Consider the following 72089-nt stretch of genomic DNA (forward strand, 5'->3'; position numbering starts at 1 on the left):
AAAGTACTTGCTGTGGCTATAATGTAATGTAATGACTTCTTGTAGAATCTTTTCCTTGGTTACTACAGGCTGCATGATCAAGAATCACATAGAAAAGCAAAGGTGTGACAGGAAACAAATGACTAAAAGCCTACATGTCAGTGGGTTACCATTAAACTTTAAGGTACCTCATAATAAATAGTTTTCTGTGTGTGACTCTGAAAACTAAAACTTTATTTCCTGCTGACTACTGCAAAAGTGGATCATCAAATTGACTCCATCTGTATTTTTACAGTTGGGTTTTCAGCCATCCACTCTAATGTGGTGTTCTTTGAGCTTTTTATTTTTTGTAGTGCATCTACAGTATCATTAAAACTTATACCATGTGTATGGAAAGAATAATTCAGACACTTGATCTGTAGAAGAAAGTATTTTTTTCTTTCCCCTAAATTATCATAAAAACACATAGTTGTATTACTTTTTCAGAATAATTTTCAAAATAGATTCCTCAGTTCTTCTCTGTAATATAGCTATGATCTTCAAGAATAAAACCTTGTATGTTTGGCCAGTAACACACCTATAGTCTAACTGCTTCAAAATCCATTGACTTAAGGGTGAGATTTCTAAACAGAGCCATTCCCATATTTATTGACTGGCCACAGTTTCACATGATTTTCCCACATTGAGGATAGAAAGCAAATTAATAAAAACAGCCATGTTAGCAAAGAGAAAGACAATGCAACAGACAAACAAAAAAGAGAGAGAACAACATAATCAAACAAATACAGAATCATGTTGACATAATCTTCTTGTCTGGAAACAGTGTGCATTTCTGTACTGGACAATGTTACTAGTGCCTATAAAAACTACAACAACATAACTTCATACCCACAAATATAGCTTTTAAAGACACATTAAGTTGATTAGATATGGAGAGGAGCTGTTATTTTCACTTTATATGTATGATGATATGATTGTATGTGAATGTGAAACATTTCAATGTGATATCAGGGTTAATTAAGAATCTAAAGTATCAAACGCTTTTAGAGCTGTGATAATTAATCTAATCAAATAGATTGTTTTACTATTAAACAATTGTTTTGGTATTCGAGTTCTTGTATTCATGATTTGCATTCATGTAATTAGCTTCATGTGCCTTTAATGCATTGACTAACAGAGAGCTAAGTGTTTACGTGTTGCTCTTGTTACATAGTGAAAATGGCAGACTGAGGAGAGAAAAGGAAGATTGAGGAGAGGAGAGTCAGGGTGCCAGTATGGTTCAGGACGACAACAGCATTGTGTAGGATTTATTCGTTCAGCCTACTTATGCATGGTTGTATGGAATAATGCGTTTGTTTCAGACATGGGTTTTTACTGGAACAATCCTGGTACAGTGCTTGCTCAAGGGTACAACAGAAGTGTCCCCCACCTGGGATTGACCCCACAACCCTATTTATATTCCTACCACTTTTATAAAGACCCAATATCTCACCCAATATCAAAAAAGGTGTAATAACTGATTCATAAAGAAGTCTTTTTTAACTAATTGCATTGACCTGAAGCTTGCTGAATAATCACTTCAAATATGTTAGTGTTAATTAATAAATAACTGTAAACTTACATACAACTCAGAAAAACATATTAGGTTAGTAGTATAATATGCAATACTATACATTTAATCATGGAAGCAAAAGACCTTTTATACCAAGAAATATAATCTCACTTGGGGAATAAAATGGGGGGATAGAAACTGTCTGTACTGCCAATGCAGGCACAGTAAGCAGTTTCAGCAACAAGTCAGAGAGAAGGAAACAGGAGAGACAGTTTAAAGAGGCATTCCACACCTGCCTGAGAGAAACCTTGGCGAAATACACACCCTCTCTCCGAAGATATACACAAGCACAACCCCTTTAACTCATTACTCATTACGTGAAACACCAAGAAAAAATATTAAATTCCACCATATTGTAATCGAGCACATACAATAAACCCGGTCTGTCTCCAGGAAAAAGCTGGAAAACAAAAAGTGGTCTTCTTGTATCTCAGTATCCCCCAGATTTCAGGCTCCAGAGAACAGGAGCAATTTAAAACGAATAACCGAAGGGGCTGAACATTTGTAATAACACCCTTGGTTTTGGGAAACGCCCACCAAAGCAAAGATTTCAATCTTCTGTCAGCCGTCAACACCTAAGTTCTTTCTTCAAACAGCCTAAACACAGCCTGGTTGGTAGTGATCAGTTTATGACAGCGATATAAGACTGTTGTTTTAACCACTCTGGACTGGGCTTCCTGTGCTAATGAAAGGACAATGCCTTCTACGCCGAAACTGTGCTTTCCAGCTATACGGCCATTTTAAACTGTCCCGCTATAATGGTGCATTCACCATTTTAAAAGAATAGGCCCTTTTAGACCTTGGGTATGGTGAGCTGGCTGGACTATCTAGACAGCCATTAGTATTCCCTCCCTACTCAAGGTACTGAGTGTGAGGGGTGTCTGGGGGGGAAGAGTTGGTTTAAACCGTGGAACTTTCCCCGAGGATTTCCTCTGAGGTTGTTTTTCTTTGCAGTGAAATAGAAAGCCTTTTCCCAACATCTGCTGAACACATCTCTATAGTAAGGAGGTCTCCTTGATAAAGATTATATTATGCACAAGTGAACACGTTTCATGCTACATCTACAAAAAGCTCTTTGTGTCACTCCTATAGCATATATATGTTCCATTAACAGTTGAGAGCTGAGGTACACATAGAAATGAGCTGGCAACACAATTATAAACAACTTGATTTATTAATTAATTCCTTATGAAACTTTCCTAGCGTTTTATTCTACACTATATATTTCAGGGAAGTGCAACGAGTCTTATTAAAATGTTCAACAGGTTTAGGGTAAGTTCGATAAAATGCAAGGTTGTGTTATATAAACTGATCTGATCATTTCCAAGACCTCTTGCATTAAATATGCATGCCATGTATTATCTTATACTTACAGGTATAGTATTAGATGGTGAGAACAGTATTTTAATGTATAGACACCTGGGGAGTGGAAAAAGCTTTTAAACAAGAAGCAGAACTTCTGTGCACTATATTATAATTCAGAACTCTAATCCTAACTATGACTCATAAAACCTGAAGTGGATCAAACCGTTACGCAAGGAGGTTTCCATCCCCGCAGACGTGCTCCAAAAAACCGAAACGTTTTAAAGTCTAGCTCCACGTTTCAGTGCGGCTTCACAGGCCTTTGCTGACTGGACACATCTCTGTCTTGCACACTTCTGTCACTGTCTGACCTGCTGCCAATGAGAAGACATCTCCTCCTTCTCCAGCCTCAGTCGTCTGCTCGAGGTGGATCAGATGACGGCCGTCCTCCCTTCACCTGTGAAATTTCAGAGCCAGCTGAATAAAGGCCGCATTGTTTCCCCAGGAATGCTCTGCATTCACCACCAAGACAAGCTTAATTTCACCAGGAATTTGGAGGCACCCTGAGAATGCACTGCAGATTGTGGGGGGGAGGGAACCTTCAGCACACTTTCTTTTTTGGGAATCAGCTGAGTTTGAAGGGATTATTTGCTATGGCCCATGTTAAAATGTATGTTTTATATTTTTTGATAGGGACAGTACACGATGCGAGTCAAATTTTAGGGCCAAATGTATTTATTTGTTCATTTTGTTTTCATTTGTTCATTGTATTGTATTATGTTTTTGGAATCTAAATAGATGTAAAAACGTTGTGATTAAAACAAGTTTTGTCATTATCATTCTGGAAAAATACATTTAAAAAAGGGTACAGAATAAAATATATGTGACTAGTCCGTGAGTTGAATATACTTTTACAATGTCACAGCACTTAGAGTACTAGGGTACTAGAGTTAGGGTTGTTAAATTGTAAAGAATATTTCGGATTACTATTGAATTATTGTGAGATTATTTTGGTTCTGCTAAAACACAGGCTGGTGGAAGTTCAGTTGTAATAGAAATATGGACAGAGACTAACTTATTCCCCATAGCTGTGAAATAGTACATTATGAATTAGTCTTGATGTATTTTGTTGCTTCCAGTGACCTCTAATGGTTACATTGTGTGGTGCAAGTAAGCACTATAACTCCAGGGATAAATCATAATAATAACATCATTAAAAAATAATAACAATTAGTAATTCAATAACTAATTATTATTATTGTTATTATTATTATTATTATTATTATTAATAATAACAATAATAATAATAATAATAATAATAATAATAATAATAATGTATTTCCCTTTATTGTCGCAATGTTTACATTTCTCAAAGTTTTTAGGACATAGTTTGTGATATTGTAACTGTTGTTATCCAGGGACATTTGTTTTTTTTTGTCACTATAATTCTGCAGCTGCAGACACCCGACACAAAACAAGGGAAAAAAGCCCCATACAGCACAACTGCATTTACGATTTATGTCCCCAAAGCAATACGTTTTAAATTATGTATTCACTTTATAATGTAGCCGTAAAAATAATGACATTAATTATTATATTTTCATATATCTATTCGGTAAATGTACACGTAGAAAGCACAGTATCGTGATTTGTACTCACACTTAACCCAACACGCCGGACTAACTCTGGAAACCTTGTTTTCAGAAGTCGCGTATATGTAGCGCAGATGTCCGCAGTTATGCGCGCATGGACCAATGGGATCAGGGCATTCTGCATATCTGCGCAGAACTGCGGGAATGCGCTACACGACAGCGACACAGACACTGCACGAAGTTGTCCCTGGTCATGTGATCTCCTTCAACCAATTCCAAAAGAGGATTTTGGATTGGCGTGACACTGGTCCAATAGAGTTGTTATTCAAGGGCTAGTGGGATGTCTTACCAGGTTTAATAGCCAATCAGCTGCTGTTTAGAGCGGAAGTGTTGCTGTGCGTGGAATGAGGGGTTTCTTGCCGTTTCCTGAAAACTGTGCTGTGAGTATCTGTTCAATTTTAAATAATGTGATATTTACTAAGTACGACCATGTAGGTTTTGATCGCCTGACGATTCAGAATTGTACTGTTAATATACTGTTAAAGTAAGCAGTGTTTGCATTCTCCTTTTTATCCCCATTCAGTTATACTACTAGTCTCCCTAACAAATTAAACTACAAATGCAGAGGATATGAAGGCTAGTAAAACTAAAAGCAATCGTATATCTTATTTAACTATATAGCTGCTTAGTTTAGTTATGCATTTAATTTTAAATCAAAAGGTAAATAAAATGACGATCTCAACATAATCCATTTTACCACAGTCAACGTGCAGCTCCTCTTGTTTACATTAAAATGACTTGCTTTTTAATCCTTTCTAGCAGAAGACAAACTAGTTTATTGGATACACGTCTCATCTTAATCTGTCTGTCTATCCATCTATATACAATGGACACATTCAATATCTATTTGTGTATGCATGCATGCAAACTAGAGAAAGGCTATTTTGCTTTATATTACACAGTTAAAGTTTTTATCAACAGCTGAGGTCAATATGAACTTTTCAGTGACTTGAGTTAATATTGTTTTGTTCTTATCAATACAGAAACATGGCCCAGACAGTGGACCAGGATGGGGCAGTGATTCAGACCAAAAGGAGTAAAACATTGCTGGTCCGTCATCTACCTTCAGAGCTGACTAGAAATGACAAGGAAGATCTACTGAAATACTTTGGGGCGATTTCAGTCAGAGTGTTTTCAGACAAAGGGAGGCTGGTAAGTTATCAGGTCTTAACTAAGCAAATCATTAGTGGCTCTGTTATTCACAACAAGGTGCAGGTAGTCTATACATTATACATCACCTGTTTAACATTTTCTGTCTTCATAAAATAAATGTCATAACATGCAGTTAGGTTCATTATTGGCTAAACTTATCAATGAACGACAGCATAAACTATTTTGAGTTTTTTCTGTCTTTTTTGGTGTGGTTCAGTTTTCACATTTAGTTCAAGGATTACAGAAATTGAATCGCAGGTACAGAAATAAAGAAAACTGATCAAATGTTTTAATTCCTTGATTGGGCACTTTTTTTTTTTTTAAGAATTAGGCTAAACATTTTGAAATGATGTATAGTTTAAAACTAATCTTATATTTTTGTCTTCAGAAACATACTGCCTTTGCAAGTTTTGCCAGTGAAAATGCAGCCGCTAAGGTATGTCATGTGTTAAAATCACTGTTCTACAAAATAAAAAAAAATGTTGGCACCAGAAGCATTTATGTAATACGTCAAATATGTATATGTAAAATATTTGATTTACAGTTTACTATACGGAACTGATATGATGATGAACAACTAAGCCTACATTCTAATCATGTATCCTTTCCAAATTCAATTTACAATAACTTTTACAGCTTCACGGTTTTTAATCTTGACGTACACATCTGTAAAATGTGCTGTATGTCACAAGGGACTGCATGCTATTCTTGTTTTCCCTTCCAGGCTCTTGCCAGACTACATCAGCTGAAGCTCTTAAACCACACCTTAGTGGTCGAGTTTGCAAAGGACCAAGAGAGTGCTAACCTGCTGAATCAACCCCATATTTCAGATGGGTATTGGCTTTTGTATGCATTACATGAAGTGCTTAAACTGATTAATTGCAGCTGCCCAAAACAGGAAATGATGTATTAAATAACTGTTAAATGTGGCATCTGCAGCATTTCAAAATGTTTGATAAACTAAAGTATCTGCACAGTATTTATCATGTTTAAGGAAGTGTTTTATTGTAGAATCAGTTGCTAATATTATGCATATATTGGTATACTTCAGTGTATTTAAAATATCCCGCTGTTACAAAATGTGTACTACTTTATTATAATATTGTTTGTTTATAGATGTTTAGATGCTGATAAAGACATCAAAGAGGAAAAAGTGAAACAACCACAGAACATTCCTTTAATAGAGACTGGAGTGGCCCCCAACCATGGGTGAGTATTTCCATATCACCTGATGTCATACTGATCCACTCGTTTATTATTGAGATATCTGTCAGACTCCCGAGTGTCACTTTGGCTTCGGTTGGCATTTGTCTGATCTGAATTCCAGATCAGTAGTGATGCTTGAGAATGTCTGTCCCTCGAGAGCTGCTCAAATGTACTTTCCATGTACTTATCTGTATACATCAGTCAAAACTGAGCTCTAGAATTTATGATGTGTAATATATCAATTATGTTAATTTATGTATGTATTCATTTATAATAGGTATAATACATCTAATGTGGTATATTTGCCCAGTTAGGTGGTAGCTGAGGTATAATGCAACCCTGATTAGGCTGCAGTCAAAATAGTTGTTCACAAATAAAACTGAAGTCTTTCCTCTTTTTCATTGATTTGGTAACTCGTATGGAATAATCATTACTGGCCTTGACAAGTCTCCTGTGCTAGGATTTAAGTAGGATTGTTTGTTTTTGCTGTATAAACCTTCAGATGGTTGAAAGACTAGAGAGTAGCCTATGTAGGCAATCCTTGAATGCAGAGAAATGAGTTCACCAGCTGTCCAATACTGTTGTAAAAGTATGTTAAATACTTTTAAGTCCATTTTCAAAAAGTCGAAACGTTATCCATTTAGTCAACCCTTATGCTCTCGCGTCTGGCAAGTTTATCTTGAAATAGTAATTTTCCATGGTCAGTTTAAACAACTGCAATCATTGCATTATATAATTCTTTTTAGCAGGTGGATTGTGCTTTATTATTTACCTGTGAATTCAGTGCCTGAGACAGAACCAACATTCCTCTGTGACTCACACACAATTTGAAGGAAACTGGAGGGGGGCAGAAATAAAAGCTGGAATTGATTTGCACTGGATGCAGAGAAACCCACGGCAGGGGTCAATATAGACTAAAGAAGGCCCCTACCATCGCATTGAATATGAATAGATGGCAGATTGCATACTGCTTCCCTGCGGTTCTTACTCCGTGATCTTATTGTGTGCACTATGCACCACTAAGGGTAATCTAATATTAAATGTATTTCTGGTACATACAGGCTGACATTTGTAGAAAATAGTGTTTTACCAGAAAAAAGAAAAAAACAAAAAACGTAGGCCTCTTTAGTGGTAAGATTGAGAGATTTAGTAAGCATAGACCTATACTGTCCTCTAAAAAAGCAATTTAAATAATAGATAAACATTGCCAATCTTTAATTCTGTATGTATATAATTTTTATATATTTTTTCCTCTCAGGTTAAAATATCAAATCAACCCGTGTTTGAAGTATTTATACCCGCCACCTACAAGTGGGATTCTGGCAAATATAGCAAATGCTCTTGCAAGCGTTCCAAAATTTTACGTTCAAGTGAGTAAATTCTTTTACAATTCTTTTTACAATTTCTGTGCATTTCGGAGAGTAGCTTAAATTCATCAAATTTTTGCTAAACAAACAAAACTTTTTTTTTTGTGTGCAAATTTGTTGCTTCAAGTGTGATTGTTTATTTTCTGGCTTTTTTTCTTTCATTTTTCAGTTTTTTTAGGGGTTTCACAGTGTGCAGTGTTTCTGCTTTTTTACTTTCTTCCTCAGGGATTGTGACACAAATACGACATCCAATACATTAAATGAATTCACCAAAATGAAGGTTATTTAAAAATGGATGCTTTAGTGCAATATAAATTTAAATAAAAACAAATATAGCATGAAATGTGATTTACTGCTTTAAAATTCTCCCTGAAGGGATGCGATTTATTTATTTATTTTGAAACATGAATCATCAAAGTGGATTTTCTGAAGCTGTCTTTTGGTGGTGCTAGTGTATTGCTGAAGAAATGCATAGTCTCAACTGTGCTTTTATAACATTTTTTCTTTATATGGCTCTTTATTTTTATTTTCCAAATTTTAACATTTGTTCCTTAATCTGATTTTGAGTCGTTCTATTAAATTCATAGGCAGTGATGTACGACTATGTGTAAATTCATCAAATTGCAGCATTTTGTGCGCCTGGTTGTTTTCTGCGTTCTGACATCTGTTAGTCGTTCTGAAATGTGACTTACAAAGAAAGCGGATGAATTGAGCTCATTTTTACTGCAGTAGAAGGATAAATCAGGAGTGGGATTTGAGTATGTCTTATGCTGAAGTATGTCTGGTTTACAGGTGCTTCATCTGATGAATAAGATGAATTTACCCAGTCCGTTTGGGCCGATTACTGCTAGGCCTCCACTGGTAAGACGCACTGAGAGGGACTGTGTTCTGTAAGCTGAAGGTTTTACTACTTTTATGAAGTTTAATTGATATATATATAATCTGCTGTTCAAATGAAAAATGTAGTGATATTGTTCGCTTATGGTCAAACTGGTGAAGATTGTCTTCTGCAATGGCCTTCTAAATAATTCAGAAACTGCACAGCAATGATAATCAATATAAGCTTTTGAAACCAAAGTCTGCAAAGTGTCTGAAACCGGTCCTGGGGAATACTAAGTCGGCCTCACCTGTCCTTCTGTGGCCTCAGTACGAGGACCTCGTTCCCGCTCCTCCTCCCCCGATGCCTCCTCTCCCCCCCGAGGGACCGCCACTACCCGAGGAAGAGATGGAGTTCTCCAGCGAGGAAGAGTCAGAGTACGAGAGTGAGGATGATGAAGAGAAAGAGAGGTATGACAGACTGGGATCCTAGTGTTTCTTACTGATAGTCCCTAGCTAGACCGATTATATGGAACAGATGTCATTCGTTTACAACAGGATGCTGTAAAATGAAGAAATAACGCAAGCAGCACATTTAGAGAAGGAAAATAAAGCTTCCAAGACCAGATAGCGATAATTCATAAAGGCAAAGTCTTCAATGATGTATTGGCTCGTTTGACGTCATCCAAATACCTAATACAACTGTGTCTCCTGCAATCAGGAGTGACTAATCGCCGATGGCCATCTCTTGAACATACCCCCTGCACAAATTGCTGCATTAGACCTATAATTTGAAAAACCCATCAAGATGTGAACAATAAGAATTGTTTTTTAAAAATACCGGCACGTTATATACAATGTTAAAGCAGCATGCTATGAGACAATGTCACGACTTGTGTTTGTTTGTTGTTTATTTACAGAATTCCACTGTTTGCTCTTTACGTCACAAATAGTTTACAATTATATCCGTCTGTCAGAGCAGGACACAGAGCATTGATTTGACACCGGAGTAATCTGAAATTCAGGATGAAAGCTATACTTACATTTCTTGTGTTTAATGACGCACCATAATGGGACAAAAATTTAAGAAGTATTCAAGTAATACAAAACGCAGCAAGCTTTACTGAGACCACAGCAAAGCATAATTAAAAGAGCTTTCAAACCATGTCTAAATGACATCTATGACCAATACGTGGAATTTGAAGGATACACATGTATTGGAGCAAATGTACATAATACCAGATGTTTTGTATACATGCAATCAATAATTTCAGGTAGCTGCTCTATGATATTTTAACATGTGTATGTGTTTATTTTAAAGAATGGTTAGGCTTATGGGCCTGGCTAATCTGCCGTGCAAAAGACCTCAGCGAAAGAAAGTGTCTTCGAGGAAGAAGCCCAAGCTAAAGGACCTCCTTCCGGTCGTCAAATCGGATTCTCACAGGTACTTAATCTATTGTTTATAACCAAGACCGTGTCTACTTGTCGCATTGTTTTCTCCGTTCCGCTACAAAGTCAGCAGTGCCGTGGGAAGACGGTTTCATTTGTCAATGGCACGGGATCCCTGTTAGCATTTCTATAGCTTGGGCGAAGTGTGTAGCGAGTCTATAGTTAGTTCAGCACCTGAAGACAAAATAATTTACATTGCACAATGTTTTTTAGCGTTTGTCTGAAGAGACACATCCCATAACATCAGTTTCAGCTTAGGTGCGGTTAGATATCCATTATGCTTGACAATCTGTAATGTATCAAATGATCAGAGAACTGTACTAAAGCCCTTTGATTGATGACACTGTTGAGTGCAAACTGCTTAATTCATATGAAGTCCAGGGGCTCTGGTAAAATTGAAGCTTACAGCCCAGAACTAGCATTGTCTGAAACAAATCTGCTTTTCTTTCTCTCTGCTGTTGGAAGGCTGTTGCAGTCAATAAATTATACATACAGTGAGGGGAAAAAAGTATTTGATCCCCTGCTGATTTTGTACATCTGCCCACAGACAAAGAAATGATCAGTCTATAATTTTAATGGTAGGTGTATTTTAACAGTGAGAGACAGAATAACAACAGAAAAATCCAGAAAAATGCATTTCAAAAAAGTTATAAATTGATTTGCATGTTAATGAGGGAAATAAGTATTTGACCCCTTCGACTTAGTACTTGGTGGCAAAACCCTTGTTGGTAATCACAGAGGTCAGACGTTTCTTGTAGTTGGCCACCAGGTTTGCACACATCTCAGGAGGGATTTTGTCCCACTCCTCTTTGCAGATCCTCTCCAAGTCATTAAGGTTTCGAGGCTGACGTTTGGCAACTCGAACCTTCAGCTCCCTCCACAGAGTTTCTATGGGATTAAGGTCTGGAGACTGGCTAGGCCACTCCAGGACCTTAATGTGCTTCTTCTTGAGCCACTCCTTTGTTGCCTTGGCTGTGTGTTTTGGGTCATTGTCATGGTGGAATACCCATCCATGACCCATTTTCAATGCCCTGGCTGAGGGAAGGAGGTTCTCACCCAAGATTTGATGGTACATGGCCCCGTCCATCATCCCTTTGATGCGGTGCAGTTGTCCTGTCCCCTTAGCAGAAAAACACCCCCAAAGCATAATGTTTCCACCTCCATGTTTGACGGTGGGGATGGTGTTCTTGGGGTCATTCCTCCTCCTCCAAACACAGCAAGTTGGGTTGATGCCAAAGAGCTCGATTTTGGTCTCATCTGACCACAACACTTTCACCCAGTTCTCCTCTGAATCATTCAGATGTTCATTGGCAAACTTCAGACGGGCCTGTACATGTGCTTTCTTGAGCAGGGGGACCTTGCGGGCGCTGCAGGATTTCCGTCCTTCACGGCGTAGTGTGTTACCAATTGTTTTCTTGGTGACTATGGTCCCAGCTGCCTTGAGATCATTAACAAGATCCTCCCGTGTAGTTCTGGGCTGATTCCTCACCGTTCTCATGATCATTGAAACTCCACGAGGTGAGATCTTGGATGGAGCCCCAGACCGAGGCAGACTGACAGTTATTTTGTGTTTCTTCCATTTGTGAATAATCGCACCAGCTGTTGTCACCTTCTCACCAAGCTGCTTGGCGCTTGTCTTGTAGCCCATTCCAGCCTTGTGTAGGTCTACAATCTTGTCCCTGACATCCTTGGACAGCTCTTTGGTCTTGGCCATGGTGGAGAGTTTGGAATCTGATTGATTGATTGCTTCTGTGGACAGGTGTCTTTTATACAGGTAACGAGCTGAGATTAGGAGCAGTCCCTTTAAGAGAGTGTTCCTAATCTCAGCTCGTTACCTGTATAAAAGACACCTGGGAGCCAGAAATCTTGCTGATTGATAGGGGATCAAATACTTATTTCACTCATTAACATGAAAATCAATGTATAACTTTTTTGAAATGTGTTTTTCTGGATTTTGTTGTTGTTATTCTGTCTCTCACTGTTAAAATACACCTACCATTAAAATTATAGACTGATCATTTCTTTGTCAGTGGGCAAACATACAAAATCAGCAGGGGATCAAATACTTTTTTACCTCACTGTACATTTAGGATTGTTACCATTTATTCCTTACACATTTATTCCTTCCTTTTCAGCCCATTGCACCTTATTGTTTAACTAATAGATATTTAAAAGGTGCATTTATATTTATCAAGTAAAACCGTAATGTATGTTGCTATTACGGAAGATTCAGGACTGACATTTGCACTGAATATGCATTTGACCCCGTTTCTTCTAAATTTATTTTTGGTATTGCTTTTATTTTGTAACATTTCAAGTTGCATGCTCGAAAATAATGAAATGACCGCTTAAAAAGCTGAGTAAAGTGATCAATAAGGAAGCGCTTTGTGTCATTTCCCCAGCAGTGCCAGCGTAGCTCTCCAGCCCTCTGATGTTTTTGAGCAGCCTCAATCTTGTGGGCAAAAGAAAATTGAATTTCACATCTCAGCAGATGTGTCAGACATTTTTCAAGGAGGATTACATCCGGCAGCAGAGACTGACAAGACAGAAGGTAACAATCTGACAAAAACAGCAACTGTTTCAAAATATATATTTAATATCATGTTTTGGTTTAAGGTTCCTGTCTGCTTACTGTCATATTGTAGTTTTCCATAATTCAATCATCAGGTGTTAAGCCAATTAACCCTGCAGATTACTACATGCACAGAAAAGGAAAATATATACACACACACACAAACTTTGGTTTGGAATAAAATGTAGGTATGTAGTTAAGCTATACAGATTTTATAAATAAACATTAAATCAGCATTATGCATAAAACATTTATACAGTGGAACTTGGAAGATTTGGCAATTGAGTATATCATTCATATAGGTCCTGTTTATATAGGTAGATTAAAATCAACATGGGTTTAATGACTATAAAGCTTCCCAATGTCATGTATTTAAGCAGATTGTGTAATTGTAGGGTACGTTAACCTTTTGTCCTCATGAAAGATCTGTCTTTGTTTGTTATAGTTTTGATATCAAACAGATGTGCAAAAAGTAAAATATTTAAGGTTATTTGCAGGTTTGTTGGCACTTCTGTAGAGCTGAAAGCACAACTTAAAATGACACAAGGAGTTTGACTGATAAGGAGAAGAAAGATTTTGGGGAATAAAGGATATAGTTCTGAGCAAATGTATCTAGCTGGGTTCTGTTTCTGCTTCAGTACATGCAATGTTAGATTTGTACGACAAGTTTTCAGAGGATTTGTAGTGGCCCAGTAGACATCGTAATTCCTTTTCTCTGTGTGTGTTTGTGTATGTTTTGAAGTAAACTGCTGGAATGAAATATTGAACTGCTTTCTTGTTTAAAATAGTTCAGAGGGATAACATTCTACACAATTAAGTGTGGTCCCTTTAAAATGTGTAGATCAAAGATGCTTTATTAAGAAAGTAAATTAGTTTGTGAAAAGTGCATGAATGTTTTTTTTTCCTGTTGTCTTTGGGCTGTATGCATATGACCTTTTTGTGTTTTAAATAGCTTGTGCATATTTAGAAATGTTGACATTCATGAGTAATCCTACTTATGAACTCCAATACAAATTTAAAAGGTGGAAGACACACACTAAAATACACAAGTGTTCGGTACTATTTATATTAAAAGGAAGATGTATTTCTGTATAAAGCCACTTCGGCTCTAAGAGTAGAAATTAACTTGAAATGGGAACTTTTATATAAATTGAGGGGACAATAATTGTGTATTTTTATTTTTAATTTGCATAGATAATGCAGCAACTGAAGCACCGGCCGATGAGGTTGAGGCAGTCGGGTTTGGGAAGATCTATCCCACACCTCGTATCACCGATCCGGAGGAAGAGAGTGAAGAAGATGAGGAGATCCCCTCCGAGTTTATTTCAAGGAGAGAGCTGGAGAAAGGCAGAATCTCCAGAGATGGTAAAATAAGGATTTGTCCTTTTCTCATTCACACTGTGAGGTGTAATTAAGTGTAAGTTGGTCTCGAATAAGAACCTTGTAACATTAATTTAGTGGATTTGTATGCAGTTCAAAATGTCTAATGTTAAGACAATGGCTGAATCCAATCGTTTCAAAGAATATTTAATTGAATGTCTAACACGTTTACTTCTTGTAGAAAATGGGAATGAAATTCACTAAAGTAGTGTCATTGACGCGTGCAACACTTCCCATTTCACAGAAATGAAAAGGCTTTCTGTGTTCAAAAATTACGAACCCGGCGACCCAACGTGCAGACTCTACGTCAAGAATGTCGCCAAGCAGGTTGAAGAAAAGGTACATTTAATAATGGTTATATCAAGAAAATACAAATGCAAAAACTGCAAATCCCAGGTCTGTTGCTATAGAAAGCTTGAAATCGAGCCACCAAGTCATTTTAGCACTCGATTGTTTTACGAAACATTGTGTTCTGCTGAGAAGGTATTGCAAGAGTGAATTCCCTCAAACGTTTAGATGTTAGATTAACATATTTAGAGAGAAGCTGGTATATTGAGTGATTACCACATTGCTTTTTTCATATTTCAGGACTTGAAATTTATTTTTGGAAGATATGTGGACATTTCTTCAGACGATGAAAGGAACATGTAAGTCACAGCAGTCCATGTATCAGGATATAGTGCTTATGAATTTCCGGATATCCGTTACTCTAGCTTTTCCAACTTGAAGATCAATGTATTATGTTGTGGCTGTCTGTTTTTGTTTGTGTTTATTTAAGTTAATAAAAGCCTAATTTTCCCTATCCAATTTGAAATATGTAACTGTTTCATTGTTTTGGCATTGATGGTTTTGAACATATTTCTGCAAACTAATAGGCCTTTTATTTCCATCCATGTACTTGCAGGTTTGATATTATTTTAATGAAAGAAGGCCGGATGAAAGGACAAGCCTTTATTGGACTTCCCAGCGAGAAAGCAGCTTCAAAAGCTTTGAAAGATACCAACGGATACATCCTTTTCGACAAGCCATTGGTTGTCGTATCCTTTATAAGACATAAATAACAGACTTGTTGGCCTCTGTGTGTTCCCAGTACAATTCTGATGTTAACATGTTAGTTTTAATAGATGGATAAATAGATAAAGTATGTTTGTAATTCTTGGCCTTAACAATAACAGCAATTTGCCAGGTCTGCAAGACCAAAGCCAGATCCCAAAGATGCCAAAAAAGGACAGAAGAAATTATAAAAAGGTAAGAAATAGTAATACTTGTTGGACCAAACATAAATGATCATATTTCTTGCTTGCTGAAAAGATGTTGGAGGATCTGATTTGTGACTGGAACTCTCTTAATAGTTTCAAAACCTACTGCTTTTCAAATAACTTTTCATTGGATTTTAGGTTTGGATTACTATGTGTTTTGCATGATTAAAAAAAAAATGAAGTTAATTATTGATTAGTCAATGTTTTGAATAATAGTTATTTATTGTTATTGTGGGGGGGTGGTGTACTGAATATTCAATACGTTTATATTGAATGTATCTTTAATTCACTTGAATATTCAATTCCAGCATTAAGGAAATCAGTTTGTTGGTAATATAAAGCTTTCTGGTTTAGTTTCTTCATAACTCACTTGAGTTGTAACCGTACATTTAATATTAATTTCTTTGTTTAAGATTTTGATGTCAAGTTACTTCCTCATAGTCTGGAGCAACAGGAAAATAAGGAAAATAATGTATCCTTCAAATCATATATCCTTTGCAAAGTTTAAAAAGGAAATAAGTAACCTGTTGAAAACTACAAGCTATTTTGAAATTGGCAATTTTCCAGTATGTATCTCAATGTGGCTGGTAATGATGCAGACTTCTTCGTTTGGACACCTCAGTCAATAAGTTACCACATTTAATACTGCTGTTGTAGGACATGACTAACATTGATCAAAATTATATTTTTTAGTCAGTTATTTTAAGCACTATGATCCTGTACTTCTATGTTGCATGTTACAGCCGCTACATGCGGTTAACGTATCAGGTGTAAATAAATAACTCGCTCAGTGTCTGCCACTAACTTGCCCATGAACCCAGAGCCAAGGCTGACGTGGAGACAGACAGGGAACTGTGTTTACCATCCGCACACCTGGGCTGGAACCCACCAGACTGATCAAGTTTAAAATAAGAGCAGAGGCAGGGGCACTCACACCTCAGAGTAGGGTTCTCTGCACATGTCCCTTTTTGATAAAATGCCTCCTAGTCTTCTGCATGTTAAATAATTTATATGCATTCATAATTCAGAAGTTAAATATTTTCTGTGATCTCGTTTTTTCTGTATCTGTAAATGTACACCCCCATTCGTAAGATCTGTGACTATAATCATTCCAAACATACTGTAGGAACCACTGGAATGAGACGCATGGAACGCAGTATTTTAATTACGTGTCTGTATACATGAACACATACATACACGATATCTGCAAACTGTTTGACTATTCTCTGAGAAAGTATGCAGACAGTGATTCCTGTGCCTTTGTTTTGACATGCAGGGATACTTTCACATGTGACAGTAATTTGATTTAATATTTGTATTTGTAATATATATTCCAGGCTTCTCAAACTGGCTCTGAAGTGATACCTGTTGTCCAGAAGACTGAGGATACTTTTGCGCTTCTGTTGTTACTTCTGGTTACCAATAAAATCTATTTTTTTAATAAAAGGACTTTTGGTGTCGTGTATTTATTGATTTCTCAAAGAATTTTCAAATCTTAAAACAATAATAAGGGATAGAGACATAAAAAACTTGATCAATCTATAACTTATAAACTGTAATAACTTTCCTTAAGAATATATTTAGAATATGAATAATTAGCGGTCAGATTTCATTCCAACACGTGGCAACGCTGTACAAGCAAACTGATGATGTACATGGAAATTGAATTTGTGATTTGCTACGGATGTTTGTATTTCACTAACATCGCATAAAACTTTGTTTTGTATCTTGTTCTATTTATTTGCTGAATATAGAAAAAGCAAGCATGCATTAAGTGATTAGTAGGTTTCTGAAAATGTAAAAGCACTAGCTGGCTTAATAAACTACAGAACTAATTACAACTGGAGATATTAGTGCAGATCTTTTAAACAGGATCTGGTGAAAGCAGGGACAGGGCACACAGAAAGTGGCCTTGCACTACACTGAAGAGAGAAAATAAGCAGGACACTTACTCAAAGAAAAGGACATTACCAGGAACTCTCCTTTGTCTATTCTCTTGAAGGCTTAAAGTTTTTGTTCAATTGAAAGAACCACTTTTTTCTCTTTTCACTTGCCATGTTTCTCAAAAAAATATAAAGGGCAAAATGCAATTGGAAAAATAAAACAATCACTGTACAAATATAAATCACTTGTACAGACGAACAAACAGCTACATCCACGGCAGTAAGTGACGCATTGACACACAGCAGCAGTGGGAGTGGGATGTGTGCGTTTGCATGCGCGTAGCACAACACTGTAAATGGCATGTTGTGTGGCTGTTGGATAAAGCAGAGTATTGGATTAGGGTTGGCCGTGCACCAGTTCCGGAGCCCAGAGCCAGCTCCAGGACCCGGAGCCGGGGCGGAGCTGGACAGTTTTTGTTAGTTGTGCTCCGGAGCTGGACCTGGCATTGCTGGAGCCGAAGCTGAGGTCATGGAGCTGCTCCACTCTAACCCTTTATTAAACTCACCCAGATATTAAGTCCAGTTTTCTTAAATTAACAAAATATGTAACTTCATAGCTATAGTTGTGTGTTGGGGGTTATAAAATAAGATCAGTTCTCACACCAGCTATTAGTACATAATACATTATTTTTTATTAATTGTAATTATATGACACCTTCACTTTCTCTAAGTGATTCTATAATCTCAGGGCACATCTCTCATAAAGCACTTGCAAAAGAAATGTATAGCCATCTGTTATCTGAAATGTCCTGACTAGTTTGTCCAAAAGTTGGTTGCCAGGGAGTTACATGCAGGAGTCATGCCCCCTGCACCTTGTTTGCCACTTTTGAGATACGAAAATACCAGACCCCTGGTTGGGGGGATTTGTGAAATGTCAACCTAGAGGGGGTGCTGGCAATTAGACAACGATGAGGGGGGTTGAGGGCAAATTGTATACTGATAACATTTTAATTACATATTCAATAGATTACAGTACTTAAAATAACATCTTCCAAAAATCTTCCAAAATACTGGACAGGGGGTCAAAGTACATACACTACATAGCCAAAAGCCCCTGACAAACAGTTCTTCTGCTGACATTGCTTCCAGACACAGTTTGGCACTCAGAAGTGATTGTTGCAACCAACGAAAGACTATTTTAATGCACTACGTACTGCAGCACTCAACAGTTCCATTCTGTGAGCTTGTGTGGCCGACCACTTTGCGGCTGAGCTCCTAGATGTTCCTAGATATTTCCTCAATATCAGCAATTAACAGCTCTGCAAAACTGTTTTAATATTCTGAAAGTATGCAGACAGTGATTCCTGTGCCTTTGTTTTGACATGCAGGGATACTTTCACATGTGACAGTAATTTGATTTAATATTTGTATTTGTAATATATATTCCAGGCTTCTCAAACTGGCTCTGAAGTGATACCTGTTGTCCAGAAGACTGAGGATACTTTTGCTCTTCTGTTGTTACTTCTGGTTACCAATAAAATCTTTTTTTTTAATAAAAGGACTTTTGGTGTCGTGTATTTATTGATTTCTCAAAGAATTTTCAAATCTTAAAACAATAATAAGGGATAGAGACATAAAAAACTTGATCAATCTATAACTTATAAACTGTAATAACTTTCCTTAAGAATATATTTAGAATATGAATAATGAGCGGTCAGATTTCATTCCAACACGTGGCAACGCTGTACAAGCAAACTGATGATGTACATGGAAATTGAATTTGTGATTTGCTACGGATGTTTGTATTTCACTAACATCGCATAAAACTTTGTTTTGTATCTTGTTCTATTTATTTGCTGAATATAGAAAAAGCAAGCATGCATTAAGTGATTAGTAGGTTTCTGAAAATGTAAAAGCACTAGCTGGCTTAATAAACTACAGAACTAATTACAACTGGAGATATTAGTGCAGATCTTTTAAACAGGATCTGGTGAAAGCAGGGACAGGGCACACAGAAAGTGGCCTTGCACTACACTGAAGAGAGAAAATAAGCAGGACACTTACTCAAAGAAAAGGACATTACCAGGAACTCTCCTTTGTCTAATATCAGCACTTACAGCTCACCAGGGCAGCTCTAGCAGGGCAGAAATTAAAAAAATTGCCTTGTTGGAAAGGTGGCATCCTATGACAGTGCCACGTTCATTCTACTGCCAATACTTGTCTAAGGAGATTGCCGTGTGGTTTGATTTTACAGTGGCACTCAAAAGTATTCACCCCTCTTGTTCTTTTCCACATGTCATTGTGTTACAACATGAAATCACAATGGTGTTTTTGCCACTGATCAACACCGAAAATGTCCATAATGTCAAAGTGAAAAATATGATTTCTAGAAAATAATTTAGTAATCACCCCTTCAGTCAATATTTGGTAGAGGCACCTTTGGCAGCAAAAACTTTGCTGCATCCATTTTACGTAATGCTGCCACCACCATGCTTCATGGTAGGGATGGTGTTCTCAGGATAATGTGCAGTGTTAGGCTTGCACCAAATGTAGCGCTTAACTTTGAGGCCAGAAAGCTCTATTTTGGTTTCATCAGACCATATAATCTTCCTCTACTTGGTCTCAGAGTCTCCCACATGCCATATACACTAATTAGAAGGGGTGTCCACATACTGTTGACCATGTAGTGTACAAATACCGGACAGTCCGCTAAAATAGTCCGGAGCTGGAGCTGAGGCTGCTGGAGCCGGCCTGGAGCTGGAGCAGGGGGCCTCCATCAGCTCCGGAACCAGCCTGGAGCTGGAGCTGGAGCTGAACCTCTGGAGCCACACCAGAGCCGGAGCCAGCAAACCCGGAGCACTGCCAACCCTATATCAGATAATCGGGACTCTACTAACTACATGCTGCTAACAGGTGCTTTAGCTAGCTTCTTCCTCTGTGTGATAAACAAAGGTGACTTAAAGCTAAATTATTGACCCTCATGTAATTCTACCTCAAAAACAACATATACACTGGCCATTTGATAAATCCACCATTATTTGCATTGTACATGCATTGCAAAATAAACATTTGGTAAGGGAATTATTGAAGCACCCTAAATTATCCTCATAGGTATTCCAAGGAAACCCCAGCCAGTTGCAGAATCAAGCTGCTAGCAGGGTTGGGGAGTATTCCCAAATCCAGAACTAAAGAGACATGATTGCAGCTGAACCCTTACCTTAGAAATTAAACAATAGGTCATCGCACCATCTATACTCCAATTTTAGAACAGAACTTGGCCCAACCCATTAACAAAATCAATCACAAGATACTTTTGACTGGCAAATTTCCAATGTAACATTACCATAAAAGACCACCTGTTTAGTATCACATGTAAGGTCATGCTTTGAGGGACTTGTAATTGATAGAACTAAAACTTGGAAATGTAGAGTTAGAAACTCTAGGTAACATTTGTGCCATTTCACATTCCTCAAAGCAATCACACCTCCAATTTACAGTGCCTTGCAAAAGTATTCAGACCCCTGAGCAATTCTCTATTTTAATGAATTACAAATGGTACATTTCATTCCATTTGATATTTTATTTTCAAACACAAACTCAAAATCAGTTATTGTAAGGTGACATTGATTTCATGTTGAGAAATATCTGTAAGAAAACTAAAAAAACTGAAATATGGTGCTTGCATAAGTATTCAACCCCTGTGCCATGGAAGCTCCCAGTTTACACAGATGACAGAAATTGCCCCATCAAGGAAAATTTCGTGTTTTGCAGTGCCTGGGTGCTGTGATGCAAGATGCAAGGGAGAAGAATGGCAACAGCTGTGTCAATTGAATTTAAATGTCATGACCCCAAACTTGACCGATCAGAAGATTAGGGGAAAAGAGAATAGAATCTCTGTCTCAAACGTATAAAAACCAAAAGTTGAAGCTAGCAATTATGACTAGAACAACCTGGGAGTGGAAAGTCCTAGGAGTAGAAATCCAGGACGACTGGAAGGCACTGGAAGTGGAAATCCAGAAAGGAATCAGGACCAGAACTTCTCCACCAGAAACACCCTTGAAGTTTGGTGACAAAATCCTCAAATCAACACAGTCTGCCAGCCCTCCCTGCTATAACTGAACCACAGTAAACCACGCAGGTAGTACGTTTCAAGGATTAGATAAATCACATCACATAAGGTGTAGTTGTGTATGGGCTCTAAGTTGTAGGCTCTAAGTTGTGCCTCTAGTCAAAATTTGATTGGATCTCTCTCTTTTAATCTTATCCATCCTTCTTTATTCTATCTTCCAATTGCACGTTCTCCATTTAAATTTTTAAATAAACATGTTTCTTCTATATAACAAAAAAAGCCTCCGGGTGAATTAATGCAGATCAGATTAGTAAGGTATTGTGGAAACTTATGTATCAACACGGTATTCTTTTCAAAGGACATGATTTGTGTGGGTTCTATGTATAGGTGGACTTTATTCAGCAAATAGTATTTCCTCTGGTATTGATACAAGGTAAACATGCCACAATCCAGTTTAAAGTCCAATGCCAATTGAAAGCCCTAACTAATAAAAACGAGGAATTAAAGGCAATTTGTCCGTTGCCACTTTTTGCTGTATCTTAGCATCAAACTTCTTTACAGCGGTCAGGATGGCTTGATGCACTCGAAACCCTGAAAAAGGTTCTGATAGTCTGAAAACAGGACATTTCTCAATATTGATATTAAATATGTGTACCTGTACATATATTTAAGGCAATATGTTATATACAGAGATGAAACGAAAATATGTTAGCAGAGATAGGAAATGAATGATCATTGTTTTAAGGAGAGTAGCTATAAACATCTTTTGTCTGGGGTTATTAATTACAACAATAGAAGTGGTTGTTTGTGGCTTTACTGGCCACTTGAGTAATTCACATGATCAAGGAACTGCATTTGAGTGATCAATTCATGTAGATCAACTCTAGCTCGAACAACACATTCAGTCAAGTATCTGATTAAGGCTACAAGCACAAAAACTGCCTTTAACCCAGACAGTGAAATGTAAACACGGCCAATCTAACCCCACTCCAGGTGTGAACTGGTCTAAAAGAAAGGGACAATGGAGCAAGAGTGTCTACAGAAATTGGTGACATTTCTAGATGACAATTGACTGGTTCCTCATTATTAAAGAGCCACCCAAAAAGGGATGTACCTAGAAAGAGAAATGGTACTAAGATCAAATCCAAAAGTAGCATAATTCACAATTTGAGTCACATATTCATACTGAAGACCTTCCTCTCTGACATAGAGAGGCTGTGCTCACGTGTTCTCCCAGTTGGTTCAGGTAAACAAGCTTATTTATACTACTGTGAATGCTGGTATTTCCTTTACTGTCTAAAGTAATTTGTACTAAACATGCAATATCTGTATCCTAGAATCTAGACATGTTAGGTAAAGTTACATTTTAAAACATAACTAACAAAAAGATGATCCATTTATTCCTACATACCTTTATCCCAGGTAACATACTTTTTGTTATTATTATTATCATCATTATTTAGTCTGTGAAACACTATTTCAAAAGTTTAAAAAATGTTCTCAACTTGACTTTAGTAAAGCTAGAGAAGTGAACTTAATGACCTGGGAATGGTTTTCTATTTTAAGACGGCCTCCCTTGTTACTTACAGATGTCAGAGTCATTAAGATCAAAATAAACGTGTCTTTGGGAAGGGGGCCTGTCCATTCAATATACAAAGATGCAAAGTGTTTCCTGATAGTTAGGAAGAACTGTGCTTTCTTAATGGGCAGATAAAATACTCTATTAAACTATTTTTGTGGATGTGATTAACAGCTGTTTTGTACATTTATGTTGTATTATTAAAATCAAACATGTAAGAAATTATATAATTCCTCATGATGGGAGTGTACTGAAATGTTGCACCTGTCACACATGACTTTAAAGGGGAACTGATATGGTTTCTTTATCTCCACTAGTTGAAGATAGTGCGTTTTCCACCTGGTGCATTGGAGTCAAGAAAGTATATATAGGTAAAAACTCATAGAAACTGTCGGACTGTTCTTTTCTCAGGTCACAATGAGGCTCCTTGTGCTCGTGGCTACTCTTGGGTTATGTCTTGCTCAGCATAATCCCAATACAAAACCCGACCGAACATCCATCGTTCATTTATTTGAATGGCGCTGGGCGGACATTGCTGAAGAATGCGAACGCTTTCTGGCGCCCAATGGGTTTGGAGGGGTGCAGGTATGTATCTCAACACGTAAAGTGTGACAATAATAGTGTTGATCGAACTTTGTCACTCAAACATATAACTTATTTCTTAGCAAGATGGCCTTACTCAAAAGTATATGTTGACTATGTCTTCTTAACGTAAACCATTGTTAGATTATTTCTATGTCATTTTAAAGTCGCATAAAGCAAGTTGTAATCTGTGAGGGTGAAATTAAATCTGTATGTTTTTTTCCTAGTATTTGTTTACTCATTGTTGACCTGCTTCTAGTAGATCTCTCCACCAAGCGAGAGTATCACCCTTTCAAATCCCTGGAGACCCTGGTGGGAAAGATATCAGCCAATCAGTTACAAATTGTGCTCGAGATCCGGAACTGAAGATGAACTGAGAGACATGGTGACCAGATGCAACAATGTTGGGGTAAGAAATCACTTCAGTCCCATCCCCATTTATAAAAGTACAGCATTATGTTTAGCGTTGTAGTAATCTCTCTCTCTCTAAAAATGTGGACACTTAATTTAGTTTAACATTTATTCACAATTTCTTCATATGGATCTCTGTGGTACATAATTCTCATTGTTTCGGTAGGTGTACATCTATGTCGATGCAGTCATCAACCATATGTGTGGCTCTTCGGGAGGAGAGGGCACTCATTCTTCATGTGGCACTTATTTCAATGCTGACAAAAAAGATTTTCCATCCGTGCCCTACACCTGGTGGGATTTCAATGATGGCAAATGTAAAACAGGCAGTGGAAATATTGAAAACTACAACGATATAAATCAGGTTTATTCTTTTTTTACAATTTGAGCAATTTCCCTTGCGTGAAAAAAAGTTATTACATGAAATTATTATATTTGTACAATTTCATATTTCTCCAGGTGCGGGATTGTCGTTTGGTGAGCCTTCTTGACCTGGCTCTTGAAAAGGATTACGTCCGAGGAAAAGTGGCCGAATTCATGAATACGCTGATCGATATTGGAATTGCGGGATTCCGAGTGGATGCTTGTAAACATATGTGGCCTGGTGATCTAGAGGCTGTCTATGGCAAACTCAAGAACCTCAACACAAAATGGTTCCCGAAAGGATCAAAGCCTTTCATATATCAGGAGGTGTGTTTTATTCATTTCTAGTCACATGGGTGCGGACAAGATCAAAGCTTCCCACCAGCCAATTTTAAATTAAAAACCCTCAGTCTGACTCTTCTGTAAATTTGTGAGTGGTTGGTGGGTTGAAATACCATATACAGCTCTGGAAAAAATTAAGAGACCACTGCAATTTTTCTTCAGTCAGCATCTCTACATGTACGGCAGCCATTCCATTCATATTTTTATTTTGAATTTGGGAGAAATGTTGTCAGTAGATTAAAGAATAAAACAAAAATGTCCATTTTACCCAAACACTTACCTATAAATAGTAAAACCAGAGAAACTGATAATTTTGCAGTGGTCTCTTAATTTTTTCCAGAGCTGTATATAGTATATATGTGTTGATTATATATATCTTGATATTCTTCTTGACATTATTGTCTACAGCATCATATTGTACATTTCATTCGTGAGTTTTGCTTTTTTATCAGTGTATCATAACTTACCTGACTCAAAATAATTAGAGAGGTACAATGAGGTACATTGAAATTATTACCAATTTATACAAGCATTGTTCTAAGCTTTGTATTAATATTTTAATGAACAAATATTGTATTATTTTGTATTTGTTTAAGGTTATTGACCTTGGAGGAGAAGCTATAACAGCACATGACTACTATGGGTTGGGTCGTGTGACAGAGTTTAAATACAGTGCGAAGTTGGGCACCGTCATTCGCAAATGGAATGGCGAAAAAATGGCATATCTGAGGTAATGTGTGTGATATATTAACAGTACTAGTAAAAGTAATATACATTTAAATCTTCCTAAGGGGATGTGATCTCTTGTGTCTTGTAGTGTATTAGTTCCAGACTGAAATAATTCACAGAGAAAGAAAAGTGAATGGCCAAAACCTTAAAGGACTGTCTCAAACAAATTTGTTATATGTGTAATTTTAACGTGCATTGTGGAAAAAAGGGAGATCCAGAAGATATTAACAGAAGCTCATATAAATTGTGTGTGTGTTCAAAATGTGACTATATTTTTGGTCCCTTTTTCCTTTTCTTTTTTTAGGAATTGGGGTGAGGGCTGGGGATTCATGCCTTCTGACAAAGCTCTGGTGTTCGTTGACAATCATGACAACCAGAGAGGCCACGGGGCCGGGGGACCTTCAATTCTCACCTTCTGGGATCCCAGGTCATTTCCATTTATTCTTGTGACTTCCATTATTACTATTAGCCATCATTTTATCTAAGGTTTTATAAATGTTACCAAAATGAAGTCCTGTCTTTTCAATAACCTGATGGCTCTTGGATGTTAATCCGTGTTGAGTAAACAGATTGAGTAAACAAACATCTCTTTCTTTGTTTTTCATATTTCCCAGGATGTACAAAATGGCCACAGGCTTCATGCTGGCACATCCCTATGGAGTGACACGGGTGATGTCAAGTTTCCGCTGGCAACGGCACATAGTGAATGGCAAGGTGGATATTAAACTGATTATTTTATCAACATTAGTCAAAATACACAAGAGCTACTTCAATACTTATTATAGTTTATTTCCTTTTCATCTCTTACACACGTTTTAATTGTAATTTATTTATCATCAATTGATCTGTCTAAAAACAAACCTGAAGTGTTTATCGGTTAAATCCGTCGCATCACATGTTTGTTTGACTAGGATGAGAATGACTGGATGGGGCCGCCAAGTTACAGTGATGGAACAACAAAGCCTGTGCCCATTAATCCCGACAGCACTTGTGGAGATGACTGGGTTTGTGAGCACAGATGGCGCCAAATCAAGTCAGTCTTTATTTTCATGTCACTGGTTATTTTACAGTTTACATATATCATTTCTCATTCTCAAATATCTCATATTTGAATTTGCATGGCTGCACATCGAGAAAACGAATGAAAAAAGCTGTTTACCGTCTTTTCCAGGAATATGGTTATTTTCCGTAATGTTGTGAACGGCCAACCCTTATCTAACTGGTGGGATAATGAGAGCAACCAAGTGGCTTATGGACGTGGAGACCGAGGATTTATTGTCTTCAACAACGATGATTGGTGAGTGTAATGGATTTACCATGTGCAGAACAAGAATGTGTTCAATTATAATACATTTACATGCTTTTCACTGTGTATGTATGTATATATACTATATATACACATAGATAGATACATATAAATATTACAATATTGTAGGAACAGTACGGTAACTTCATTCAAATGTGGTTTTATTACATGGAATACAGAGTGTCTCTTCCTAAGCCCAGGATTACAGCGCTGCTGCTCTGTTTGGCAGGTACATGGATGTTACTCTGAACACTGGCCTCCCTGTTGGCACCTACTGCGATGTCATTTCTGGGCAGAAGGAAGGTGGCCGATGCACTGGGAAGCAGATTACTGTTGGGGGAGATAGAAGAGCTCGCTTCCAGATTAGCAATACAGATGAGGACCCATTTGTTGCCATCCATGCCGATTCCAAATTATAAATTCTAATTTTACTTAATAAACTGTAGTCAAAGTTCAAACTCTTTGTCTTGTTTCTTTTGCTTAGCCAGGCTATTACTGTAGAGCTGTAACTCCAAGGGTAGGATATACAATACTAAATAAATAAAGACAAATTCATGAATGATCCAAATAAACAAAACTGAATATTTATTTTTCATCAGATATATATTCCAAATACATTATGAATTATATATTTTGGTAAGAGTATATATGTATGTGCTTATCAATATATATTTGCGTGTGTGTAATGTACATATTACAAACAAAAACTGACCCGCATTAAAGACTAGTCAAAATCAATGTGGTTATAGAACCTACAAGGGGGGAACAGAATAGCTGGTCAGCACAGTTTGCACCAGTGTTTTAAGAGTTGGGCATCAATAGCTACAAATAAGGTGCGCATTTATTTTGTTCTCAATCACTGTCTTTTGACACTGATATAAGACCCAATTTTTTGGAGGGCTAATTCATTATAAAACAAGTGATGCTCTCATTCTACATATTTTATGCTTCAAAATCTTTCATATTTTATGAAGTTGTCCTAATGAATTAAATTTCAAATTGAACTCCGGAGTCATTTGTTTAAATTATTTATTTTTAATATCCACAGAAAAGAGAAAAAAAAAAAAACTACTTGGGTAATTTCTATGCCAAAACCACAACCCTCCACTAATGTGCTTTTAATCTACAAATAATTTTGCTGATATGGCAAAAACCTTGAAATGTAATGCTTACTGCCAGAGTTCTGAGAATTAGCACTTTGACCCCATTCTAACTGCATATTTATATGAAATACTGTTTGTTCAGAATTAGTTTAGTAAATATTCTTATATTTCTTATAGATGTTATAGTAAGACTGTTTTATGCACAATCCCAAATCTAAATAAGTGAAAGATCACAAAGTAAGACTGGTACAAACAATTGTTGATCTAGGCATGACTATTTGTTGCAGTACTATTCATAAGTTTGATTGATTCAACTAAAAATAAAGTTGTGGAAAACAATATTTGAGTCCAAGCAAAGCACCTTTACAATATGCATCAAAGACCTGTATACATAAACTAGATTGTATTGAATCTTACCTGTTATCTCCTACAGTCATTCTTCAATACATTAACAATGGAAGAAAATATGTTGTATATTTTCTGATCATAATTCTAAAATGAATAGGAGTTGTGCCATCTGTACTGAAACAGATGATTTGCAATGGGGGCAAATAGACCCTTTACTATGAAGTCTACGGCCCTATTTGTTTTGTTTTTTTTACCTGAAAGACAGTTTCGATAAGAACAAATCCTCAGTTCTCAGAAATAAACGTATTTGAAATAATGATTACAACTACATATTTTCATAACAAATTAAAGCTTCCACAAGATGAGCCCCTGAAGGCCAGAGCTAGAACAATATTAACCAATCAAGTGAAGGTACTGCTGAAGACCAAGCAATGCAAATCAATTCACAGCGATGCTGACCCCATGCAGCAGCAATGATTGAGTGGTAAAGGGACCAGTTTGATACGTGACCAGAATGCTAGTCTCATTACTTATTTAAAGAAATGCATGAAATAAACATAGTAGACTCCATTCCCACCTGACACTCATAAATAGGAATTCAGGGGATAAAACATGAAAATTGCATGTCTGTATTGAGTTAGCTTTATGTCTCTGTGATAATAAACGCACATTATATTTGGAAATATTTTAAAATATTGTCAACACCTGACAAGCTTGCATTCCTATACATATATATGCACACATATTTATAAATGATTCAAAGTATGTTAAAACTAGAGGACAAACATCAAGATGTCTTCAGCTATCATTCAGTTATTTTTAATGCTTGGTAAATCTGATGTGATTGCCCAATCAAACATCCTCATTGATTTGAGTGACCTTCATTATTATTCTTTATAGTTTTTATTGTATTCACAGTGCACTGGTGTTGTGATATGTTTAGTATAAATCTTTCATTTTCCTTATTGGTCCCAGGGTAGACCACAATCGAATGTGCATTATCTCGCAGTTTAACTTAAGCTTCTTAGTGATTTTTGTACAAATATGCTGATGCATGTATGAGAGTATAGTATGAGATTAGATCAGTGCTTACTATACTTTGCACACTTCCTTAACATGAAATTTTGTGTTTAAAAACAAAACTTAACTTATAACACATGAGCTTGTACTGATTAATGGGGTTCCGTAATTATGGCGGGAATTATGAAAAAAAATTATTATATTATACCATTGATACATTTTAATTATGGTCAGGTAACTGTAGTGTAATACTATTTGACCAAGCCAAGTTTAAATTAGAGATGTAGATGAAAATAGGAAGGGTCTAACAGTTTAGGTTGTTAGAAAGCAGTGTTTTGAGTAATTTAGCTAATATCTACTACGGTAAGAGATACTTTGGCTTTTTTTTTATGTTAGGATTGTCTTTCTACTGAATTGAGTGTAGAGTTGTATGGGACTAGCTTCACATTTTATTTAATGTTGATAAATTTGGGACCTTGCTGTTTGTCCTTAAAATGGGATTGGTAACCTGAGCAAAATATACTGAAATGATCTGTCCTGTATTAATTGTAGGCAGCACAAAGAGATTATAATAGGGAAAATATGACCTTACCTTTGGGTTTGTTTTTGTTGGGATGTGGGCGGCCATGTTTTGAAAGGGCAATGAGGCCATTACAGAGGCCATCTTTCTTTGGGGGTTTATGCTGTTCCCCTACCATACTGTTCCTAAGAATGGGGCCCAAGATGTTTTTCTTTGTTTGGCAAGTACATTTAATGTATTTGTATACATTTTGCACTGAAGATGTATAGGTTTTGTTTTGTTATTTGCATTTAAAGACCTATTTTGATGTACTTCCGTTGATAACTTATGTATGATTTTGATTGTGTTTTTCTCTTTGTTCCCTTGTGTTGGGAAATGGTTTGGTCTGGGGGAGTGGCCCTTGAAACAAGGCTATAAAAGCAGGCTGAATGGGTTGAGGGGAGAGACATGGAGAAGAGTTCTGACAATCTGACAATCTGACAATCTGACAATCTGACAATCTGACAATCTGACAATCTGACAATCTGACAATCTGACAATCTGACAATCTGACAATCTGACAATCGAGCTGGTTTTGCTACAACCAACCAACCAACCAACCAACCAACCATTTTCTGCCTTTGTAAGACCTTGTTGCTCGGTCTACCTCACTCAGCAACACAAAAGGCTTGTTAAAAAAATATATAAAATTATTAAAATAAAAAATTATTAAAATTGTTTAACCTTAACTTTTTGAAACTTAAAATTACATATTTTGTTTAGGTAGACCACATAGAACCATTAGACTTTAAATACGAATGCATTGTGGTAATGAAACACTAATTGTGTGGACAAACACACCAGCAGAGATAATTGACTACAAGGTGCAGTTTTATGAATGTCTTTGGCACAGTGCACATCATTGAAAGTAGATCGCATGAGGAAAGAGCTTGGAGTAGAGCAATAGAGTGGAAATGGGTATCTATGAAATTGCCAGACTTACTTGGTAGATGGTACGCAGAGGAGGCAGTGTTATAATTGCACAATTGAAAGGTAATCCCACGGTTCGGAAAAAAATAGGCTACATCTCACCTTCTTTGTGGGTCTGGCCATAAGACTTCATCCACATCACATGCGATGTTGTCTTGAGCTGGGCAGCGTGGAAAGTATTGCCTGGAGTGCCATATCCAGGCCTGGCGTGACCCCTGATCGACGTCTCCATTGCCTGTAGAAGGGGTATGCATTGGTGGGGCTGGCGATCATACACCTTCCAACACCATACAGAGAAGAATTCTTCAATAGGATTCAAGAACGGAGAGTATGGGGCAGATTGAGTGCGATGAAAAGTGGGTAACCTGTGAACCACTGGCGGACCACAGCAGCCCGGTGGAAACTAACATTGTCCCAGATGATAATGTACCTGGGCTGCTATGGCCCCTGGTCATTAGTGATCAGTCTGTTGTGGAGGGTGTCCAGAAATGTGTGCACTGTTGTATGGACCTAGGATTGCATGATGGAGAAAGATGTCGTTTTGACTAATATCCGCACACATTGTTCTGCTGCCACCACGTTGTCCCTGGACGTTGATGATGGTACGGTGTCCAGTGATATTTCTGGTGCTCCACCTTATTTTTGCAAGGTTGAAACCTGCCTCGTCCTCATATATTAGCTCACGACTACAGCACTTACAGGTACTTACCGGTTCTCATGTCGAAATATCCGGATGATACCCGCAACAGTATAGCGGCTCATATTTGGTTGCCCAGCCTCCCTCATGCTCATCCCATGGTTGAAAACATGTAACAATGTAGAGACCAATGTTTACAGTTATGTTAGGAGTGTGTTATTAAATTGCAAACTGAGTGTAAAGCAGAGACCGTGCATTCAGTTTGGCACACTTGGTAAATGTATTGGCTATAAGTGTTAATGGTTTCAGAGATAGTGCTTCAAGAATTTAGAAAAAAATGTAAATAATGCAACTCTGCCACCTACTGTTTGACATATTAAATTCTGTGATCAAATTATACACATGTTGGTACTGTCTATATTTTTACATTTCCTGATTTATTTTTGATTCGTTCACTCATTATGACTCATCCAGTTGCAGACAGATTAATTTGTTTAGTGCGTCTGTACCGGCGATAGCAAACACGTGTGAAGTTTGGTATTGTTTCTACTTGATTGATCTTCAGTGTCGCGAGAGAGATTAGCTGGGCTGGCAATAGAAAACAGAACTGATGGATCGCTATGTCTTAAGGAACTTGTGGTCGAATTTGACCAAAAACCAAAAAGCAAGTAAGGAAAAGTTCAAACTTTGGACAAATCTCGGCAGCAGAGGCTATTCAAAGGGACTTAGATAATATTCAGTTGTGGGCCGACACCTGGCAGATGAAATTCAATGTGGACAAGTGCAAGGTATTACATGCAGGTAACAATAATGTCCACTATAATTACACTAGGAAGGAATAGAACTAGATGAAGTAATGCATGAGAAAGACCTAGCAGTCTATGTGGACTCCTCACTTTCTCCATCCAAACAATGTGGGGAAGCAATAAAAAAGGCAAACAGGATGTTAGGGTATATTGTCAAAAATGTAGAACTGAGAACAAGGGCGGTAATGTTCAGACTGTACAATGCACTAGTTAGAGCTCATCTGGATACTGTGGACAGTTCTGGGCTTCAAGAAAGATATCGCTGCTCTAGAGGCAGTTCAGAGGAGAGCAACCAGACTTATTCCAGGTCTGAAGGGAATGTCCTACTGAGAGACTGAGGGACCTGAACCTTTTCACCTACGTGGGGACTCAAGTGATTCAAGTCTTCAAAATCATGAAAGGCATCAACCACATCAAACCAGAGAAGCTTTTCCAGATCAGCAGGGACACACGAAACCGGGGACACAAATGGAAATTGGGCTTCAAGGCATTCAAGACAGAAAACGGGAGACACTTCTTAACACAGAGAGTTATTATAATCTGAACAAACTCCCAGCAATGTGGTTGAAGCCACAATTTGGGAACATTCAACAACAGACTGGTGGTCGAGTGGCCTCTCGTTTGTAAACTGTTTCCTGTTCTTCTGATGTGTGGTCAGTATGACGTCAATTGTTGTGAGTCGCATACGTTACAGTCGCTGGAATTCGATTGTGTTGCTCTGCGGATTTCGCCTAATTAGCGCTGATAGTGAGTTTGGAGACGGAGCCGTACAGTTGATTGATTTTACCTGCCAGTAATTTCAGTTTTACCGAGAGCCTTTTGGTTGTTTTGACTTCAAAATATGGCAGTGAGTGGAGACTTCAAGTTTTGTCTTGAAGACTCTGCAACTTTTAGGTAGGCCGTTTCATTAATCTGTCGTTTTCTTTTCATTGCAGCAGGGTATGTTTAGATGACATGTTTTTAAATGACAGTACAGTTGAAGTCTGCACACAATGTGAATAATAATGTGTTTTTCACCAGTGCAAGATCGTGTGAATTGCTCCTAAGCGTGGGTGTGTAGCTACAAATTGAACCATTATTCTCGTTTATTGATTACTGTATGAGAGGATATGAAATATGGTGAAATGGATATGGTATATGCTGAAATGTTACTGTTTTACTCCCTGATACAAAGTAATGAATATAATGACTGTGGTGAATAGGCATATATTTTTTTTGTTTTCTTTTTGTAATATTTTCAATTTTTGTCTAAGCTATGAATATTTTATGATATCTGTTGAGTAAAAAATAAACCTGGGTCATTTAAACGCTGAATGATAACAGCAGATTTTGAGTCAACATCTAAAGTGTATTGCTTTCATTATTCGTAATCCTCGGCACAACCAAGACTTCTGTGGAAATGTTGTTGCATTGAAATGATGTTGTAAGTGGAGATATGCCCCTGATGAGAAGGAGAATGAGCGCCAGTTCCTGCTGGACTTACAGTTCATCTGTGACAGGCTGCAGAAACTCCGCATTAGTGATGTGGTCCTGGCAGCCCTGCTTGTCTAGAAGACCCTGGAGTTTTATTTTCTTGTTTTTATATATAAAACCATCTGATTGAGTTGGTTACCTGCATTGTTCTGATGGATCTGTTTAATGTTGATATTGGGCATTTGTTTCATTTGAACTTATGTACCATGTTGCATGTTTTTTGTCAACTGCTGTCTAATTGTGATTGTTAGTTAGAAAAGTGTATGTGTGTTACCTGTCCACCACAGCAAGTTACCAGAAGACTGTTTTATGGCTTGAAGGAATAGCAGCTTTGGTCTGACCCTTTCTCCCTCCCTCCCCTCTCTCCAGGCCATAAATACCCCTCCGCATCGCCTGGACCCCAGTTAGCTGATAGGGATGAACTCTGTCCCTGACCTTACCCCCTCTCTTGCCAACCTTGGCAAACAGCCACGTTTTAAGACCAATTAAAAGAGTATCTGATGTATATAAGCAGTTCAGCATGTTAAACACTTTTAAAAGAAGTGTTGCTTCAATGCAGCAACATAGCTTTTTTCTGGAAGGATTTATCAGAGGATTTTGCATTTGACCTGACAGGAAGGTCAAAGGTCATCAGAAAGGGCATTTTCAGGTACATCATACATGGGTTCCTATATGTGTTCCTTTGTAAGTATGAGCCTAACTGCACTATGAAAGGAGTTATGAGTTAGTTCTCAGTTTGACCTTAAGTAGAGATCAAAGGTCACAGTGGAGGACATTTTTGAATAGACCTCATATGAGTTCCTATCCGAGTTCTGTAGCAATCATCAGCCTATCTACACTCTTTAGGGCAATATCAACAATTGTAAGCATTGATTGACATTGAAGGTGAGGTCAGAGGTCAAGATTAAGGGTGCAGTATACTTTGATCTTCAATCTGAAAGCAGTTATAAGGCATAACAACATATACTTGATCTTTGAACCCTAAAGGAAGGGTCAAAGTTCAAACATTTTTTTCAGAAGAACGTATTTGGCACTTTATGACATGTATTATGACTGATGACTTTTGAAAGCTGTAAGCCAAAAATCCCCAAAAAATCACCTTTGACCGGAAAGAAAAGGTTGAAGGTCATGCTTGGAAAGATCCCATCTGGTTTCCTATACATGTTTTATAGTGACAAACATTGTATCTGCCACCCATAAAGCGTTATAGGCAGTCAAATGTCAAGTAATATTTTGGCAATATCCCATGATCCTTAGCTCCTATAGGATGCTAGATAGCATTTTTGGAAGCTTCATACACACTTTCCTATCTATGTTCCATAGTAATATTACTCTTAAACGCATTCTGGAAGGAGAAATGAGATGTTCAACATCTGAAAACATGAGATGCGTTTAAAAAAGTGGTCAGAAACGAGAAGTAGACTGAAAAATTATAAAGAAACCAAGAAAGAACAAGATAGCTAACTTAAATCCAATAACTATAACTAAATAGTATCTAATATTGTTAACTATTAGTATAACTAACAGAATCCCCATAACTAAAACAACACTGCCCATACCAGATGAAGTGGGGATTTAGATGAATGGATGAAACCAAAGACCAGGACTGTGTGACAGCTGTTTCCTACAAATCTTTCATCTTGACACAAGTTAAAAAACAGACTCATCCTGAGCTTTTGCTTTCCCTCACAGGAAAAGCACTGTAACTTCGAAGGTCACCTGGGATGGACATCCTGGTATCACTTAACTCACATTAAGTTTTTGAAGAAAGTCATTTTAGGACAGAATTGACCCATGTCTAAGGAAGTGTTCAGGCTGGCTTGTCCCCCACTAGGATCTCCAGAGTACGGGATCCTGGCTCCTGCAGATGAGTAGGAGAGAATCAGGACAGTCAGGACATCACACAGATATCCAGAGGCCCGGAGTGGCCAACATGCTCTGTTGTGCACATCTGCCTTAAGCACAGAGAGCAGTCTTACACATTGCAGCTGTCTGGAATCAAGATACGGACCTGTCCTCAGCAAATCACCAAACCTCTTTGCTGGAATATTTGTCTGGTGATTTTCCAATCCTGCAAAATATTAAAACATAAAACCACTGAATGTCATTGCCTGAAATGGTGGGAAAGACAGGACATTGCTGAGGTTTAAAGTCCTAGACTACAAAGCAAAGCTGATGGACAGGGAGAGAGCGGTACCTGCTTGTAGTGGATTTCCAGCCAGGTGCACATGCTGTAACTGAATGCTGAGCAGGGGGCATCAGTCACTATTTGAGGGGGGAAGTGCAGAGGCAACTGACCTTGAGAAGACGTATTAGGATACAGGTGGAGACCAGTGCTCTGGTCAATTTTCAGTGCTTTGAAAACATTAAATTGCAGTAGAGCCCCTGTGACTAACACACACGACACTGGTAAGGATGAATACAAGACTACAGCTGTGTTTACAGGTGCGATATTTGTATTTAATAAATGCATTGAATCATGAAATAAAGTATTTCAATACAGGCACAGTCTACATTGTTCCAATTAAATGAAACAAGGAGGGCTCTGGATGTGGCTCAGCTCCCTTCTGTCCCCCAAACCCATAGGCCACTGGTACTGACAGTGGATGAGCTCTGTGGCCTGGAAGCACCTTGAACAAGACAGCCCTCACAGGGGGTCAACCAGGGCTGAAAACCCAGAAGACACATAGGCAGGCACCTCCAGGTCAATGTCAGTCCAGCAGAACCTAGAAAGAGAAACACCAAACCCATAAGACTCCTCAGACACAATTACTGTTCCAGGATTAAATAAGGCCACAACACAACGTCATATTTTTGGGAACATACTGGAACACAATCATTTGTTAAATTAAAAGAGGTAGGCCTACAATTGTGTTATGTATGCTTCTGTAAGGCAAGGAACTCCTATTTGTTATGTAACTGTTTTTCTATGGTATCATTAAGTTGGGGGGTGTTTTGTGTATTGTGCTGGCAATCCTCTCAGATGAATACATTAAACAGGTGTTAGGATGAATCCTGCACCCCTTGGATATCGTGCACCCCCTAGCAATCACCCTGATTTCACATTTGTCCAGACCGCTCCAGATTGATTTGGTGCATGCGCACAAGGGGGACATTGTGAAAAGCGCAAACACTTAGAAACCGGTCCGCATTTGAGATCAATTGCTGGGTGAGTATAAGCTGCTACACTGAGAGGCTCCAGTGCATATAAAATGCATAGGCCACTCAACTGTGTGTGAATAATGTGAGTACAAATACAATAATTGAGAGCTACAGTAGCTATAAAGAGGGATATCATATGAACTAATATCTGAGTCTGATATGAGACGTTAAGTTTTTACCCGGACAGTCAGTGATTTGAATTAAACTGTATGTGTCCCGACATCTCTCTTCCAATCGTTTAAATGGCCTGGTTTTTAGCTTTTCTTGTTTAGACTCACTTAAACCTTTGAACCTTAAAACAATACTGTCACTTTAAAACATGTTTTCATTATCTACACTACACATCCCTTTCGTTATATTTCCATAGCCTACTTCTTTTCACTTAATAAGTAATAGGGAACAAATTTCTCTTTTCTCTTGGCTGGGGTCTTTGATTGGTTATATATCTCAGTTGTTTGTGTGCTCAATATCAACGTTATCAACGTCGTTATACTGGAAAAAACAAACCAAAGTGGACACTGCGCTGTAATTTAACCCATGTCTAATATAATGTAATGCTGTAAATATAGTAGCACATATAGATTATCCTGTACTGTTATCCATACCAACAAAGGCAGATGCAACTCATTAATAAATGAATGCATAACAATAATATTAGTAAATTGGGTTTGATGTATAAGGTTTTGTAGATTATGCAATAGTGTTGCCTAAGAGCGTCATTGACTATACTATTTTGTGCATATGGCTCTTCTAATCTTTTCAGTCAGCTTATTACCCAAAATATCAAATACTCTTCAGGATTGCATTCCACAAATAAAGCCAATCCGTTTTTAGTGTCCAGTGGTCCGTGCAAAATGAACCCAAGCAGGCAATGCATGGCGCTGTTCACAAAGCCGTGCAGATGTGGCTGCAGCTGTGCCAGGGGGCTGAGAAAGTGTGAGTGCAATGTGCATGAATACACACACACACTCGGGACAACACAAAGGTCCTGTCCACACTTTCTCCCACTTTCAAACACCCACAGACGTCTAGGATGAAGCAGCCCAGTCCAGGGGGAATAGGTGTTTAAAACAGCTGCAGTGGCTGCAAAATAAAAATAAAAATATTTGGTATTCGTTGTTAACGGAAGAAAGGTAAAGTTTGGCTCAATAACGTGAATGGCTTGTTAGTGAGTTTGACTTAGGATCATGCTACAGTATAACAATAATAATATTATAAGAGAAGTAACAGCTAACAAATTGTTTACGTGCAGTACCTTGGAAAAACATACTATAGTAAGCAAATTTAAACTATAGGGAAATATAATATTTGTACCCACAGTTTCTATCATAATCGACAGGGGGATAAGAAGTATTCAAAAACTTTAAACAGAGATGCAACAATAATTAAATTAAACTTTTTGCAATGCAAACTGCAGCTGACACTATTGTATGGAAGCCAACATTATTTTATTATGCATAGTGTTTAGATGTAGTCTGCAAACATACAGTTAAACTCAATTGTTTGTGTGTGTAATTGTTCACTGGAGGGATATTATTGGACAGAAATGCAGATCCAGAGACCATGCTGCTCTTTTACATCAGAGAGAAATATATCCTTCTGGTGCAGTTATTTAATGCAACATTAATACAACCTTCTATTATGCAAGGGTTGAGTTTTATATTACAGTTTTTTTCTGATTGCCGAGGCACTCTTTGAAACTATAGGCTATTTTTGCAAAACTCTACACACTAACCACAAAACCTTACACCAAACCAGCAAAGCATTATACATCTCTTGCAAAAGCAAACAATTCTTGCAAAACTCTTCAAACTCTTTAAAAATAATTGTGGTTTTGTGTCAATACAGTACACACAAACCATCATTTGAATAAGCACACGAAGTGCCAACTAAGCACTGAGTGGCCCAACCAGCCAACCAATAATTTTCTGCCTTCTTAAGACCTGGCTGCTCGGTCTACCTCACTCAGCAACACAAAAGACTCATTTAAAAATATACAGTACTGTGCAAAGGTTTTAGGCAAGTGTGAAAAAATGCTGTGAAGTAAGAATGCTTTCAAAAATAGATATGTTAATAGATTATATTTATCAATTACCTAAATGCAAAGTGAATGAACAAAAGAAAAATCTACATCAAATCCATATTTGGTGTGACCATCCTTTGCCTTCAAAACAGCATCAATTCTTCTAGGTTCACTTGCACAAAGTCAGGGATTTTGTAGGCATATAGTCAGGTGTCTGATTAGACAATTATACCAAACAGGTGCTAATGATCATCAATTCAATATGTAGGTTGAAACACAATCATTATCTGAAACAGAAACAGCTGTGTAGGAGGAATAAAACTGGGTGAGGAACAGCCAGACTCAGCTAACAAGGTGAGGCTGCTGAAGACAGTTTACTGTCAAAAGTCAAACACCATGGCAAGACTGAGCACAGCAACAAGACCCAAGGTAGTTATACTGCATCAGCAAGGTCTCTCCCAGGCAGACATTTCAAGGCAGACAGGGGTTTCCAGATGTGCTGTCCAAGCTCTTTTGAAGAAGCACAAAGAAATGGGCAATGTTGAGGACCGTAGACGCAGTGGTCAGCCAAGGAAACTTACTGCAGCAGATGAAAGACACATCATGCTTACTTCCCTTCGCAATCAGAAGATGTCCAGAAGTGCAATCAGCTCAGAATTGCAGAAAACAGTGGGACCCTGGTACACCCATCTACTGTCTGGAGAAGTCTGGTCAGAAGTGGCCTTCATGGAAGACTTGTGGTCAAAAAGCCATACCTCCTACGTGGAAACAAGGCCAAGTGACGGAACTATGCACGAAAATACAGGGACTGGGGTGCAGAAAAATGGCAGCAGGTGCTCTGGACTGAGTCAAAATGTGAAATATTTGGCTGTTGGTTTGCCGAAGGGCTGGAGAGCGGTACACCGATCAGTGTCTGCAGGCAACAGTGAAGCATGGTGGGGGTTCCTTGCAAGTTTGGGGCTGCATTTCTGCAAATGGAGTTGGGGATTTGGTCAGAATGAATGGTCTCCTCAATGCTGAGAAGTATAGGCAGATACTTATCCATCATGTAATACCATCAGGGAGGCATCTGATTGACCCCAAATTTCTTCTGCAGCATGACAACGACCCCAAACATACAGTGACAGTCATTAAGAACTATCTTCAGCGTAAAGAAGAACAAGGAGTCCTGGAAGTGATGGTATGGCCCCGACAGAGCCATGATCTCATCATCATCGAGTCTGTCTGGGATTACATGAAGAGAGAAGCAACTGAGGCTGCCTAAATCCACAGAAGAGCTGTGGTTAGTGCTCCAAGATGTTTGGGCCAACCTACCTGCCGAGTTCCTTCAAAAACTGTGTGCAAGTGAACCTAGAAGAATTGATGCTGTTTTGAAGGCAAAGAATGGTCACACCAAATATTGATTTGATGCAGATTTGTCTTCTGTTCACTCACTTTGCATTTTGTTAATTGATAAATATAATCTATTAACATGTCTATTTCTGAAAGTATTCTTACTTTACAGCATTTTTTTCACACCTGCCTAAAACTTTTGTACAGTACTGTATCTAAAATGATTAAAATAGAAAATTATTAAAACATTGTTTTGTTTAACCTTAGCTTTTTGAAACTAAAAATTACATATTTTGTTTAGGTAGACCACATAGAACCATTAGACTTCAAATACGAATGCATTATGGTAATGAAACACTAATTGTGTGGACAAACACCCCAGCAGAGATAATTGACTACACGGTGCAGTTCTATGAATGTCTTTGGCACAGTGCACATCATTGAAAGTAGATCGCATGGGGAAAGAGCTTGGAGTAGAGCAATAGAGTGGAAATGTGCATCTATGAAATTGCCAGACTTACTTGGCAGTTGGTACGCAGAGGAGGCAGTGTTATAATTGCACAATTGAAAGGTAATCCCATGATCACATTCATCATTGTCAACCTTGCAAATTACATTCAAATAAGTTCAGCCAAAGAAGAAAGAATGATCAGTACTCATTTTTAAATGGCACAGGGGATGTTCTGCTCTCTCGCAGTATAAAGGCTTTTTCAAATTGATTAGTACATGTGAGGTTAAGGTAGGCAATAGACCTACAACATCAGGTATTACAGTTTTTTCTGATTGCTGAGGCACTATCTTTGAAACTATAGGTTATTTTTGCAAAACTCTACATACTAACCACAAAACTTTACATCAAACCAGCAAAACATTATACATTTCTTGCAAAAGCAAACAATGCTTGCAAAACGCTTCAAACTCTTTTAAAAAATTGTGTTTTTGCATCAATACAGTACACACAAAACATCATTTGAATAAGCACACAAAGCGCCAGCTAAGCACTGATAGTATAAATGAAAACACTTGTGGCTTTTGCTTTTTCTGTGTGCAGGGCATAGTAAACACACATACACACAAGGCATCCAAATGTGTAAAGTATGGATGTGTATTCCGAACATAACACACTATCAATACACATATTTCTCAATGTTCTAACTCTCCTCAAACAACAAAAGCGCAGTAGAAGAAAACAAAAACATTTGTGCTAGAAAAAAAAAAATGGCTACATCTCGCCTTCTTTGTGGGTCTGGCCATAAGACTTCATCCACATCACATGCAATGTTGTCTTGAGCTGGGCAGCGTGGAAAGTATCGCCTGGAGTGCCATATCCATATCCTGATCGATGTCTCCATTGCCTGTAGAAGGGGTATGCATTGGTGGGGCTGGCGATCATACACCTTCCAACGCCATACAGAGAAGAATTCTTCAATAGGATTCAAGAACGGTGAGTATGGGGCAGATTGAGTGTGATGAAATGTGGGTGACCTGTGAACCAATGGCGGACCACAGCACCTGGGCTAACGTACCTGGGCTGCTCTGGCCCCTGGTCATTAGGGATCAGTCTGTTGTGGAGGGTGTCCAGAAATGTGTGCAGTGTTGTATGGAACTAGGATTGCATGATGGTGAAGGACACCGTTTTGACTAATAGCCGCACACATTGTTATGTTGCACCATGTTGTCCCGGGACGTTGATGATGGCACGGTGTCTGATGATATTTCTGCCGTGGCCCCTTGTGTTTGCAAGGCTGAAACCTGCCTCGTCCTCATATATTAGCTCACGATGCACTGCATCTGCTTCTAGCTCCATGACTCTCTGAAAGAGATGAGACAAAACATCAAAAGGGACTCTGTACAGCTGCTTCATCCTAATTCTGTTGCGTTTCAGTAGATGAGACAGAGAGATTCACTCTGTTGATGTCTTGCAATGTGGTGTTATCTGCCATTATGTGGTCCTCTAGTTCTCTGAGTCTGATGCAGTTATTTGCAATGACCATATTTACAATGTGCTCTGCTCTGGGATGAACAGTTGACCTCTCCCACCAGATACTGGTTTTCTTGCAGTTCTGTAAAAACATTTGAATGGTTTTAGTGATAGATCCTTCTCATTATGAAAGTACAGTACATATTACTGTACCAGTAAGACTACAGCACTTACAGGTACTTACCGGTTCTCATGTCGATATATGATACCTGCAACAGTATAGCGGCTCATATTTGGTTGAACCCGTGGCCCAGCCTCCCTCATGCTCATCCCATGGTTGAAAATATGGTCAACCACAGTTGCTCTGATTTCATCAGTTATTGTATTCCTGACTCCTCTTCCTCTTCCCCGTCCTCTCCTTCTCCCTGTCCTACTTCACCTCCTCCTCCTCCTCTAGTTCTCACCCCTGTTGCTCTCTGTCCAATATTGGCCTCCATTGTTGTCCAAACCAAATATTTACCTGTGGCCTGTTTATAGTGCTCAAGCTCTGATTTATAAATGAACTCAGTATTTACAAGTGTTTTCACATGTGTGAATGTGGAAAGGCAATGGGCGAAATAGTGTAGCAATGTAGAGACCAATGTTTACAGTTTTGTTAGAAGTGTGTTATACAATTACAAATTGAGTGTAAAGCAGAGACTGTGCATTCAGTTTGGCACACTTGGTAAATGCATTGGCTACAAGTGTTAATGGTTTCAGACACAGTGCTTCAAGAATCACTGTTAGTGTTCAAGCATTCAGAAAAAACTAAAACAAAAAGAACCATCTATCTTTACACTGTTACAAACTATGCATACACATACAAACATTCTAATTTCCCTTTGCACAAACCTTTAAATTGTTATTCCAACATAAATATATAATGTTTTAATAATTTGTTTTACTGTATAAATCCAGACAAAACTGAACACGGTTTTAGATTATTGCATAAAAATGTATCATCTTAAATTCAACCTTTACAGGGTTTTCTGGCGAAGCCCTGGATGATAAATGATTCATGCTGCATTTTAAGCAACACAAATGAAAATGAATGAAACACAATAAATGTGAACATTAAATTCGCTTCCGGAATGCAGTTTTTTTCCCTCTGAAATAGAGGAATCATCCCTCTGCATAATATAGCTTTTTTTTATCATTTTTAATTTGCAGTTAACGGGTAGGTTTTGATATGGTCCATGCCCTAGTTAGCAGCTGAACTGGTTGAATACTGTGACAATGCAAATCCTCTGTACTGCAGCGCTACCCTTTTCAAAGTGAGAGGAATGTATTTTGTACTACACAGAATGTGTAAATATGCTTCAATTGTAAATGTGCCAACAAATAAAAAGGTGCTAAATATTATCTTGAATATCAAGTGGAAAAACAAAATCAGACGTAACATGCCACCCATTTATTATAAAACGAGTATTATTGCATCCACTTAATTTATTAGTGAACTAAACTCTGAGCATGCATTCTTTTAATGTGACAGATGCCTCTGTTATTAATGGAATAAAAGTATGGAGCATAATGTGCATCCTAATCTCACGACAATCCCTTCTTATTTAAGAGATGATTTCTCTAAGGGAATGTAAGGGAACTAGAGGTGGTGCATATCAATAAGGAACAGGGAAACCTTCAGTTGGGGAAGGGGTGGCATATTATGTATGCAAATTGAGCAGAAAACACTGACCTGCTCACACTGAGCAAGCTAAAGCAGACTATGCCAATACTAGCACCACAGAATCATATTCATGGAGAATATGGTCAGTCTACAGTGGTTTAACATTTATATGATAATTACAGTAAAAATGTTATCACTGTGTGACACCGTGGAAAATGTAGAAATATTTTCAGGGGTAATGAAAGGAATTTGAATTCGATCTTGTTGGCCTAGATATGTAAAGTTTTGAGTGAAGAAAATTTAAAAAAAGCCAGATTTTCATATCTTATCACACCTTTATATTAAACACTTTATATAACTATATTTTATGTCTCTGACCATTCAATGTTCAGATTTAACATACAGATAACTTTTCTGATTGCTGAGGCACTATCTTTGAAACTATAGGTTATTTTTGCAAAACTCTACATACTAACCACAAAACTTTACATCAAACCAGCAAAACATGATGTGATGCCAAAGTGTAAAGTGGTTTAACAAAAACTGTAGGAGTCAAGTAAGTTATGCAATGAATCCACAATACTAAAAAAACAGGAAATAAAATACAAATACATCCACTTGATCAAATCAAAGAGTTCAACAGAAAGTGCTTCATGTGTGTTAGATCAGGTCAAGTAGTGCAGTGCTGATGATAACAACTTTATAGATGGCAAAGTGATATATTTCAATTACTGAATCAATAGGGGCCATGTGTCATGGAGTAATCTGTGTGAAGAGGCTGTTTTTCAGAAGGTGCTGGAAGGTGGTCAAGGTTTCTACAGTGTTGTCTTTTTGAGGTACTGTGTTCCTCAACGGGAGGAGAATAAACTTTAATGTACCATAGGAGAACTGGGAAAAGGCACATCAAAGTGTTCAGCAGAAGATGAAAGCAGGAATGGAGAGAAGCGAGAGATTAGAATTGTAGGGGGTGGAAAGATGAAGAGAGCAGCAGCCAATGGGAGGCCAGCACAGATTGGTGGACAGCGGAGAGCTGAAAGAACAAGGGGTTGAATGGGGAAAAGGAGGCAGTGAAAATAATTGGCCTGTTTTGGTTGAGTGGCAGTAGGTAGGCAATAGTGCAGAGAGGCCACCAAAAAATAATCTAATGTACAAATGACCAGCGCCGGGGCCAAGGGGCAAGTAGTGAAGGCTGCTAAGAAAGGGCAACATTTGAAAGGAGGCATTGAAGGGGTGTGCTGAGAGTAAGAGGGAGAGGGATTGAAAGTAGCACTGTTGTAATATATTTATAAACGCACCTTAAAAAATCTGACATTGCAAAAGAAAACAATCTGTTCTTCTTCTTCTACAGGGTTCAATACTTCTCCTGAATACAAATCCCTCGAAGACATTACAGTATTTGTCACTATCAGGCAATCGCCATGTTCTTGTTCAAGAATTAAAACCAAAAAACAAACAACAAATTCACCAGAAAGCGCTGCCAGTGTATATTTGCACTTGCATTCACTAAACCACATAAATCCTCGATGCTTGATAAAATATTTGATATAATCTGAAACAATGCATTCACAGTGCTCGAGTCGAACGCATATTGTTAACTTTTCCTAATTTAGACATCACTCACATTGTTCTGAAATTAATAGACAGAAGCATGCAACTGTACTCTATTATTAATTTCAAAAGAGCTCCATAGTGTAAACCCTCTGTCCTCCTTTAAGCTCATACACATCTCCAAAAGCAGATTTGTAAACACAGAAAAACAGGTCACAGATCCAATAAATTTAGATTGTGGATATCAAGCTAGTAGAGGTGCCAGGGGATTTTCACCCCCTATATATTAGCCAAGAAATCAATAAGACAAGTAAATCCTCCTGCACTGTGTGTAATCAACTATGAGCTAACAGGTAATTGCCTAAATTGATATAATCCCCAATGTTCCCCTTGTGTGGCAAAGTTAATATCAAAAGAATCATATGATTCGCTCGTGATAAGGCCAATGGTATTTCTTATTAATCCTTAAATAAAGAACAATTAGGTGGGTAGTTCAAAATAAATGACCTTGAGTCGTCTTCTCTGAGAAAAATACTGATTTAGTTCTTTGAGAGTGTGCATAACCATGATGGGACATTTATACAATTAAAATATTCAGATCTGTTGAATGAGATGTAAGACTTTATACTTTGAGAATAATTAATCACTTTCAGTTATATAGACACATAGTAGATCAACGCTTTTTCATTTTTATGAAAATCACATAACTCGTTATACTTTAGCTTGCATTTATGCGTTTTTCTTCATTGAACTAATGAAAAATGAAGTCAAATAATGTGTTAAGTTGCAGTGCAGTAAGGTGAGAAACCAAATAAGGATCAACATTTACTTTAAAAGCAATTGTACATCTGTATTAGCAAACAAATGGTTTTAAATTATTGAACTTAATATACTAACGTATCTTAGTTAAAGCTTTGTTAATACAGTAAATAAACAAATATGATGTATTATTATAAAGCAGTAAATTAAAAGGACCATAAAATGACATTCAAAAAATACAAACAAGAATACATATCTAGAATATTCAGAAGTGCACTTTCAAATGTTATATCAAAGGGTACACTGTATACATGGGGAAAAAAACTAAAAACTTTGTTTGAGATACAATATTAGTTTACACTCTGCAATTATATTACTTGCACCCAATCAAAAATGAACAGAAAATGTTTTCAGAGATTCACGTCTTGTTTGCCTATATTAAGGTTACAAAATGAGTATGAGCAGAATACAAAATAATAATCATTAGCATCATCATCATAATAATACAAATCACTCCCCCACTGTAAGATAACGCCAGGCTTAATGTATTTCCCATATTCCTCTCTCAGTTTGTTCTGTTTGCACAGTAAGTTTAAGATTCTGACATTTCATACCACTAAGATTATAAGATCTTAATGGCTCTCAAGGCTTATTAAACTTTGGAGTATTTCCTAAGCAAGTGAGTTGGTTGTCTCTGATCCTGACATTTCAAACACACATTCAGCACAGTCTCCCCGAGTGTGTTTTGCATTGCATTCTTACGCAAATGGGCTTTGTATAAATCCCTGTTGATACCATATTCTAATTCATCTGCTAGCTAGCTTTCTTATTATAAAGAAGCATTAACATGTTTTAGTGATCTGAATTTTAAAGCACAGCAACCCTGATGAGTAGTTAGTCAAGTATTTTTAAACTGATGAGATTGAAAGTGCTCATCTTAGAAGTCTGTTAAGTGGTGAAAGCCAAGAGGTACGGATAAAATGGACATTGATTTATTTGCAGCAGTATGATACAAATTTTCCTTGAAGCACGACAACAGCTTCAATTTCTAATTATAATTTTCCTCCAAAGTGGAAAGTAAATGATAGCTTGGTTCCTCCAGCGGCACACAAACCTTTGTTTAAATTAGAAAAAAGAAAATCAATATCATAAGTTTATCAGCCATTGTGGTTTTTACAGTGAGACTTCCTTGGAGTGAAGCAAAGCTCACTTGTCAATTGTTAACATCAATCCACAAAGTTTAATTGTCTGTGACCAAAAACTTAGTGTTCTTGGCAGCTTCATCAATTTGAAAAGGACAACCACGGGGGGATAGTCTAGTTATGCTTGTGGATGGATACATAAGCTACAGACTAAAGACTTCTAACATTTTGTGTCTGTCAAGTAAAGGGCAGATGGCAGAGAGACAATGTGTACAGTTAAATGCTTATTTATTTTGATTATGTTTTTATAAACCTTCTCTTGTCTCTCTGTCTACTATGAAATAATAATATAGTTTGCCATTATATTTTTTTCATTATTAGGAGACTTAGGGTAGATATATTGTATTAAATTGTACCTGAATTGTAAATTTACCTCTCAATCTGAATTTGAAAACACTGTAAACCTCCTCACTACAGTGAAAGGGTTTGACACCATCCTCCACAACAAAATCATCTACTTTAAAGAAGAGAGTAGTGTAGTCAGTTGTGCTGGCATCATAAAGGTTGAATATGAAGAAAATATAAACCTGTATGTGCCAACATCGACTGAATACCAAAATACCAGGATTAATATCACTTCTCCTTTACCCATCATTTATCAACCTCTTCCATCTCAGAAGAAACCCTACATTCTTGTCACATTTCAAACATGCACATTGGCATAACAGATATATTTTTTGCACTGCTTTTGTGTCTGTAGGCACAGACTGTAGACTTTTGGTGTGTGTTGGGGACTCTGGAGATCAACGATTTGCTACCATGGCATAAAAAGCTATCTCTGCCACAGGAAAAAGCCAAGACAACACAATCTGAATGATACACATTTATAAGTTATAAGTGATTCCTTCTTATCTTCCTTCCTCAGTTGATGTCTGACAGGTTATATGAATTAAAACATCAATATAATCATAATCAGAACATCATATTTTGACACTACAGCACAATGGACACTAATGGGTTATTCTTTAACTCTTTAAAGCTGAAGTAGAAAAGCATCAAAACTGTAACAAAATGTTAAGTAAATAGACTCCTTTGACATTTTTTCCCCCCGGTAGCATATGTTACTAGAATAATTTGTGTGACAGCAGAGAAGATATGTTATTAATAAATATGGATGTGATAGAAAGGTCTCATTTGATTAATTTTGACTCCTATTTTTGGAAAAAATGTAAAGTTCCTTGAAATACACTTTCTCTTCCTTTAATGCAAGAGGACAGACTGAGTGCTGGTTTTTCATATCGGCGGAATTCTTGATATGACACTTTGTAAAATTATTAGGCCGGCTTTCAACGAACGGTTTATTGAAAAGAATACGATTATAATATAATATTAATGCCGGGGCCGACTCTTGAGTGACACGTCTCTTTTGCAGAGAGAATCGGGCCGGCTCTGGTTCCTCCCTGTTTGGCGCTGGGGTATTTGAAATTGTTTTTGTCAGTACAGGGGAGATTCTGCAGCGAAGGCAGGTGAAGCTTCAGTCAGCCGGCTTCACAGTTGGTCCCAGCATGATGTGCAATAATGACCTGTCAGAAACACAGGCTTGATGCCAGCACATGAAGCATGGATAATCCGTAGGGGCTACCCCGCTTTATACATTCCAAAGTGAACAAGTTGTCTTAAAGATTTGAAATTCATTTATTTATTGGTCTACCAATTATATTTGTACAATGTATTTCCTGTTGGTAACATATATTTATTTTGGCGGTGGTAAGTCATTGTATTTATTTGATACAATGATCGGTGAAAATATTTTAAATGTATTGTGGTCTGTATTAATGTCTAATGCTGGCCCATTGTCAGGTTATTTATATAGCTATATTATCACACAACTCTTAAAGAAAATAATGCTAAACAATAAAGTAAACTTGATATGTCTTTGTGTTGTAATACAGATTTTTCCTTTAATTTCACATTTTCAAACGTGTTTTAATAGAAAAAATATGTCTTAAAAATTGGTGTATCTAAAGGTGCAGTGTTAGCAACATGTTAAATTACCTGTCAAAAATCTGAAAGGTATGGGCTTCATTTAACAAAACATTGAAACCAAAAGTTAGTTTAGATTGAATTTCACAAACCTCAATAAATAAAGAAGCAATATAAAGAACCTAATATAATCCGTCTCAATAAACCTAATTAATCTACCCATCACTTCCAGGAGGGAAATTATTATTATTTAATACCAGGATCAAAAGGTCCTCATCTCTGAACCCTCTAAATTCCAGACCATTTATTTCAAAAGACTTGTCAAAAGTGAATAATAGACCCTCAGATGCTAACTGAATTACCTACTGTTGCCAGTGAAACTCACTTGGACTGAATGGCAGTGTCGGGCAGATTCAAAGTGCTATTGTTCGAACTGTGCCATCACAGGCCTACATGTGAGCTCTCCGCAGCACACAGCTCCACCAGCAGAGCGACAAACACCGGTCTCCCGACGCTGGGGGTTCCTACATCCCACTGAATTCAGAGGGATTGTGTCCCCGGAATAAGATTATAAACCCCGGCACACTAGCAGATCTGTACAATCCCTGTGCAAATGAATACATTCATTTGCAGCCTTAATGCCATGATTCATTAGGAAAACAAGCAAGCAAACAAACAAACAGAGACATACAACTTCTCTCTCATCTAGACTCCTTCACATACATCTTTTCATTAGCATCTTGAATTTCAATTGTGTAACAACAACTTCCGAAAGGAACACATCCGAAAGAAAATAACGAGAACCGAGAGGTGTAAAAAGACTCAATATGCACGACTATTTAGTTTTTTGTGTTGTTCTGTCTGAACTTTGAACACAGCCCTTTATTTCCGCAAGGGACCGCACGGGGTGTCACCTCCAGAATGTGGGATGCAGAGAGCCCGTTTGTGCATTAGTGGTTCCTCAAATCTCATGGGAGACGCATCCAAGGTCAATCCGAGAGGAAATTTGAAATCAGACATCTGTATGTGAACTGCATCCTCCATGTTTGCACTGAGGAGAGAACACCATATGAGGCGAGACAGCAAAGGTGAAATCCAGCACGACATTGTACTTTGTTGTCATAGCAACCGCGCCCTGATGTAAAGCTGAAAAACAATAAAACATCTTTGGGAAGGGGAGAAAAAAAGGAAAGAAAAAATCACTGGCCTACGCCGGGGGAATTGAGAGGAAGATGCACTGTAAGGAGTAGTTTGACATTTCCACCAACATTTGACGACTCCTAACAACGAGGGGACAAGGCAGCGAAGTTGCAGTGGCAGAACATATTGCACCTGCTAAATTATTTACACTGTTCTGTTGCTTAATTCTAAACTACAGTGAAAGCTGTACCTAAAGATTAGACCCTCGCATGTCACAGTAGCAGGTCAGGATTTAAGTCGTGTCATTTTTACTGATACTTCTTGACATAATGGTCAACAGCGTCCCCATCATATTGTATATTTCATTATGTTCATCGCGACCCTGGATTTTAATGCACTTAATCTCACTTAATCATGCGACAGGTTTATTTTTTCAACAGTTTCTAATAACTTACAAGTGACTTCAAGAAATTGTCGGTTGAGGTAGAATGAAATGGTTAAGTACCAAGCTACACAAGAGTTGTTCTAAGCTTTGTATAAAATATGTATATGTATATATATATATATATATATATATATATATATATGTGTATATAGTTGTATTGCCACTGTAATAAAGTGTTTAATAGGTCATCTGTTTAATAGTAGCAGTAGTAAAGAAAATGTCTTTGTGATAATAATGTGAAAATTGTGCTTTTTGCTAAAACCTGACACAGTTTTCCCACAAGCGTTATGAAATGAAATGCCAAACACCAAATTATTTAATGCAAGTTCTAAGAAAGCTTGTTTGCCTCTGGCTATACTTTATTATTTCCCTAAAAACATACTTGTGGCTTTTGCTACTATGACAACTGTACAAAATACTAATATGCTTACCAACTACTACTACTACTACTACTACTACTAATAATAATAATGTATTTTTCATAGCTGTTCAAAAACTGACTGCAGTAAGGATGTGGAAGACCACACCATGCTGGGAAATATTAGCACCCCTTAGGGAATTTGTAGAGCGCACACATAATGATTGAATAACACATATCTCTACAGTGTTTGTATTGTATACCAAAGTCTATGCTCAACACATTGCATTTAAAACTTCTGTCATTCCTATACCTTCATTTTCTTGTAAGATCATGTTAATATGCAATTACCATTAATGCAGTCCATGCAAAACTAAATTCTTCAGCTGCACTAAAAACGTTACAACTTAAAATCAACTTCAATTGTAATACTTCTTGACCACTTGGTGGCAGTGTTGAAACAATTAACCTAATTTCAATACACAGACGTGTAAATTGAATTTTCATAATTTTAATTAATTTTAACTTTGTGATTTAAGGTTATATTAACTTAAATTACTGCTCCAAAAATTAAATGATATATATCCCTCTATTGTAAAGCTAGGTTACAGGAAAGATTATGCAATGATGGATGCATAATTACATATCCTATAGGCACATTTTGTGACACATATACAAGGGACCATATTGCTATGCTTTGTAGCTACGATCTCCCACCACCCACAATCTACCCACCATCACCTGTGTTTTAGAAATGAAGTGAATGTTTGGGAATAAATTACCATGAATAATTCAGGAAAAGAGAATATAATTAGTTTTATATTATCATAACTTTAAGCATGACACTTAATTTGTTATGCAATAACAGATTTTTGTATTTTGAAAAAGTGAATAACATTTTAAAAAGTGCCTGTTGTCTCCCATGGTTATGTTTTTATTATTGTGAAAGCAACTGCTGAAATGTTTGCTTACAAATACAGTTTGCACAAATTTCATTCTTGTATACATCAGCAATAATTATTGTTTCATTGTCTTGATTTGACTAAGTGTTTACTAAAAATATTGTTTACTAACTCAATGAGATCAGACTAACAATAGACATAGTACAATATTTAGATTAGCCATAATTTAAGAGACTAGCAAATATGTCGGTTAGCAGGACACAAATTCACAGGTGCGGTTAACACAATGTGAAGTTCAGCAGACTGTGTGGCCCAAAAGAGAGGAGGCTCACGCTGAACCCATTTTCATGGATGGTTATTTTCACTTGACGAATGATTTACATGCTCGTCAGAGAGGCTTGTGAGAGAATGCTATTTGTGGGTCAGAAAGGATGCTGAGAAACACTGACACATTAGTATGAAGGTCAAATTGAGAAATCCATGCCTATTTCCAGATGGCACTATGCATTTCATATGAAAGAGCTGGACTGAAGCAAAGTTTAAACATCCAAGCATGAGGTGCAAAGATCAAATCAAATTCTTACAATTAGCAATCATATCATTTGCAATACATTGCAGCACAGGAGTCATCTAAGTAATATACAAGTTTTATCACCATGGAGTTCAATAGCACTGAATGGGAAAAGAAAACTGGCTTCATATTACATACATAATAGTGTACATTATAAAAAAAAAAATATTTCTCTGTATACAAATTATTTCTTTATTCATATATTTCATAAAAAATATAATGTGTATATCATTGATTTTAATATTATATATATGTGTGTGTAATGTTATTACATATATAGCTTAATAATTAATACATATGTAGTAAAATATTACATCATATAATAACACAATCCATAAGTAGATAGCAACTGAAACAGAAAGTTAATGCATGAAGGGCTCTACAAGTAAGCAGAGCAATGTATGGTCCCAAGCTGCACAACCCCAAGAGGCACTTCTGACAAGTTTACAGAGAAGCTCGATGGACAAAAGTAGCACAGGAGACTCGACATCCCATTGTTAATGTACTGCGTGAGCATTTCTGGTTAGCGCCAAACACACTGACACCCACACACAAAAAGTTCCTTGTCAGGTAAATAGGAGCAGATTAAAAGTTCAGCACTACAGGAAAACTCAAAAAGTAGACATATTTTTCAATTAACATAGAGACAGTACCATATTAAATATTGAAATAATATATATACAACGAAATTGTTTATACATTTTCATATATAATGATTATTATACATTCACACATTATACAATATTTTGGTAAAGATATACAGTATCTAAATGAAAAATATTGTCTTTCAGCTCATATTTTTCAATGAGCAGGAACATCATAATATATTTTGATATATCTTTTAAAACAAAAGGCATTTTTAACATATATATATATATATATATATATATATATATATATATAATTCAAATAAGGGATAAATTACAGTGTTCTTTAGCACAAAAACAATTTGGAATACTGCAAAAGCCATTACAACGCTAGCTTAATCTTGATCACAAGTCCATAAGGAAATAAGTAAAATGCTGCATATAAGATCAAACAGAAAAACAAAATACTGCCATTACAAAATGCACACAAGGATTGAGCTGTTTTACAATTGCATTGTAATTGTAATAAATGACAAACTTTATTATTAGTTTTGGAATTGCATTCTGCATTTTGTTCATTCCACACAAACCCTCATACAGAGGTATTTAGTCATGAAATGAATATGCAAATGAAAATGAAGTTAGAAATCTGAATGGCACAGGGATTATGCAAATCAAGGAGTCACAGAAGATAAGAGATATAATGCTCTCAAAAGGGGCAAGACGTTGGAGAATGTGAGAAATCTGTCTTGCTTTTAGACTGTGTGTGGGTGATTTGTTTATTATTCTTATAATATATACTGTACTTGTAAAAGCTGGCGATGTGGAGTGCCACTTGAAGAGGGGTGGGATGGGGGGTACTCTCCATATTAAGTCGCTCCATCAGTGTTATAATTGTGGCTACATTTGCTAAGAACTATGAACCCATGCTGTGTAACTTGTTTCTTCTAACTTGGCTTGTTTGTTTGTTTTAAAACATTGCCAAAATCCCACCAGCTCATCTCCCATATCCAGCATGAAACTAATCATTGATCTTAGTCATTGCAGCACACAATATACTTCATTCATACACGTATGCGGACAGGCCAACGTGTAAGATGGAGTGCGTATAGGTTTTTGGGTCTCTGGAGATGTGTCTTTCTTGTATTTAAAGAAAACAAAACTTTGCTTTTGCAATAACTTGAAAACTAGACCTAAATCTCCTCAAACAGCTTTGCATTTTTAGGCAAAAGTTTACACAATATGTCAGGTAGGGAATGTGATTTACTGCAAGTTTTGAACCTTGAATTGTGCCAAAACGCTGTTGGACCCTTAGTTGTTGCTAAGATGTTGTGGTTTGACATTTATGTTCTGAGTTGTGTTGTAGTCTCCCTGTGACATCTAAAGGATTCAACACAACTCTTGCCATTTTGGAAACCCTGGGAATGGCCCCTCTGTTTGATGCTAATGTTTTAACTCAGGGGCTGAATGGAGATGTTACAGCCAGGAAACACATAAATAAATAAATAAATAAATAAATAAATAAATTAAAGTGCTCAGGCCATGTCCCAGGTAACCCTCCTGGTTGTTTTGCGACTGACTCAAATAACAAACTGACCTTTTCTTTTTATGTTCAGTGCTTCTGAACACAGGATTTTTGCTGCAGTTATGCTCTCAGGAGACTGCAGGGTTGTACTGGGGCTAAATGCTGCAACTTACAGTTCTAGAGCTATCAGACATTCCAATGAACATGGTACCATGTGACTTTTCTCTACCAAAGGGGCTTCAGTTGTCCTATTTTTTAATATAAAGCCATCAATTCAGAATCAAATACTAACTTCATGTGTAGGGGTGTGTGTGTGTGTGAATATTGTATAAAAATAGGCTGACGTTTTTATAATGGTAATTTTGTTATTTTATTTTAATTCAAAACCAGCCTTTGCTTCCACTAGCCAAGTGTGTCACTACATTCGTCTCGTTTCAGAAAAGATCAGTATGTAATTAGTACAGGTCCGAACCCTTTTGGTGGCTGGTAAACAGAACAAATGTTTCAAAATCCATCCAATAGTTTTCTTGTTGGTGTTTGTGACACTGATGCCTGGAGTCCAATAATCATTTTGACTGAAATGCTGGGAGAGGTGAACTTTTATTGATGGGGCACGGGCATCATGACTGTCCTTTACCTTTTATGACATCTTGATAATGGGCTTCAACAGCAGAGGTCTAAGATTTGCTGAAATTAAATCTTTGTGAAAATCCCTTCCACCGACTACGCCCAGACACCTAACTATGGTTATGGCCCAAATTATCTATATTCTTCTATCTCCTCCAATTTTGCAATTACAGTACACTTACAAACTGGCTTGTCACTGAACTCTTGTTCTTGGATGACAGCTTGTAGAGAACGTTGCCACACGGATTATAATTTACTGGTGTGTGCACCAAATGTATAAATTACAGTCTTTCTGACCCTAGACTCGCAAATATTGAATATCATATGTTTTAAGTCTATTCACATTCTGGTGCCCTACTATTTATAAGGTACCCTGATTCTGTAGACCCCCGAGGGACAACTAAGATCCTCTTGCCTGACCCTTGGTTTGTTGAGCATCTTTCAATTGTAACTCTTATTGTATGTGCTGCAGCATGTTTTTTTATCCTTTTAAACAAAATATTCTGCAAACTACCCCTCTTTAAAATGTAGAGTATAAATGTTTAAGTGTTCAATGAAGGATTTTGCGGTGTATTTTGCTTTAATTTCAGACGTTTCAATAATTTAAGTATATTACTTGAGAGTATAATATTATTGAAGCATTCATGATACACAGGTGTTGTCATGGTTGTGATTCATTAACTCTTCTTCAGCTGGTCATGAATAGCTGTTATGAGTTCATGAACTTATCATGTCAACATAAGGCTAAGCTTTTTCCGACCTAATTGTCTCTGATCTTTTATGAATTGTTTATAAGTTGACATCAGGTCGTGCTCTGCAATGGGAAGGCGGCGTCTGCATTAAAGACTAACCATTAAAAGGACGTTTTTCATCGCCCAGCTAACGCAATAACGAGCGTATATTGTATATCTATAACATGTGATTGCTCACACATACAGCTAGCCTTTGTTACAAGTTCCTATTTGCTTATTTTGTGACTTGTTCTTTTATCACACTTTCCAAACTGTAGATTATTGCTTTTTTAACAGCAGCTCGAGCTACAGGACCTATTGAGATTTGAAGTAAGGTTTAATGACACACTCATGTGAAAAATTGAGCTTTAGCTGCAGCACATGAATAATAACTTCCCTTTTCCACAAACAACCATTGTTTAAGCCCCACAAGCACAATAAAAGTTCTCCAAACAGCTTTTTCTTTTTTTTTTTCCTCCTCGGGGAGAATACAAATTGAAATCAGAATACATGTAGAAAGCTCTGAATTCTGCTTCCTCTGGCCATTCATTCTATAAATTCTCAATATTGGCAGGCTGAAACTTATGTGAAGGGCAAACAAATGCATCGCTCGAGGTGACTTGAAGCCATGGAAAGATTGAATTTTTTTGCTATGTTGAGGAAAAGGGCGAGTCTCCAGAAATAGTCAGTGATAGATGAGGCACATGAATCCAGACAGCTTCCCACAGTCTCCAGCCATGCTGAATTAGTCTAACAATCCTAGAGCAAAATACCTTTCACAGAGCATTGCTTACAACGTAACCTTTTTCATTTCGGTTGCCTGTAACTAAGCATCACAGCATATGCAGAGCAGCAAATTTGCAGTATATTTTAGGTCGTGTATCAAAATTATATCTGAAAAGGTGTGTTTCCTATGAGGGGCTGTTCAATTAAAAAATAACAGAAAAAAAAACATATACCAAAGTGGATATATCATATACCAGAAAAAATATGTCACGTTGCACAAAAAATATATACCAAAGTCACGTGGTGGAGACGTTGGCTTGGACATGTGAAGTGTGCCCAGTTGGTTAGAGATGAGAGTGGATCCTTCACAGGGTCATTAGAGCCGAATGAGGGAGACATTGATGCAAACGTTTACGAGCGCGAGATGATCATTATCGCTCAGTGTACATACACTGATCAGCCATAATATTATGACCACTGACAGGTGAAGTGAATAGCACTGATAATCTGGTTATCATGGCACCTGTCAGTGGGTGGGATATATTAGGCAGCAAGTGAACATTTTGTCCTCAATGTTGATGTGTTAGAAGCAGGAAAAATGGGCGTAAGGATCTAAGCGACTTTGACAAGGGCCAAATTGTGATGGCTAGACGACTGGGTCAGAGCATCTCCAAAACTGCAGCTCTTGTGGGGTGTTCCCATTCTGCAGTGGTCAGTACCTATCAAAAGTGGTCCAAGGAAGGAAAAGCGGTGAACCGGCGACAGGGTCATGGGCGGCCAAGGCTCACTGATGCACGTGGGGAGCAAAGGCTGGCCTGTGTGGTCCGATCCAACAGACGAGCTACTGTAGCTCAAATTGCTGAAAAAGTGAATGCTGGTTCTGATAGAAAGGTGTCAGAACACACAGTGCATCACAGTTTGTTGCGTATGGGGCTGCGTAGCCGCAGACCAGTCAGGGTGCCCATGCTGACCCCTGTCCACTGCCAAAAGCGCCTACAATGGGCACGTGACCATCAGAACTGGACCACGGAGCAATGGAAGAAGGTGGCCTGGTCTGATGAATCACGAGTTCAAGGTGTTGACTTGGCCTCCAAATTCCCCAGATCTCAATCCAATCGAGCATCTGTGGGATGTGCTGGACAAACAAGTCTGATCATGGAGGCCCCACCTCGCAACTTACAGGACTTAAAGGATCTGCTGCTAACGTCTTGGTGCCAGATACCACAGCACACCTTCAGAGGTCTAGTGGAGTCCATGCCTCGATGGGTCAGGGCTGTTTTGGCTGCAAAAGGGGGACCTACAAAATATTAGGCAGGCGGACATAATGTTATGGCTGATCGGTGTATAAATATGTACGCACACATTTTGTAGCTGATTTCTGAATTAATGTCAGTAACATGTTTCAGGGACCTCGCCCTACACCAAAGAAATGATTAATGCCTGTGCATGAATGTCCAAATCCATTTCTCCCTCATTCGGCTCTAATGCCTGTAACCCTGTGAAGGATCCACTCTCATCTCTAACCAACCGGCCACACTGTGCATGTCCAAACCAACATCTCCACCACGTGACTGTATTATATATGTTTTGGGAAACATGAGATATTTTTTCTGGTATATGATATATCCACTTTGGTATATTAATTATTGTTTCTGCTATATGATAAATCCACTTTTCTATATGATATATCCACTTTGGTATATTATACATTTTTTCTGCTATATGATATATCCATTGTGGTATATGATTTATTTTTTCTGTTATTTTTTAATTGAGCAGCCCCTCATAGTTTTAGAGTAAAAGGAGATGTATAACATGCATTAGATGTTTCAAACAGTTTATTGACCTTGATTTCCACGACCTCTTTGAAAATAAATCTTGTTTTGTATCATGTTATTGAAGGCTCACTCTTTTAAAAGTGTGATCTTTCACACCTTTGAAAACAACAAATTAAGTATGTGCATTATAGAGGGGGGGGGGACGTGAAAGGAAATACACCAGGATTTGGGGATTTATAGCACATTGGGTCTATTTTTGATTTCTGTTAGAGTAACTGTTAAAGCTTGGCAATAAAAGTAATATGAATAGAGCAATATGAGTAATAAAATCAATAATGCATCTGATTCCAATGCAAACACCAGGAGGGCATTTTGTATCTTCACCTTCCCTTATGATTGTTTATTTGTTATACCTTTTTGTTCATTAAATTATTATTTTTCAGACTTTGCTTTTCTAATTCTGACCTGCTTCCATACAATAACTACAACAGGAAAAGTGAATGCCCTGAATTTGCTTTACGTTCATGTTGGTATGATTCCTTTGCATGGAATTGCTTTTTAAACAAACCCTCATCCAGGATCACATATTTAATCACTGAGACTTAATACTTTACAAACAGACTCTGCAAAATTTTAATGTGTTTCTAATTAGATGATCTTCAAAGTATAATCACTTCAAAAACAAATTAAGCTCTTGGTATTATTAAGTGAAATAGTCCATTCTCACCTCCTCTTTTGTGTTGTTTTAAATTGGAAGAATTAAATGAGCTTGGATTGCCCTTAAAGGAAAAGCCCCACTAGTTCTAAAATCACGGTTTTATGCATCTTTATGTGATGTTATAGTGTTTAAGGAAGATACATACTACACTTCCAGATGGAGTCTATCATATAAGCAACTTTTAAAAATGTAAAATTGAAAACGTACCAAATAATGGTGGAGGTCAAAGTTGTACACTCTTTCAGTTTGTTTGGATGTAAGGCATTGCTTTCACTTGTTTTCAGGTTTATGTTTTATGTCCATGTTTTCACACATGCCATGTGTTTGCTGATATATATTTTTAATTATTATAATAAGGGGGAAGTTGAATATGACGTATCAATGTGTACCTAGCTTGATCTTCGTTGTGTGCTTTTGCTGTGTTTGGGTACCTACAGAAGTGAATGTTTTTAATTTCAGTTTGAACAAAGCTTGATGAGCAATAATGCCTACAAGCAATCCTTATGAACATTATGGTCATACATTTATTTTATTGTATTCATAGGTGCACAGTCACCTCTGGCTGGGACAGTAATGGAACCAAATTTATTTTAAATAACCTTTGCAAACAACTTCATGCAGATTCTACCAGAATACAAAAGTTACTGTTTACCTGGCGAACACACACACACACACACACACACACACACTGTAACATACATTACTGTGCATTAACCCATTCATACAAACCAGCGTAGGCGAGAGGCATGATCAAGTGATGTAAAAGTTGAAATGCACTGCGATCTAAGTGATTGTTCCAGATTTAATCTCCCCTGAAGATTAATCTTCTTGGTTATGTTGGAAAGTAGAAAGGAACAAGGCTGTCTTAAATGTTTTTCCTCCAGTTGTCAGCACATACACAACCATGTTGTTCATGGAAACTAAAATTACTATCAAGGAGGAAGACCACGATGCTAAACCACAGCTGACCAAATGATTCCATCATTCTTCCTCTAAACAGGAAGTTATACAACACATACAAATGGACAGAGGGAGTGTACATGCTTAAGTTTGATATCTGTCATTATTTGGTAAGTTTAAAAGTTGTTTATATGATAGTTTATATGTTTATATGATTACACTATACCAACTCATAGAGACACATAAAACCGTGATTTTCGAACTAGTGTGAGTTTTCCTTTAACACTTGCTCATGCGTTGAAATAAACATGAGATTGTGTTAATCCTGCTGAACAAAAGCTTTTTCCTAAACTGAGCACTGGATCTCAGACCGGGCCCGGCCTTCTTCAACAAAACATCATTTGTCTCTGCCAGTTTTGACCCTACTTGCCTTTATAAGATTACATCTTGAAAAAAGGCTTTTATGATTGTTTTGAACTAAAATGATGTGACCTAATGAAAAAAGAAGAAAAAAAAGGAATATGACAAGATCACATTCCCTGAAAAGATTGGGTGATCTGGGAAAAGACTACTTGATGTTTAAATTACTGTGAGTTAGTCATGCTACAAAAAGAGCATAAAAAGATGATGTACCAAATGTGTCTTACTGCAAAATGTGAGCTATTGATGTAGAACTTAAGAACATCTCCTCCCCAGCACTATGCAGTTATAGGTTTAATTAGTCAGAGGGTTTGAATAGTACTAAGTGTCAACATCTGCCAGATAATATTACAATGATTAAAACCTCATAAGTAAAATTCAGAGAAGCCTTTAGGTCATTTAATTTTTATTGCATTCGTTTTAATAATGTGAAGTGAATTAAAAGCATCCACAAACCTTTAATGTGAATATAACTGGTAATGAGAGACCCTGCACAAAATGATCTTCGGCAGTACTGCCTTTCCCCAGAGTGTTTTGGGAATCGTCACAGCCACTGGTGGACACCATAAAGTCAGAACACAATCTGTCCTAGACTGATGTTGTTGGCTCCGTTCCTCGTAGTGTGATTCCTGATGGGCCTAGTTTCTTTGTGGTTAATTTAGTAGAAATACACTTGATTCTGCTGACTTGAATTCTAGCTCATTAGCAGAGAAGGGCATTTTTTCACATGCAAACAGGCGCAGAACAGTCAAGACAAGAAAGAAATAAGAAAACAAAGTCAAGAACAATTGTGTGTATGTTTTTGTGTTCACTTTTTTTTTGTCTTGCCACCTAGCAGTGAATCCTATATTGCGTCTGGTGAGAATGGACCTTAAATCGAGAATTTGTGGTCTTCCTTTTCAACAAAAGAAAACCTTTAAATCAGCATATCCCTGTGACACTGAAAGTCTGGGAAAATATAACATGAGTAGCATGTACACCACCCCGATTTCAGAGGTTTGGGACTTCGATATCCTTCTACTTACTGTAACACTTCACCCCGGAGTCTTTCCTATCCCTGCGCAGGAACGGCAGATTGATGGGACTCTCGACAAGGAAACATTTTATTTCGAACCTCAGTCAGATGTACAAACAATGATGGGATGGGCCACGAATTCCACCCACGCTACAGAATGTACTATGCCCTCAATCCTAAAACTACATCTTTAAAATCGCCATCATTAATAACGGCGAATAAAACCATTCAAAAATCCTATAAAGAAAGACATTGAAAAACACTGCTCTATAAAACTTTAAAAGATCAATTACAGATGCTACAACTGATTAAACCAATCAGAAGGCCTCAGAATATAAAAAGTACAAACCAGAGAGTTCTGCTTATCCTTAACTCTTTCTCACAGGTGCAGATGGTTCCTTTTGCTTCAACGGATTCAGGTAAGTCCCGTCTCTTTATCTCTACCAGGTCCTCTCATGGTATTGTATTCTGATGCGCTGTCTCTATTCCCCAAGTATACTCCGGTACACACCACCCAGCTTTGGTGCCAACCAGGAAAACCTGGCCCACCGCACCGCAGGCGAACAGTCCAATAACAGTCCAGGTGGACTTCCCTAAATATCTCTCTTGGACATGATCCATATGTCAGCTTTTCGTGTCTCTTTTCCCATTTCTTTCAATAAAAGTTCTACTGTATTTTGTTCAGCTATTCTTTCCTGTCAAGGTACTTTATACACACTTTTGCCCTCTAGCCACAGTCCAGCAGAAATAAAATAGTCTGTTTCTCTCCTCCTTTGTTCCTAAGACAGTCCCACACAGCTTTTTCCTGTAATAGAAATAATAAAGAATATGAGTTTTAGACAAAAATACACATCCTCATTAATATAGATCATAATAGAAGTGTTTCAACGATATCAGCAATCAAACAATAATCAAATTCAACCTCTGCTCGCCCTGTGATAAATAATTGTGATAATAAATAAGTCTATGAATTCAAATAAACCACACAAATATTGTACAGCAGAAGACCAGATCTGTAAATAAACCTCTTTGTATTGAAGTATTTTTCTGTTAAAAGGGGCATTGAGGAGGAAACACGACCAGATTCCATATTGTGCCACAAAAAGTTTGGCAAAATCTGTTTTCACTGTTAATTAATGCCAGGTTTAAGTAGATCTTTTATCTTTCAGTACCACTTGAAATCCCTGCTTTCTCTTCAGCACAATATAATTAACTCAGAATGTCTTAATAACGAGGATATGATTTTGTTTGTGTGAATTTAGTTTTCTCTTTATGAACCAAACGTTAATGTAGCACAGATAATCTATGCCCAGGTACACATCCTTTTATTTTATGTTCCGTTTTCCAATTATTAATATTATTATTATTATTTTCCATTACCTTAGACCTTATAAAGTATTGAACATCCTGTATTCACATTTTCATTCTATACAGAATGTTTTCTTGCCATCATAAATTATGCAAACTTCATATTTGGAGGTGTACTGACCTTTTAAAAGACCTATTTCCTTGGAGAAATAATTGATATTATACTTTGTGATATATTCAGATTTCTTAAATTAGTAGGAAAAAGATATGTAAAAAACACAACAAAGGGGAGAATTATCAGTGATACCTTTTATAATAAAAAATAATTTTGTCTGAGTACTTTATCCTCTGCACATTAAAATGTTAACCTGTTGATAATCAATCTTAAATCAATTACGGTGTAATTGCTGAGTCAATGGGAGAGGTACTTAAATATTGATAAGCGTCTAAAAGCTCCATCAGGACTTATTGACAGATTTGGAGATGAATGCAGGTCTTTGCTGGAGGAAAGCTGGACCAGCAGTGATGTGATGGAAGGCAGGCCATGGCTGAGTTTACATTCCCATTACTGCTGTTGGATCTGCGGATCAATACGGGCCTGTCTCCGTCCCATCAGCACGGAGAAGTGAGCTCGTCTGGATGTTATTCCCATATTTTACCACTGTGAATATGGAAATAAAACAACTCAATAATGTGGTGGACCCTTCGGTTATTATTTAATAAAACTGATGGGTGCCCGTGCCTCTGAGTGTGTATATATTATATATCTGACTTCTAAACACAGTCCCTAATGACAGGAGAGTGATGGAGGTGCTTTTTGGCAAATTCCAGCCTCTTCTTTTTAGACATGCATGCCAGCAGGCTAATTGGCCAGGAGTTCCCAGGAGCCAGAGCACAACTGGCCGGGTGCCACCTGCCAAGCTTTGCCAGCAGTTCACTACATATGAGCAACTTATGTGGCTGGTCAGACACATTCAAGTTCAGGGTGCCAATTCTTCCTCCGGGCATGAAAGGTTTCTTGCATTTTTGTAACACTTGGGATGTAATGGTGTATTTGCAAGTATGAACAATGTAATAAACGTTCATTATAAGGATGAAATAGCCCAATTAAATATTTTCACTTACAGATACTTCATTTATAACTGAATTCCTGTAACCTGCAGCCATGCGCAGTGAAAGATTTTAATTATATATGACCCCTCGCAGCAAACAGAACAAAAAAAATCACAAACTTCAGTTTGAGGATATCAGAAGACATACACATGTATTTTCTTCTTACTAAGAGGGCACTTTTCTCAAAGTGTAGAGAATTAATTATTGCCACAGTACTGTGACTATACATTAATTAATTTAAAATCTATTCAGGTATTTCATAAATACATTTCTCAAAAACCTACTGAAAGAATCGTACCATTTCTACATTTATACTGTAATTGTCTGGTTATGTACATATTTATAAGAGCAGCATAGTTTTATGTGCAGAGAGAAAACCTAGCAACTGTCTTTCCAAGGTGAACTGAAAGTGTTATTTATTTATGACTTCCCTTCCTCCCAGGGGATGTTAGCTGTTGTGTCCCAGATACTTGACATGTACAGGGTAACAAAGGCATGCTAAGGTAGTACCAGGAGTGCCCTACGATACTGTGGTACTTCTGGAGCTGTGGCTCAAACACAAACATTGCATGTCTGTCCTGTATATTGTTGTGGTCAGTCAATATACTGTGTGTCAATGGTGGGGAAAAGGTACTTTGTTACTAAGAAATAATATGATAAAAAACAACAACAACAACAGCAAAAACACCTGTAGCATATATAGTGGAGAGGTTGGTCTTAAGAAATGTAACATAATTTGTAAGGTAATTTCATGAAAAGAGGCTAACAGATTATTAAATAAAATGTTAAAAAGCACTGACATTCTCTGAACACAGCACTCTTTTTATTGTGTAGGTAATATGAAAGATAATACACACTGCGTACAGGAGAGAGAAATCTGGAGAATTCTGCTGAAGAAACAGTTTGTTAAGAAACCAACACTGACTGTAACATTATCATGTGGGCACCTGAGATGGAAAGAAAACAGACCTTCCATCGATTATTAATGGTAAGGCAACGGTTTTGTGCACTGTTATTCGAATCAAAGTGTTTCAGGGATACTTCATTTCAGGAGCAGTTTTCCACCAGGTTTAATTGATCCTGCGTAGGTTTATTTAAACTTTTTATTGAAATCACTGAGGACTTTATTTCTTTTAAAGCAAAAACAGCCGATGCGTGCAGAGGTTTTTAAGACTTGAATGAGAACTACTATTAGCTGCATAATGATTTCAATAATTGTTTTATTGAAAGAAGCAAATTCACTTTCATTATAAACGCATGGATCCACTGTAATGGCAGGTTTGTGAAATTGCTTTCACAGGGCATCCAGGGGTTTGGGGAATTACTTCATGCTGTTTTCATTTGAAGTCTATTAGCTGTCTGATATATAAGGGTCAATTTACTTTTTTCAGTTTGAATATGAAGCCGTAGATTAGAAAAATGGGCCACATTGGTTAATTCAGGTAACCGATATTTTTATACTACATGTATGTCATTCATTTAATGGAAAGCTACTGTGATGAATGTCTGCATCTCAATTCTGTTTATTTCTTTTTTGGTAATTGATCATGTTAGATGCTTTTAAAAGAAGAAAATATTTGACCATGAAGCCCATTAAATTGATTTATTGTATCAAACATTGTCAGTTGCCTTCAGTAAATCTTTGTACCATATTCTTATTAATTTTGTACACATTTAAATACACAGTTGCCATATGAAGGAAACAATCAGGTTTAATTTTCCCCTTTACAGGGTTTGAATAGGCACTGTGACATTCCTGTTCACAGTTGGCCACACTCTTTCATAAATAAACAACAACAACACACACACAAATAATTGTCTTCTCTCCTAGAGCTAATCTTTCAAAAACAGCAACCTTTCTCTGGCATGCCCTATTTATATAGACAAATCACACCCCTAATGGCAAACAAGTGTGCCTTGTTAACTCAGGAGAAGGACTCAGTTGGCCATTCCCCAAAACAATATCCCAATGCCTTCTGGGACATGTAGTCTATAACAGCCCCCATTATAATCACAAAGCTGCAACCAATTTATTTAATGTTTACAGAAAGTAATAATTCCTCAGAAACGATGTCTATGAATACATAACCCTGCGCCATGTTTTATCAACGCATTTATAACCTAGACTTGCAAGTATGGATGTTTGTAAGTATTGTCACTTAAACATGTTTGTTTTTTAAATAATTGCTGAGCATTACAAAAGTAAAGCAAATTATGAAAGCTTTTAAAGTCATCCTGGTCCTGTCTAAGTGGAGTATGATATCTGAACAGTGACATTGGGGATCACTGGAGCATTATTAGCCACCAGTGAAACTTGGAAACACTGTGTTAGTGGCAAACCTCTGTGTTTTCTTTGCCGAAAGCACCTCTTTTGTGACATCCGCTATCAACTTGATGGATTAGGTCTTCTGGTGTTCTGCTCGGACTGATTGACAAGGAAAAGAAATCAGCAGTGTCAGTTGTTGGCAAACGTACCAAGGTAGCTGACAAGCGACTTTCCTAAGAAATTACATCATATCCACCAGGGTGGAATGTCTACATATTGTTTGTGTGTTTTGTTAAAGACGAATGAACAGAAACATGGTGCACTCAGTCTTGGAGGGATTATTTCTGTGGTGGCAATGTTCCATCATGTTGGCAGAGGTGAAGACAATACAGAGTACTCTGTGTACATTACAAAACAGTAATACACAATGTGATTTAATGGATTGACTATATTATTATATCCAACAATAACTGGGCTAATGATTATTCTGTTCAGCATAACCTATGAATTTTAATGATTCTTTTTTTATCTGATGAGCTTTTTTTAAAGACAACCTATTTCATGTCAATAAAACTTGAGCTTACTACATCTGAATACCACCCATTCATATTTTAGATTATAGGCCTTTGCACACTGGATCCGATACGTAATTTGTAGTCTGTCATCCGAAAAGTTGTCCGTGAAGGGCATTGCAAATTGGATCGGTAAAAAACAAAACTCTTATAGCACACAAACTTTACCATACTCTCTAGGAGGATTCTAGCTACATCAATAGGTACCACTCACGCCCAGCTCCTCTGCGTTACCTTGCCATATATTGCCTTTCTTCTCAATGTCCACGTGGTCTTTATTTTCTTTGTTGTAGTTCTTTGTGGTGAGACACGCAGGTGATCAGCTTTTCCATCAACCCACATGACTTCCTGTCGATTTTCATTGGCCAGTGTCATTTTAAACGCATGCAAAATCTTAATCAAATGTTTCGATTCCAAAATGTATGCATCACCGCCGTATGACAATTACTGACTTAGTGGTGAGATAGGGATGCACACACTCATTGTTTTTATTATCGGATCCATGCACATCCATATATCCTGCACATTTGTTAACAAACATTAAAAAGGTTTGCAATATGCATAAAGGAGAAATTCAATAACTGGATCGTCTCGGTTATGTTATTTGGGGATTTATACTGGAATACATTTAAGACGTTTTTTTATATTTGATATCTACATTTTTTTTTTTAAACTTCCTTTTGTCAATGCTTTAAAATAATTCAACTTTAAGTGCCAGAATGGTGATAAAGTACAGAAATAGAACAACACAAGCAAACAGACAATGCTTTAGCACCAACAGTGATGAATATTCAGCTTTTCACTTAACCAAAACATGACCTGAGACAAAATTAAATGCTTTAAATTGAGACGATTAAAAGTTGTTGAACATAAGATTATTTAAATACATACAAAATGTTTCTAACACTATGTGAATACACCGTTCTCTTTCAATATTGTTTCAGAAAGCATGGAGCTAAATAATTGCACTGTGTTTAGACTAAACCAAACTTGCTTAAAGCTATGTGTATTGTAGCTTATAAAATCATTAATCAAAGCATACCATTTGTCATGTGTGTGGTATTGAGCCACAGTGTCTTGCTCAGAAAAGAGACCTATAACACTTCAAGCATTTAAGCATGACAGTAACAGCTGTTTTTTTGTCTTCCTTGTGTGTGTCCTTAATGACATTGAAAAAGTGAAACTATAAAGCACAGAAGTTTTCAGGTAGCTTCCCTAATCCAACTAAAAACATAATAATATACACTGATCAGCCATAATATTATGACCACCTGCCTAATATTGTGTAGGTCCCAAAACATGGCATGGACTCTACTAGACCTCTGAACAGGTGCTGTGGTATCTGGCACCAACACGTTAGCAGAATATCCTTTAAGTCCTGGAAGTTGCGAGGTGGGGCCTCCATGGATCGGACTTGTTTGTCCAGCACATCCCACAGATGCTCAATTGGATTGAGATCTAGGGAATTTGGAGGCCAAGTCAACACCTTGAACTCGTGATTCATCAGACCAGGCCACCTTCTTCCATTGCTCCATGGTCCAGTTCTGATGCTCACGTGCCCATTGTAGGCGCTTTCGGCAGTGGACAGGGGTCAGCATGGGCACCCTGACTGGTCTGCGGCTACGCAGCCCCACACGCAATAAACTGCGATGCACTGTGTGTTCTGACACCTTTCTATCAGAACCAGCATTCACTTTTTCAGCAATTTGAACTACAATAGTTCGTCTGTTGGCTCGGACCACACGGGCCAGCCTTCGCTCCCCACGTGCATCAGTGAGCCTTGGCCGCCCATGACCCTGTCGCCGGTTCACCGCTTTTCCTTCCTTGGACCACTTTTGATAGGTACTGACCACTGCAGACCGGGAACACCCCACAAGAGCTGCAGTTTTGGAGATGCTCTGAGCCAGTCGTCTAGCCATCACAATTTGGCCCTTGTCAAAGTCGGTCAGATCCTTACGCTTGCCCATTTTTCCTGCTTCTAACACATCAACTTTGAGGACAAAATGTTCACTTGCTGCCTAATATATCCCACCCACTGACAGGTGCCATGATAACGAGATTTTCAGTGTTATTCACTTCACCTGTCAGTGGTCATAATGTTATGGCTGATCGGTGTATTTATCCAGCTCAACACGACCCTGTTTCAGATATTGGATAGATGGAGTACAGTGATGTAACCACAGCTTGCATGACCCAATAACAAGAGAACAATAACACAGTATATGTTGTTATGTAAAGCACATAAGCAATGTTTATTGTCGTCATCTCTACATAGGAAGATGAAATTAGAATATATCTTAAATTGTGTTTCAGTCCTAATGGTTGACTATTACAGGGAATACACAGTGAGTAGAGGTTGTAAGGACCATTAGATACAGTAGGAACAAAGAGGTTCATGAGTTTTATGCCTCATAATTCAGTGGATGTTATTGACCTCCATAGGGCTTTTTTATTTTAATTTTTTTCATAAGAGCATGATAAGCAGGATAAAAAGACTATCTGTATCACTTACCCATTCTAGATCTCTTTGATGTGGTGTAATGCAGTATGTATAGAACCTGAGGCCCGCTTCTGTAAAGATATGTTAACAATACACTTTTTTTTCCTTCTCCTTTTTCTCTTGCCAGCAATAGAGATGTGGAAATACCGCAAATCCTGTGAAAATGATATTTTCTTTGATCTGTAAAAAATGAAAATTCTTCCTATCCAGGGATGTAAAACAATTTGCAACAGTTAGCATGTTTAAAATGCATGCAAAACACATTCCTTGTACTTTTTTCTTCTGATTATGTTAGTGTTAGCAGACTTCAAGTTCCTGCTTTTTCCTGCATGTCTCTGCATGTGCAAATGCTCGTCCACGTTATGTTAACTGCACTTTATATTTCATTAGTGTGTGACTGTGCACTCTAATCCATGTTTAACTTTAACTTTTTTTTAAAATTTAAATGTAATAATTGTAATCATACTGTCAAAGATACAGCAATGCTGCAGGGGGAGATGGTCTAGGCTGTGGATTGAGCCATATCACCAATGCCGCAGGCAAGATGGTTACTGCCAACCAAAGTACTCCGACTGCCTGGCAAGTTGCTAATCGGCTACTAGATACACCCAGACTCTCTGAACTCTGCGGATGTGCACATTAGATTCGCACAGTAATGTATCTGCTGTCAGATTCAGCAAACCTCCCCTCTACCTTTATCACTGACTCTGGGCCCCTCGGCTATTGAATCTTGAATTTAATCTGATTCCTGAGAGGAAAACAACTTCAAAGCTTTTGTTAAAGGACATGTTCTGCACTAAAGGCTGTAACTCCAGTCAGTATCTGGCTGGAGAAAATGAGCCCAGGTTGAATTTCCCACAGTAAATGCTCTGACTTAAACATTCAAACTTCCTATAAATGAGACCCAATGTCTCTCAGTACCTTAATTGAAGTAATAATTTGCCTAATCAGAGCTTATTTATAACTGTAAACCATTGGAGATGTTAAGGTTAAATATTAAAGTATATGAGCCATCCAACGTTTTGTAATTTAAAACATTTTGAAAATCAAGTAAATCAAATTATTAGTTCAATTGAGGTTTCAGTTAATTAATTCAGGGTGCAGTTGCATCAAAAACATTGGGTGCCCAGGACCAAGATATGGGAAACACTGGTCTAAGGCCTTTAGGGGTACTGGTAATTAATCTGTCTTGACCAAGTATAAAAGATGATTAGGTCAGAAACAATTACAGGTAATGTTATAAAGGCCCTTATATAGGGATATTACAAAGACAATATCAAATCACTCCTGAAACAATTGTATTTATTTCACAATTTGTGCATATTTCTTGGACACGTGTCAAAGAATTAAACGACTCATTAGTCTTCTAGTGCTTTCCTAAAGACAATACACTGTAATATAACCTATTTCTCAATATATAAATGTTTTCGCATAAACGTGCTTTGGCTTTACTTTTAGCTTCAGATATAAGTTTTCAACATTGATTTATGTGCAAAAATCATATACAATAAGAATCATTTCACCAAATACACGTAAGTTTAAATGCACATTTGTACGGAAACGTCTAAAACGGTGACACATTTCCAACCCGAAGCAGATTGACTTCCATATGACTGACCACAGGGTTCATTTCTAATTAACCCGCAAACCCTCGGTGGGATTGCTTTTATCACCTCCATGTATCCAGAGCTCTGAGAGTTTTATAACATTTTTGGCTCAAAACTCTAGAGAACATCCAGTTTAATAAAAGAACATGCATATGTGTTTCTTGTATAACGTCTGGGGATGAAACAGATGTCTTGTTTTGACAAATACCATGTAAACTCCTTTTGCATCATTTTGGGAAATCAAAATAAACACTGGTATTTGAAAAGAAAAGCATTTCACATAGGCATTTGGTAAACAAAGATTATATTAATATTACCACTGTTTAATTGAAGATTAAGGAAGGTATATGCATTAAAATACCTTTTGGGGATACTAAACAACATTAAGAACCGTATCGTGACAATTATTTTACGATCATCGTATATGTAATGCAAAGTGAGGATAGATCAAGTAATTGAGGATTAATTTGAGAAAACAGAAAGGGGGCTAACAGTTTGAATACTAACTGAAAAACTAGTTATGAAAATGAGTTAGCAGTATGAATGAGAATCTTCAAATAATGATGGAAGTAATATCAGTCTTGGCTTTTCGCAACAATTGAAGTGTATCTTAATAAATGCAATACCATGAGACAGGGACAGGATTTCCTTTAAGGGATGTTACTTCAAGTGTGCATTGCTGCTCTTCAAAATATAATTAGTTATCAGTATACCGATGCAAAACATGAACTATTTGTGCAGTTGTTTCTGTAGCTATATGTTCACAGTATATTGCAGTTTTCAAAGTACAGTAAAAATATACTGCACATCCAAGCAGATGTTATGTGTCACTTGCTGCTGCTATTTTATCAATTTACAGTT

General features: G+C 37.4%; 2 protein-coding genes across 4 annotated transcripts; both read left to right on the plus strand.

Moving 5' to 3' along the window:
• Positions 1–4859: 4859 nt before the first annotated feature.
• On the plus strand, positions 4860–17195 carry rnpc3 (RNA-binding region (RNP1, RRM) containing 3). 3 transcript variants are annotated; one of them, XM_066692226.1, is made up of 16 exons: positions 4860–4925; positions 5529–5697; positions 6086–6133; positions 6422–6531; positions 6814–6906; positions 8162–8273; positions 9063–9131; positions 9418–9557; positions 10408–10530; positions 12938–13086; positions 14302–14472; positions 14732–14826; positions 15076–15134; positions 15392–15524; positions 15663–15735; positions 16160–17195. In XM_066692226.1, the coding sequence occupies exons 2-15, from the start codon at positions 5533–5535 to the stop codon at positions 15729–15731; spliced, it is 1536 nt and encodes a 511-aa protein (XP_066548323.1). In that variant the 5' UTR covers positions 4860–4925; positions 5529–5532; the 3' UTR covers positions 15732–15735; positions 16160–17195. The 3 variants fall into 3 exon arrangements, with proteins under 3 accessions (XP_066548323.1, XP_066548324.1, XP_066548325.1); XM_066692227.1 differs by having other exon boundaries at positions 17084–17195; XM_066692228.1 differs by having other exon boundaries at positions 12941–13086.
• A 5683-nt stretch (positions 17196–22878) lies between these two features.
• On the plus strand, positions 22879–27468 carry amy2a (amylase alpha 2A). Its single transcript, XM_066692378.1, has 11 exons — positions 22879–22944; positions 23689–23862; positions 24122–24268; positions 24437–24634; positions 24730–24960; positions 25572–25705; positions 26009–26131; positions 26319–26418; positions 26616–26737; positions 26876–27001; positions 27240–27468. The coding sequence occupies exons 2-11, from the start codon at positions 23695–23697 to the stop codon at positions 27427–27429; spliced, it is 1539 nt and encodes a 512-aa protein (XP_066548475.1). The 5' UTR covers positions 22879–22944; positions 23689–23694; the 3' UTR covers positions 27430–27468.
• The last annotated feature ends 44621 nt before the right edge of the window (positions 27469–72089 follow it).

The sequence above is a fragment of the Amia ocellicauda genome, chromosome 19, assembly GCF_036373705.1.
Source record: "Amia ocellicauda isolate fAmiCal2 chromosome 19, fAmiCal2.hap1, whole genome shotgun sequence".
Lineage (NCBI taxonomy): Eukaryota > Metazoa > Chordata > Actinopteri > Amiiformes > Amiidae > Amia > Amia ocellicauda.

Coding starts and splice junctions, on each gene's coding strand:
- rnpc3 (XM_066692226.1), top strand. CDS start 5,533: ATGGCCCAGACAGTGGACCAGGATGGGGCAGTGATTCAGACCAAAAGG. Junction 6,907..8,161: donor GGAGTGGCCCCCAACCATGG/GTGAGTATTTCC, acceptor TTTTCCTCTCAG/GTTAAAATATCAAATCAACC. Junction 15,525..15,662: donor TCGACAAGCCATTGGTTGTC/GTATCCTTTATA, acceptor TAACAATAACAG/CAATTTGCCAGGTCTGCAAG.
- amy2a (XM_066692378.1), top strand. CDS start 23,695: ATGAGGCTCCTTGTGCTCGTGGCTACTCTTGGGTTATGTCTTGCTCAG. Junction 26,419..26,615: donor GGCACATAGTGAATGGCAAG/GTGGATATTAAA, acceptor TTGTTTGACTAG/GATGAGAATGACTGGATGGG. Junction 26,738..26,875: donor CACAGATGGCGCCAAATCAA/GTCAGTCTTTAT, acceptor CGTCTTTTCCAG/GAATATGGTTATTTTCCGTA.